This window comes from Cydia strobilella, chromosome 6 (assembly GCF_947568885.1).
Source record: "Cydia strobilella chromosome 6, ilCydStro3.1, whole genome shotgun sequence".
NCBI classification, from domain to species: Eukaryota; Metazoa; Arthropoda; class Insecta; order Lepidoptera; family Tortricidae; genus Cydia; species Cydia strobilella.
The window spans coordinates 8,970,135-9,042,223 of NC_086046.1; the positions used below are offsets into that span (position 1 = coordinate 8,970,135).

Consider the following 72,089-nt stretch of genomic DNA (forward strand, 5'->3'; position numbering starts at 1 on the left):
AGAGAAGGCGCGCGTGGTGTGCCCACGCGCCTTCTGAGGAGGCAGGGCTAGAAGTTACTCCCTAGCCCCCCCCCCCAGAGAAGGGCCCGCTGCATGTGGCGGGCGGCGCCGGCGTGGTCACGGTTGCGTACTTAAGAGAACCCGTGGCCACGCCCCATTGGCGGCGCGCAGGCATACCGTTGGTTTTTTAGTGGGTAGTGGCGCCTTTTGCCGAGTCCCACATAACCCGCTTTCTCCCCCGAGGGTGTGGGTATGCATAAAGCATTTTTCCAACGAAAAAAAAAAAAAAAAAAAGGTTAGGTTAGTTTTATTAATGGAGTTTGTCGAAGGAGTGTTCCATTTCAAATAGGTATTTGTTACAGCCTCCATCTGGTATTAGTATGTACCTACGTTGCCAATCTGAACAGTTCATGAATCCCGGGTTACTTGCCCGTAAATGAAACCTAAATGTGTGGTTACACTACTTAGGCGGGTCATGGTCTTTTTTCGTTTCATTCAAATTTTCACTATAAGTAATATACTAAAATTTACACTGATAATTAAACGTAATGTGAACCGGTAGTAAATATGATACTTGAGTGACCCGTTTTAAGGGGCTACCTGAGGTTTTCATCGATTTTTGACAAGTTTTGAATCGTATCTCCTACCTTTGCACTACATATAGAATTATAAGACAAGCGGCTATCGGTTCTTCAATCTTTTATCTCCATTTTTGTCTACCGGATTGTGAAAAAAATGAATACTTATTTATTTATGATTGTTTTAAACACTTTTTTCGTATCTCGATTGCTGTGAAAGATCTTACTTATACGAAATCTACATATTTGGATTCGTCTTAGACGTCTCTAAAAATTTGTCTAAGGTTTTAATTTTAAACTAATTAACACAAAAGTTATGGCCAGAAAACCAGTTTTTTGGCCTAAAATTGTTCAACTTTGATGCCAAATATTTCGAAAACAATGAACTTTGAAGTAAATATGGGATACTATATTGCTAAAATCCGTTGCTGTTAATATGATAAGCTACAAAAAACATTAGAAAACTAAGGGATTCAAATAGAAGGTCATTGGGGCATGAGTGTCTGGTACGCATTACAATAATACTTAGTCGTTCGTTAAGCACAGTTTTTTTTTAATATTTTTGATTACGGCGGTAACTACCCTAAACTAATTTGAGTTAATACGAGTAACTGCGAATAAATGAATAGTGACAACTTCTGCATTCGAGTCTTTGATGTCATCGTTGGATGTGATAGAACAAATTACCAACTGTAACCAAGGTGTGCCCGTGGGTTCGCCTCAACAATTAACCTTCCCATTGCACGAGCCACGCAATTATTAGGGTTCAGTATTTTTAACGCGTCATTTCATAATGTTTTAAGAGTCCCCGGCAAGCTCGACCGAATTTCATCTTCCCATACAAACGGAGTTTCGTTCTCATTTTAAAACTACGTGTTGGATTGTAATGAAACTTTGCACATACAATGACATGAGGTATATCTAGGTCTGTGATTAGTTTACATAGCTCTAGTATATAAAACAAACTAAATAGAATTAATTACAGACCAAGATATAAATACCTTATCCTATTGTAAGTACAAAGTTTCAAAGCAATCTAGCTAGTCGTTTTAAAATGAGAGCGTGACTACGCTTGTATGGAGAACCGAGCTAGCCGGGAACTCTTAAGAAAGGATTGGCCGCTGCTCAAATGGTTGGCAATTACTTCAGTTCAGGTACTTTTAATTTAAAATCACTAATTAAAAAGTGTTTTAACATTGAATCCAGCATTTAAGTAGGTTAAATTAATTACGATTCGGGAAATTTGTATTGTAACGAGTTTTGGATTGTACCAGTTAATTGGTTTTACCAACCCCTTTACGGTTTCGAAACAGAGTAATACATGGACATGGGTAATTTATTAGGAATATTACTAACACTTATTTAATATCATTAAAAAATAGAACTACAATCATTTAACTGAAATAAAACGTATTGTCTTCAAAATATTCACCTTTAGCATTGATACACAAACGTAAACGTTTAAAATTATCAACAATATGCCACAGTAAAAACGTATTCTTGGGCCACAAAATAGAATCAAAATCTCCTTTTGACCCCCGTAGGCTATGTAGCTGGTAGTCAGTAGTAATACTCGTATACTGATTGAAACTAAAACGATTTTCACTCATAATTTTAAAACTAGCACGGGACTTAACGTAACGCGCGTATCGTATCGCGTATAAACGTAAGTTTGTACGCGATTAAGTTCCGTGTTAGTTTTAAAATTATGAGTAATACTCGTACTCAAATGCCTTTCGATGCATGGACATATTGCACACCTGACTGCGATTAGATACACGATACAATATTAATCAATGCAGTTGCGAGCATCAGATCTGTTGAAGTATATCTAGATCTAGTCTAAACCTACCTAGTGTTGCGGTCATTTCGCAATTTAATCTATCATATCAGGGACCTACCTATAAGCCAAGCAATAAGAAGGTAGGTATAGAGGGAAATGCTAGGAACAGAGTGGGGTTTGAAGGTTCCATTTTTCGGTTTTTCGTCTTATATCTCGGAAACGACGGTGATTTAATTTGTTACAAGGTTTATTAAGTCAAGTTTTTCAATATCTTGTATAGTTTTTGAGATATCCGCTCTTGAAGGTTTATTTTTATCTTGGTTATCTACATCAGTAAAGCTGCTAGGCTGGATTTGGTAACGTTTGCGTATAAATCGGGGGTGCTGAATTAATTTATGCTCCTCCCCAGCGGCTTTTGATATGTTCACCTCCTAACTAGTCAAAACAAAGCTACGAAGTCAATAATTGTATTCCAAGCATTTCCCTCTATAACTATTTTTGGGCATTCATTTCCTGGCCCATGTTGTTATTTTTGACACATTGCGAATTAATGTTAGTTTCCTGATTTCTTAATATTTTTTGTCTACGTGTTTGGCCGACTACTGAGGGCCTACCGCGAATTCACCACGTTCGACGTGTTGCCTCCCTAATCACACTTACGTACGTGTTTACAAGTGCGACCGAGACCCTCTGTTCTTAAATAAAACCACCAACGGAGCGGCAACTGATGGTTACGAGCTTTCCGAGTTATCACTCGGGAGGAACTCGATTATAAAAACCTGTTGCTGGCTTATTTATGGCAGTCCATGCGGAATTGATTGAGGTTCGAAAACTTTGTTCACACAGAATAACAACCATCTAAGCACTTCTTGTTAATTGTTTAATGGTTCGTCCGAGATCTCTTGATGAACAATTAATTCCGTTGATGGAATTTCTAGTTCATTTGTATTACGCACTTAGCGGGTTTAGAGGTAGTCGGCAAAATTGTCTTTTGTTTTTTTTTTTTTTTAATCTTATTTATTTTATAAGCCATACAAATTGTCTTTTGTTCTTTAATGTTAAATTAAAATTGTCATTTTTAGGGTTTAAAGGGTAAAAACGGGACCCTATTACTAAGACTCCTCTGTCCGTCTGTCTGTCTATCTGTCACCAGGCTGTATCTCATGAATCGTGATAGCTAGACAGTTGAAATTTTCACAGATGATGTATTTCTGTTGCCGCTATAACAACAAATACTAAAAAGTACGGAAGCCTCGGTAGGCGAGTCCGTATAGTTTTGTAGGATAGTTAATTGCACAGGTCAGATTTTAAATGGTTCAACATGACTAAGTAGTTATATACAATAACTCATGCGCTGCTATTCAAAAATAGTTTAAAATATTAATTAAGAATTAAAATTCACGAAATTTTCAATATACGAAAATTTGCATTTATATTGTAATGAAATTTATGCATGAAAAAAAAAATCGAAAACGAAATAAACATTGGCCCATATGCTGTAAGTAGTAAGTAGATTACAGGTTTTTGCAGGAGATCTTAGACAGCTGGACTGTACTGGTGTAGGTACTTCGCGTATCTCAGATGAAATGAATGCGAATATAACTTAAGCACGTGACATTTTTCTAGTCACGTTGATGTTATTAGCAATAAATGAGACGGATTTAATAAAGATAAACTTCATAAAGCTGGGACGATGGATGCCTCGCTGCTTCTCGGAGATATGTAGATGTTTCCTCGCTTTATCCTTACATACTGTGCGTATGCATGTAAGTATTTGCATAAGATTCTGTTCATGTGATGCAAGCAGAACGCAATATTCGTACTATGGTACCTATATGTATTTGTTTGAAATACCAGTAATGTTAGGTATGCATATACTTCGGTGTTTTGTACATTTACGATTTAATCTTTCTAAATTTATTTACCTGCGAGGTAGGTTTTATGACCAAAAATCCAAACAAATATATACAATGAACACGTATATTTGGTACAGTTGATTTGGTGTCGTTGAAATATTAGATATGTAGGTACATCAGACGAACAATATAAATATTCGTATTATACAAAACCATATTACATACAAGTCAAGTATAAAAATTACAAATATAATTTCAACTCGTAAAGTACCTACAGCAGATATGATCATCACATTATGTTGTAATGCTTACTGTTAAATAAAAATAGTACTTCGTTTATACATAGTTAGGTACTTACTACAAAAGTATATACTCATATTACGCATAGGGTAAAATGAGTTTTTTTAACTACGTACCTATTTTAGATAAATTTGTATTTGGTATTACTTGCAAACATTGATTTTTATCTTATGTTATCAAAATTGAATTTAAGTCTTAACTACTCGTAGGTATACATCATAGTGCTGTGTACATTAACAATCATCTAAAGACGGTAAACAGTAAATGCATTAAATAACGGCATAGTTACTTTTTAAACTACATCCGTTATAAATAAGAATTTCTTTGGACCCTAGAATTAACACAATCATACTTCACATGTTACCTAAGCATATAAAAGTAAGAATTAATTTAACCCATTATCCTTTATTTAACTAACAATCCTACTGAAACATATTTTAATATTTACTAAATTATTCTAATTTAATAAAAATTTCCTAATGCAGATACTCTAATAGTTTTCGCGTCATGGCTCAAAAGACGCGAAGACTATTGTCAGATCCACTGGTCGTATTTACCTACACTATGTACAACTTTGCAAACATCTGTAGAACACTTAAACTAAATATATTCCTACAATTTTTATAAATTATCTACATATGATACTCTGTAGTCCTTACTCGAAAATCGATGTTTATTTTTAGAGAGAGTACATTTATCTGAAACAAAAGATAAGATTAATTAGTGATTAAGCAATAACATTACTCGTTCCCTCACTGTCTTCGCTGAGCCTGAAATGTAATACCTACTACTTAATATTTATAACTAGCTAAATAATAAGATATAGTGTACCACATATATATAAATAAAAATATATATACATGAATAACAATTCTGATTACTACGATAGTAGATTCTGATAAGTATTTCGTTGGCAAGGACGTTTTATTCAAGTCCCCACACACTTAATTAAGACTTCTTTAGCCAAAATATCACAAACGGAATACTAATGTTTCTTTATCTCCGTGACTGCGTATGTTATTAACTTGGCATATATATTAAGATCCCCTTATTTTAAAATATATACCTACATAATTATATCCTACATATGTATGTTAGTTGACATTTGGACATGGTGATACAAAGTATATCTGTACATGAATGATTCGTAGAATCCAATAATCAGATCCATGTGCGCTAGACGATACCGCCCACGCACCGGTAACTATAACTACACAAAAGGGTGCTACGAAATCTCAACGAGCTCTCGAGTATTAAGGGCAAAATTAGGCGTAGTGGTGGAAAATAATTGCGCATTAGCTAATGATGGGTAGAGTGACAGGTGTCATCTCTTTATAATTTAAAACCTAAAAACGTCAAAACTCGCAAAATTGTATTGAGATCTGTCAGCGTACCCATCGAGATAAATTCAATTGTACGTATATCAATGACCTACAAAGTAAGTACATATGCTAAAGATGAAAGGATTCTTTGAAGTTATAACTACGCGCATTGCTATGAAAAAAAAGGTGCATTTAAATTCTGAACGAAATATCATCCTCATTCGAGCAAACAATGCCCATTTTTCCGACTGAGTAACACATAAAAGGATGTAAACAATCGATAAACTCGATATGATATTAAAATTTGTGCTATAATCGAGTATTTCAAAGCGTATTGTACCCATATTGCCAGTAATAGAACTTTAATAATGACACGCTATTGTGCGAGGAATTTTCGCAATACGGGAATTAAACTGGAAATTGCGGCTATAGTTTTTCATTAGTATTTACCTTCTATTTGTTTGAGTTTTAATTTTGAATGTAAGTTCTAATAGGTACTTACAGTCGACTTCAAAGCTATGTTTACACTTTTGCACCTTACTCCTTTGTAAAGTAAAAATACATGAGCTCTGGCTCTGTTGGTTTCGTGAAATTTAATAAAGAGAAACTTTATGTATATAATACATAACATCTGTAATCTGACCCTATTCATGCAAAAAAAATTGTTTAAAATTTAAAAAGTCTTCTTTATAATACATTTATTATTTAATACCCACTCATTAGGTAACTCCAGGGGAAAGGAAAAGTAGGCAGTATGGAAAGCTCTTAACAGACTTAGGACGGAAGTTGGTCGGTCAAAAGATAATCTTCTGAGATGGGGAATTGGGCGACAAGGTGATACATTCTGCGAGTGTGGAGTCCCCCAAACAACAATACCTGCCATACCTTGTAAAGACCCACCATGATATAGTATTGTTTGCAGACGATACCTCACTTATTTTCAAAGTCAAACGACAGCAACAAGCTTACAGTGATGTAACCGATGCTATTTCAGAAGTAGTAAATTGGTTAAATGTTAATAACTTATTGTTAAATGAGAAAAAGACTAAATGTATTAAGTTGGTCACTAGTAGTAACGTAAGGCATGTGCAAACAAGTGTCATTGTGAAGGACGAGGAATTGGAATTGGTTGATAGTACAGTTTTTCTTGGTATAACTTTAGATTCTAAACTCCAAAGGGGACATATTGATACTCTTTCGAATAGACTGAGTTCTGCAGCTTTTGCAGTGAGCAAAATCCGTCAGTTAACTGATGTGAAAACATGTATATTTTAGTTACTTCCATAGCGTTATGTTATATGGTATTTTACTGTGGGGTGGTGCTTCAGAGATAAATACCATTTTTGTTCTGCAGAAGAGGGCTATTCGAGCAATATATAAAATGAACCATAGAGACTCACTTAGATAAATTTAAGGAAATTGACATAATGACAGTGCACTGTCAATATATTTATGAGAATATTCTGTATGTACATAAAAACATTGCCAGTTTTAAGAAAAACTGTGACATACATAACATTAATACTAGAAATAAGCTTGCAGTACCCTTCACTCGGCTCCATAAAATTAAAAAATCATTCATGGGTAACTGTGTAAGATTTTATAATAAACTTCCAAATATCATCACTGAATTATCTGTTAATAAATTTAAAAAATATGTAAAACGTAAACTTATCTCTAAAGCCTATTATAGCACACAAGACTACATGAATGATGAAACATCGTGGGATTGTGATTGAAAATAATTAATTATTTATTATTGTGTTAATAATGATGAAATTGATAATTCAATGAATACCTATATTAGGTAATCCGTATTTTTGACATTTAGATTTTTATTCTAGAAAGTTTCTAGACTAGTATTTTTTATACAATTTTGGTGTTTGACGATCTTTTTGTGAATTCTTATTATTAAGTTTGACATATCTATAATAATTCAATGTTTTTATGAATAATAATAACTGCATCAATAAATTGCTCTGATATTTAGATTAAGGTAATATTTAAAACTTGACAATTTAAAAGTGCTTGTTGCTAGGCCTACTTGAATAAAGAATATATTGACTATTGACTATACACATGAGACAGTGTTCTCTGTGCTCAACGATGTGCAATGAGGAAGATCTCCTGAGGGCCACACCCCGAGGCTAGAAGTGCCAAAGCATTGGCAGACAAAAATTTAGTTTTAAGATGTTTGATCCCTTTACACGAACAAGAAGAAGAAGAATACATAGGTACCTAACTAGCCTTTATACGTATACCTGATAATGTTTAAAGGTTTTGAAAGAGTTACATCCCAATACATGAATTAGTAACTGAAAACCCGTATTTTTCGTTTACAAACTACCCTAAACAAGCTAAAAGGAATTCTAAGCGAATGGTACCGGGGGCAAAATGACATGCCTTGAAAATCGGCTCTCATATAATTTTCCTCCACAATGAAAATGGTTATTTACATCATGGTAACTATGCCATCGTAATGTTAGCTTTTACTTATCAGACTCGTGCACCGCGTATGAGTATTAATACGTTAATTTTAGATAGTGTGAAAGCACCAAACAATGACATCAAACATTTATTCAGCAAATAGGCCACAGGGACCACTTTTACAGTATGTCAAATTTTTGGGATACCGCCGTTTAGCCAAAATATTTTTCGCCAAATTTCACTTCCCAACAAACTTATGGCATCAGTTTCATTTCCCAAATGAAATTTTAGCAAGTTTTTTACTTTGCAACCATTTCATTTCCCAACCCCATACTTGCGAAATGAAAATGACGTACTAGGTTGGGTTAGGTTAGGTTGGATTATGAAAATTTGCGAAATGAAATTTTGCCAAATGATAATTTGCGTAAAATAGTTTGGGAAGTAATACTTTGGGAAACGATATTTGGCAATAGATTAGTAAACCCAAATTTTTACAAGCAATAAAAATAACAAAAAAATACAAAATATAATAACAAATATGGAATCAATGAAATATTAGATACTTTGTTAGAGATGTATCCAGTCTCTAAATGTCGAATTACACCAAAAAAAAACTAAATTAAAAAAAATATACAAACGAGACAAACACATAAATATATAAAATTGTTTAGAGATGTAAAAGTCTCTGTCAGACAGATAAAATATATATATATATATAATAAAAAAAATATATCATCAAATTATCCTGAGATGAAAGGGTCTCCAAAACTTGAATTGTTATAATTATGTATAACTAATTAAAAGACAAGAAATTAAATCAGACAAACAGACAAGAACCGAATTAAGTGTCTTGCGTTAATGTCACTCAAAAGTAAAGTTACATAATAGGTACTTATAACTCCTTATTGGAGCTATAATTTTATTTTCATTAGTATTGTTATTATTTTCATTTTTATTTTTATTTTGACGATCATGATAGAAATTCTTATATTTTTGACATTAATGCAAACTTATTATGTAAATTGTCTTTCATGAAATAAATCATCTAATCTAATCTAATCTAACATGTAGCCCGTGTAAGCTTAAACAGACCGGTCTCCACCCGTTAACGAGTATGACGCGTATCTCAGCCATCGCCTCCCTCAATAGGTAGGTATTCGGGAAAGTGACGACGCCACCGTAAGTAAAGACTTTAAGCGACCATGCAATGCTTTGCTAAAAACATATACTTAGGTAAGTAAATGTAAACATTACAATTCGAAAACTTTTGACGCCATACATATATATAACACAATAAGCATTTCGCGCCTAATTCACACCAAATTTCATACCATTTGAAGTTGGCTCCCTTTACAATTACAATAATATTAATTTGCATGCAGCTCGTTTAAACTTAAGTTGTTTGACGTTTGATAAATCCCTAAAGTTAGCTGAAATTGGTTAAGCATTCCACCACTCTGTCCTCGGAAGGGCTGAAACTTCTAAACTCAAATAAATTTCACTTGATTAAACTTTTCTATACTTTTAGTAATAATAATAAGCCCCTTCTTTTTCTTTCTTGAATCTTAACTAAAAGCACTCTCGGTCAAATCACCTTAAATAATAACATTAGAAAACTTAACAAATGGGTAGTCATTTGGGATACATTATTCGATTCTGAAATACGTTACGTATTTGTCTACCGTTTAAGTGAGGTGATTGCCGATGGTCAGAAGTTATTATGGTCAGCTACGGATTGGTTGAACGCTTGGGTGCATGACTCTGATTTGTATTATACTTATGTTAAATAAGTATATACAGATGTATCTAATTCACTAGATCTATTCCCAAAACTCACCTGCCTACAAGGAAATCACCGAGTAACTTCTACCTATATACCAGTCGTCTAAGATAAGTTCTAGACCTTTAAAGTAAATATATATTATACAGTGAAACTTGGCTAAGTGGGACCTGGATAAGTGTTAGGAAACCTATGGAGGTTTCCTTACCTACCTACTTATCTACAACTTACCTACTTATTAAGTTATTAATTTAAATATAACGAACAATATCAATTTAACATAAACCCGGATGTGGCCTCGGGCGTGATATGGCATTGCGGGTAAATAGCTAACCCTGCGACAATATCAGCACATGTCCCAAAAGCCTCATTCTATTTTCCTTACGTTAAACCACGCTATATTCGTGGCCATTAGCGACAAAGGCCAAACCTTGAACACGTAAAATACGAGCGTGAGGACGAGGATATAAAAAATATATAATTGAACATACTCTTAAGCATATTAAAATGATAAAATAGCTCACCTTTATTCAATTTTAAATAACACTCTCCTCCACCACCCTTATGAGGGCGGGACTTTGTCGCTATAGCGGCCCGGTCACCTGTGCACGAACCACTTCATTAGTTATTATTAAAATACACAGTCAAGGTACACTCAGGATAAATGAAAGTTTTTTTAACTAGAATTTGCATAATCTGTATGTGTTTTCAGTTTACTTGACTTAGATAGATTATCATTTTAACTTCACTAGGGCCAGCCAAATACATATGTATATTATTAGTGTAATGAATCTACCTAGTTAAATCTAGTCGGTAAATACCCTTTGTTGGGCTAAATTAAAATATGTACCAACATTTGTGTATGTACATAACAAATCAAAGAATCATGAGAATGTATTTATATTATAACTGAATGATTGATTGTTTAAATAACCTATTTTCACACCTATTAAGTACGTATGATAAAAATAGGTAGTATCATCATATTATAGTAACTTTTTCTCTTTCACATCGTCGTAGGTAGGAAAGTATAGGTTAGATTAACTTGTTTGCTCCGGTAAAAAGGTTTTGTCGTGTACTTTTCCCAAAGGAGGATGAAGGTCTTCCATCAACGACACGTGAAACATGGACAGATTAGACAGCCTAACTTTGTATGTCATAAAAACGTTATAAAGCACCTAAGTTACAGATAAAGCCTGGTGGCGAGGTAAAATAACTATAAAAGGAGCAATGAATTACTCCGTGCTATAGTAGACGCACAAGCTCGTGGGTGTTAACAAACATTACACCGTTGCCTAAAAGCGTAGCCCTTGTGTGTCCCAGGGGTAATACTGTAAGATGGAAAAGTTTAGGAGCCACAGATAAAGGGATACCTGCGTGGTCGGTTCCAGTTTCGTGGCGAACTTGTTCGGTTCTTCGGGCGTAGAGAGCATGCGGCGCACGAGTCGTGCGAATGTGCAGCGGAACTGCCGGCTCATGCTGCAGTACAGCACAAAGTTTACCGACGATGTGAACAGGGCCAACACGTCCATGAGGTCGCCTGTGTAAAACAATTAACGTAATTATTTGGGTGGATAAACTTTTTGTTGTTATTCTGGCGATGGCGACAATAGTCGCACGAATAGTTTGTTGGAAGAAATGTTATAGTCGGATTAAAAGGCCGTTTAGTCACCTAGTTAGTGCATACCTACTTACTAGCTCCTATCTTATCATTTCTGATTTCCCCTTACTGGCTTATAAGCACTCCCTAATTTATATCACTATCATTGGCTTGGCCTTTTCTCGAAAAGTCTTCTAGAAATCGATTTTCGCTCATGTCGTCTCGGATATGGGTATATTTGGTAACAGTGTATTCAGTATGATGTCCTGAACACAAATATATGAGATGACAAGCGCGAAAGTGGTGGAGGTAGTTGCTGAGACGTCATAAAGTCGGCAGTACAAACCTTTTTTTAATTGCTTTTTAACATACCATGTGGGATACCAAATGATAGGGCATTGTAAGTAGATTACAAATATATAACATACTGTAACATTTTCACTACTTAGTCTAACAAATTATGGAAAAAGTTCAAAAATTTCACAATCTAGGGTTGACTTTGAACTGCTCTAAATAATTAACCAGATATATCCAAAAATAAGAAAAGTACATCAAGTTGAAAAACAGTATAATTATATGTTACATTAAACTGCAACTATTATTAAAACAAACAAAAAACCCGACTGTTTACATATATTCTTGAAATGGTTTTTTCACTAGCTTTACCCATAGTAAAGTAGTTTAGTACACATAATAATATTGCTGTCGTAAGAAAGAAAAACACCCTCTTTTTTCATTAGCGGGGGCCATTTCAAAATTTATATGTATAGCCTATGTCACAACTCACTACCACAATTCTGACAAATTCAGCCACACCTCATTATGTCAAAAACCGTCCAGCCGTTTGGGCTGTAGGGCGTGCCAAATAAATGAACATATACACGGTGTTTCATGACCCACTGAAAACCTAAAAACAGTGTGTTCAGAATCGATAGGAGAATCGATTGCGCTATATTTTAATGGGGGTAATTTTTTTTATCATTTTTATTATTTTCACATGCCAAGTCTACTAGTTTGTAATGCAACAATATCAATAACTAGCATTTGACACGTTATTTGTCAATGAGCAACACCCTTAACTGGCCATTGGTAAACCTTATCTCGTTGCAGTAAGGAATGCAAATGGTCAGTTAACAGTGTTTACGATGGTAACTAGCAATTGTTTGACATCACTCAAACGACGAAGTATCTTGTGTAGAATTACCAGTCGAATAGAATTGTTAAGAAAAGTAAATAACGAATATTTTTTTAAATATGTATCGGATTAAAGAATAAATACTCAAGATGAGTTCCAAATAAAAAAAATCTGTTGGGGTGTCTCAGGTTTTCAGTGGCTCAAGTAACACCGTGTATATATATAATACATTACCCTCTTGATGCAGTCGGGTAAAATAGTATTTTATACAATCGTGATATAATAGAGAGCTTTTCAGTCGAGTACCGTGTTTAAGCAACGAAGCTTGCTGAGTTGCTTAAGTTAAGGTACGAGATTGAAAAGCTTGATTATATTACTATTGTATACAATACTTTTTCTACGAGACAAAAAAGTAATACTTTCAACTAGTAAAATCATATAGGTAAACAAACCAAAAGTATACAGCTAAGATACGCGAGCTTGCCGCAGCCCGCGATACCTTCATACTCGTACGCGCCCCGGCCGCCGGGCCTGGCGCCCCCGGCGGGTTGGTCAACGACACCTCCTCGTAACTCATGAGGCCCTGGTACCTGCTCCGCGCTAAATTCAATTTTAAGACAGTTTTTTTCTCGATTTTGGCTACCCGTAGCCTATGGAGACTAACAAGGGTATGGATGTTGCTATATGAAGAGTGTCACATGCGCGTTTCTGACTTATGAAGCAATTGTTTCTAAGTACTACAACATAAAAACTCAACGTCGTGTCGTATCAGGCTGTCAAAGAGAAGGCAGAGGACCGCGAAACATGGAAATTGCTCCACCGACAAGAGACTTACTCTTAAGTATATGATGATGACTACAACATAAAATAAAATGTTTTTGTTGGCCAACCAATCACAAAGCAGATGCGACGCAGCAGCATGTTTAAGTAGGCTAATTTGCATTGAATCGAAGAAATATTTTATCGAAATGTATGAAGTTCTATTAAAAAAAAAAAATTATAATTGACTAAACCGTATCGATAAAAATTTTATGCTTGAGTCGGAAGTGCCATAGACTATCCAACGTTGAAAAGAGTACGGTTGTAGTGTTGCATATGAAGTTGTAATACACAGATTATACTTGACGAGTAGAAAAATACTATTTTATACAATTTTTTTACTGAAAACGTATTAAAAGTTAACATTTGACAATTTAGTTTTCATAAAGTCCGTCGGACGATATCGGCCTGTCAGTTGTTCGGAACTGTCAAATTATTGTTCTAACTGACAGGCTGATATCGTCCGGCGGTCTGATAATCAGTGGGCCCCCTTAAACATATAGCGCTATAGCGCCGTTTTGTTCAGCTATCAAACTCGAATTGACGATGTTTCTTTGACTTGACACGTTTTCATACAAATGCTACTTAATATACAGTGTGGAAAAAATTATGGGCCCTGGAGGGAAAGTGCCTTAAAACCTTAAGTTAGCTCATTGTACTTAAAGGAAACATTCTTTATTTTTAAACAGAAACAAAACTGCATTTAAAGACTTTTTTAAATTCGCTTGTCTCGCCCGGGAATCAAACCGACTACAAATTCCAAAAAAATAAACACTCGCTTAATGATAACATTTCTCTAAGAAACATTAGGTCTTACACTCGTCTTTCGTACAAAATATACATAGAACCAAATATTTAGTACTCAAGAATATTTTTAGACAAGCCAAATTGAAAAAAAAAAAAGAAATCTTTAAGCCATGTGAACTGAAAGTTTACATTTTATACCACAACCTGATTGAAAGGCATGGTACGCATTTCCTACACCAGCGTTTTCACATTGTCCGATCCGATATCGGATGTAGGATCCTACATCCGCGTAGTCAGGCTGACTCAGGCCGCGGGGGCGCGCCCGGGCGCCGTCTTTAGCGGTCACGCACATTACAACATGCATTATGCCTACACAAGTACACATACGCACACAAATATTATCGGTCCGGCAAATGACGGAGGGCTCGGACATGGCTGAATTTATCGGAAGCGCCTTTCCGATATAGAATGTCGGAAGGTGCCTATGGCAAAACAGCTGCAGGAGAGTGCCATTGGCGTTAAGTAAGCCTTTTTTGCGTTATTACTCGTTTATAAGTAATAATGATATAATCAGACAAATACATAATATCTTACATTTTACTTCCTTCCGACATCCGATATCGGATCGGACAATGTGAAGACGCTCTAAAACTTCAACCCGAAACTCAATTATAGATTCCTGAAATGTTTTCGGTAACTTCACGTCGAAAAGTATGTACCATGTTTTGTGTACCAGGTGTGCAACTTATTCCACGGAGCCAGCCAATTTGCAGACGTAATATCTCAAATAAATGGGTATGTTTTTCCATGAGAAGGCTGAAATTTGTTAATATTATATTCGAGTCTCGCTCGCTGCTAAAGAACTCCTATAGACAGAAAAAATATTGACGTGAGACGAGCAAATCAAATTATCCTTCAGCGTGGACGTACCACCTATTATTAACTTGAAGTTATAGGAAAATATTTTTGCTATGGTGGTATGAGTATTTTGATAAATTCAACACACATTCAACACGAGCCAGAAAATTAGCATACTTATTTATCTGTGTAAACAGACACATTATTCTTTTTATTTTCTTTTTTTAAGTATCTTATTTATTTCATCGTATTGTCCTGTGTATGTGTGCTTTATGGAATAAATGTTTTTCTTCTTCTTGTTCTTCTTCATTATATTTATTTATTTGTTTCTGTGCATGTATTGTAAACTGTGTGAGGTGTGCAATAAAGAGTGTTTGTATTGTATATATATAACTTAACAAGGTATAACTGTAATGAATGAAACAGCAATATTTATGAGTGATTAATAGGTCTGTAATCATTTTATAAAAACGCTCTATTGGAACTCTCGTGGGTTGTATAATTTATCTTGTCTGTAAAATCTATGTGGCATAAAATTTGTGTGTGTAACTTTGTTGAGAAAGTAAGCTTAGGTATCCAGCAAGGTACTGAACATTCGGAAAAAGCATCGATCATTTGCCAAATTGCTATAAATTATTACAAATAAATTGCGTGTGTGTTTTAAATTAACCTCAAAAACAAGCGACGCTGCAAGGGATTTGAAGCGTCATGTGTATACCAGGTACGCGGTACGCCAAACGTGAATTATTATATTATAATGGAAGGGGATATTAGAACTACACCATTGAGGATTTCACTCTACTTATTATATACTATAATGTAACCTAAATAATAGATATAACTAATAGAAAAAGGCTAAGAAACCTTTCTAGGTATCCATATACCTATTTTTTTAAATTTTACCTAAGGTTTTTAATAACAACCTATAGATAACATATAATATTAGTAATAAAAGTTTATTTGGAAACCATAAAATATTAGCTTTTAAATTTTAGGTTATTGCTTGTGTTTTCACACTGAAAACAGCTAACCTACTGCTATTTATAATTTCAAAACATACAATTGGACTGTCTGACAGCAGTTATAGTCACAAAAGTATATTCTATTTAGAAGAGGGTTTAAAATGGAAAGTAAGATAAGAATATGCCTTAAATGTATTTTTATGATTTAATTGTACTTATGTGCATAAGAGCGACGGAAAGTCGAATTTTAAGTCATAAATAAAAGTAGGTTCTAGATTTTATACAATAATGCCATTAGGCATTAAGTCCGCCATTTGTGCATTATTTTTATGTTTTGTGGAATAAAGTTTAAATAAATAAAGATAAAATGGAAAAATAGTCAAAAGTTTCGCGAGGACCGCGGTGTTGTATTGCAGGTTGTGTCGTCTTGAATATTTACTAGTTTCTGATAATAAGCTTTTACCATATCACCTCGTAAGACAACAAAACACTAACAGAAAAGACAAATCTACCATAGGGATTATAGGAAGACTATAAAATGGGATCATTAGATATAAAAAAAATTAGTTTCAAAATATTTAGTTTAATAAGCTCCTAAAATTTATGAATAAAAAAAAATTAAAAAAATAAGTTTTATAGTAAATTGCCAACGTTTTACCCATGCAGTTTGAATTACAAAACAGGAAGATATGAACATAAGGGAAATATAGCGAGAGGCTTTCGGGGAAACGGAGTTGGATCAACTTAAGCTATTTGAGATAAATGTAAGTACTTTAATCTCCGACAAACACGTGGTACAATGATGCTTGGCATCCGCATATATAATTGAACCTTAAACGATATGGAAGATTGCTTTGTAAATATTAAAGTTCAATTTCCAAGGCATAATTATAACGCCCGGGTAAAGTTAGGTAATCTTTTTCCTCTCTGAATGAGCCCTCATGGAACTTTGTTCTATGAATGGATTACGGAAACTTAATACCGGGCTTTAGGATGGGAAATGATATATTTGTAAAGACGAGCTCAATTTAGAAGTTTTGCAAATGTTAGGAATATATATCAGAGTTACCGTTTGCCTGAATAACTTCTTGACAATCTTACGAATATAAATCTCTTAATGTTATTCGTTTTGAGGTAAATTACTCAAAAGTTGATGAGAGTTAAGTGTGCAGAAATGAGAGATTTAGCCAGCGGCGTATAATTCATTAGGGAGCTTAATTTATCGACAATATTGCGGTTCTCGGTTCATTTTAGAGATGGGCCATGGGCCGAATATGGAGTTTGCCGAATACGAATATTCGGCCGAATGTTCGGTTCAGACCTTACCGAACCGAATATTCGGCCGAATTGTTCGGTTCATCTATATCATTCTAATAATCCATTTGAAAACGCTTCAATTACATTAGCACCTAAAAGATGAATCACTTTCTAGGCTCGGATACAAAATTTCAACAGTTTCAAATAATCAAAACATCCTATGAATTCAACATGTATTTTAATGACAATGGGAAAACGTAACCTGATGGAATAGAGTACCTACTTGAAATATCCTGGAGGAGCTTACATTTTACAGTGTTGCAACAAGACAAATGTAATAAAAATTATTAAATATTTTATATTAAATTTTTCCGAATATTCAGCACTTTTTAACCGAATATGCCTAATACCGAATAATTACCGAATATTCGCCCATCTCTAGTTCATTTATCTCTCTACTCGGGGACAGACAAAACAATTTGGCTTCTCTTACCTCTACTTGGATAACCTGTAATTTACTTAAACCATTTCAAAACGTAACTTTTTAAATTGGAATGAAAACGTATAGGGCGGTACTCGTAATAGGACGGAATTATAAGTGCTTAGTTGCAAACAATACGTCGTTCTTAATAATTAGGTTAATACGCGACAATACCTAAGTTTATAGTTGATCAAATCAAATTGTGAGTAAATAAGAACAAAATAACTATACTCATCCTTTTCGTTTGGGTGCTAGTCCTAGTGTAAGACAAAGATAGTATGATTCTTTCTGTCTTTTTTTATGATATAGGAGGCAAACGAGCAGACGGATCACCTGATGGTAAGCGATTACCGTCGCCCATGGACACCCGCAACACCAGAGAGGTCGTAAGTGTAAGATGGGAGTACGCTCTTTTTTGAAGGTTTGAAGGTAGTATCGGTCCGGAAATACCACAGGCGATAGTTTATTCCACAGTTTAACTGTGCGAGGCAGGAAGTTTCTGGAGAAACGCACAGTTGAGGACTGCCAACCATCTAATTGGTGAGGATGGTAATGTTGTCGCGTAGGACGATGGCGAAAAGAAGCGGCAGGTATTAATCCGAACAATTCCTCGGAGCACTCCCCGTTATACATGCGACAGAAAATGCAGAGCGAGGCCACATCTCTACGCAGCGCCAAGGAGTCTTCTTCTTCTTTGCCTGTCCCTCTTCCCAGTTTATCTGGGGTCGGGCCTCCTTGTATGTCTGCGCCAGAGTGCTCTGTTCTGGCTTGTCTGCGTACTCAGGTTCTCTTTCCGGATCTCTTTCTGCATGTCTGACCACCAGGTGTTGGGTGGTCTTCCTCTTCCTCGGGATTGGTTGGGTATATTTAGGGCCTTTTTAACAGAATGGTCATCATCACGTCTAAGGATATGGCCATACCAGCGCAATCGACTTTCCTTTACTTTCTCAACTATAGGTGCTACCTTAAACGATCCCCTGATAAATTCATTTCTGACCTAGTCCAATCGAGTCATTCCTCCCGCCCATCTGAGCATTTTCATCTCGCTTGTGTGGAGTTTCTGTTCGTGTACTTTCTTAAAGGTCCAGCACTCTGCTCCGTATGTCATGGCTGGTCGTACAACCGTTTTGTACACTTTCCCTTTTACTCTGATGGGCATTTTGTGATCGCAAAGGACACTCGATAATGATCTCCATTTAAGCCATCCGGTGTTGATACGGTGAGTCAAGCAAGTATATTATGCAATCTGTCTATGTTTGAAACGAGACGAACTATATGTGTGTCTCAATATAATTTTTAGGGTTCCGTACCTGACATTCCTAGATGACAGGAAAACCTATTAGAAATCTACAGTCAAGCGTGAGTCGGATTTAAGAACAAAAATGCGGTTATGCTGTTTTTCAGTTTAAATAATACTTAGCCGAAATAAATACTGACCGAACATTCCATAACAGTGAGTGAAGAAGTCGGGCGCGAGAGCACTGGCCAGACCCAGGAGGCCCTGAGGCACCTCTGTGGAGAGGAACAGGCCCAGCACCGCCAGCAGCATCCGCGTCGTCCGGTCCGTGCGGCTCGACCTCCGTGCGCACGGCTCTTCTGCTAGGCACTGCTTCTCAGCCTGGGGTAGCCAAAAGGTAATGTTATAGTATGAAATGATCAGAGCAATGGAATATATGAGAAGTGGTAAAAACCTAAGTCTACTTAAACGATATTGTTATTTTAAATATACGAAAATACATGCGTCGTTAACAAATTAACGATTTTCATGGTAAACTTATCGTGTAAACTATAGGTAATCACCGCATTCATATTATTGAATAAAACTAGGAGTACTTACACCCTAAAGCCACTGTTAAATGCGAACATTGACCGCATGTTTATATCTTCGTAATCCTACACGCAATTCTGATAAAAACAGATTTAATCGACTAAAAGGAACATTTACTGGGTGGCCCTAAAATACGTTGAGAAAGTTTTTTCTAATTATTTTATTAAGTACTTACGTAACTAGTACAAAATAAGTAAGAAAATGAAACTACAGTCTTTTTTATGCAACAAAAATAAATTGTCTTCAAAATAGCCTCCTTTCGCTTTGATACACAAACGCGAACGTTTGTTAAAAATACGACGTTTGTCAACGATATGCCGCAGCTCCTCCAAGGATATTTTTTCCCATTCTTTGGTAAGTGTTGCTTTTAGAGCGTTTCCACTTTTGTGTTTAGTACAGTACAGTACAGGCCCTTGTCTCTAAGATTGAGTCAACAAACTATAATCCATATAAAAGTTTTTCATCTGTAAAAAGTACATTTTCCCTCTTTTCAGTAGCGGCATGTTGCTTAATCAACCGACATCTCTCAAAGCGTACTTTTTTATCTTTATCCTCAAGGAGTTGTGCTTTACGTAGCTTGTATGCTTTCAAAAACACTGTAGTTTTAATTTTTAACTTATTTTGTACTAGTTACGTAAGTAATTAATAAAATAATTAGAAAAAACTTTGTCAACGTATTTTTGCGTCACCTGTACTTTGATTAATATTAAAGCGGTGGTAATTTGGCGTTAAGAGACATCTGCATCTTATCGCCCACGATATGTACCGTCTAATGGACGGACGTCTGCCAAAGCATCGTCGACCAGCAGCAGTGTTGGATATAATCGACTACCGCTATCGGCATTGCGCCTAAATGTCTAAAAGATTTTTTGAACCTTATCTGAAGGACAAAGGACTAAAACACCTACCTAAACACTCACAACCACACAAACAGATACCTACCTTGTACAAGTGGACACGATGTTTTAATCGATTTACACGTACTTAATTATTGTAATATATGTAGTTATATTCAGAACCCAAATCCACCAAACGAGACTAAAAGAGACCAGTCTAAAAGAATCAAGCGTCAGTAAGGCCTGGCTTGATTCCATTGAAATAACCGTCCGTCATGAAAATTTCTATTTGCGCACCATTCTTTTCACTCAATCACCGGGTGCTTGAATTAGGAAATTAACATTAACGGGGGCCAGGAACGTTTTATTATTTTTTTGCATTCCTTTTATAAGTATAGCATTTAGCTAATGACAAAAAGCGCTTTACTTGTGTCTCTAATGACGCCCAGAGGGATGGCTCGGGGACTTGCCAGATTTTAAATTCGATTAGTGTAGTTGAAGGCAGCTCCTGAATTATTAAACGGTTGAAGGCATGGCGAGGCCTATCGCCCCTTGCGCAACATGCAAATTTGACCTGGCTATGTTAGCAACCCACCGCAGATGCTTGGCAGTTTCAGTGACAATATCTGCCTTCATTTATTGAGCAACGTCATGATTGATTAATCAACAAAATTAATTAGTAAAAGTGGTCTAAGTTTTTATTATTCATAGATACTTTATTATGAAGCATTGTTACTGCTTTTACACCAATATTCTTCGATCTTCGAGGTGTAAGGGCGCCATTGTGTAATGATAAGCTATGAATGCTATGATGTTATATGTATGAGTAAACGTTGGATGGAACTCTAATCTAATCCAGTTATGGAAATTGCAAGTGCAAATCCAAATGGAATTCGTTCTAGTTGTCTGTATTCCCTGATCTGCGACATGCTATCCATTACCTGTTCTCTTAAGGCGCTTCGCGCAGTTTTTGGCCAAAAACTGTTACATTTTAGAGCTTATAACTTCTAAATGAGTCAACACAAAATTATGAAAAATATATATATGCATCTTCACTCTATGCATAACAATTGTAACATTTGACTTTTTTCCAAAAATTTGTAGTTTCACCGAAAAAAAAAAATAACACGACAGGCCGTTTTGCGGCTAACTTTGCTTACAACTACTACACAACATTTTTGTTAGTTTAAAAATAATTTTAATCGATTAAGAACTAGCAAAACGGCTTATCGTATTTTTATTTACAGAAAAACTTACTATTAAGCTCGTCACAGACGGAGCGATAATCTGTCGCGCGTGTAAAGCGCCAAGTCGAGCTAAAACAAAGAGGCACGGCCGTACCATCCTTTTCTCAAATATTCAACGTCCTGTAATTTTGTTTTGGCTAAAGCTAGAACCCTGAATTTAGTGACACATATGGCATAATATGGCTTAGATATATCCCCAAGAACATTCCATTTAAACTTGTAGTATAAGAATTATTGCACGTCAAAGTTGCTTACTTTGGTCACTGACACACACACTCACTCACCAATCATCATAATTCTAAGGTACTTCTAGCAGACCCACAAGCTGTAAATTTTAATCATAGTAAGTAGTTTTTAGCTTCTCAAGCCATAAACAATCTAAAAATATTGCAAAATCAGTCACGTTTTAAAGATTTTAGAAATGCATAAGTTACTTTGTAATCCCATATAAATATATGCTACTACAAAGTTATTTTTGCAGTTCCTACAAATAGTAGGTGAAGGTCTACGATGTACGATGTGAGTATGAAGATGTGTATAGTTATAAAATGTGTATAGTATGAGTATCGTATGGCTATGAGTATGGTAAGGATATAAATATGTTATAGGCAGTGTTGGCCGAACGCTAATGCCATTAACCATTAAAAATTAACAATTAAAAAGGTTAATGGCCATTAACCATTAGCCATTGACGGAAAATGAATTAGTAATGGCCATTAACATCAATGGCCATTAATGTTAATTTATTTCAAAAAATTAACAATTAAAACAAACTAATGGTTAATGGTTTACAAACCATTAAAAATTAAATCAATTTTTAATGAAAATTAAAAATGTGATTAAAAGTTAACAATTAACAAGAAGAAATATCATAATTTTATAAAGGCGTCCAAGGGATCAAAGGTCTGCAAGAACTTGTAAAAGTTTTGAGTATGTATTACTCATCCTCCTTATGAACCCTGGCAGTACCTAGTGGAACTTAGGTTTGGTGCAACATAGGCGCACGCTGTTTTGGTCATCCGACTCGTCTTGATGAACACTTGGGAGAGCAGTACTCATGATAGAGCTGATGCTGAACCCTGGCAGTACATAGTGGTGCTCAGGTTTGGTGCAACATAGGCGCACGCTGTTTTGGTAACCCGACTCGTCTTGATGAGCACTTGGGAGAGCAGTACTCATTAGAGCTGATGCTGTACCCTGGCAGTACATAGTGGAAGTAAGGTTTGGTGCAACATAGGCACGCGCTGTTTTAGTCATCCGACTCGTCTTGATGAGCACATAGAAGAGCAGTAACCATGATAGAGCTGATGCTGAACCCTGGCAGTACCTAGGGGATCTAGGGTTTGGTGCAACATAGGCACACGCTGTTTTAGTCATCCGACTCGTCTTGATGAGCACTTAGGAGAGCAGTACCCATGATAGAGCTGATGCTGAACCCTGGCAGTAACTAGTGGATCTAAGGTTTGGTGCAACATAGGCACACGCTGTTTTAGTCACCCGACTCGTCTTGATGAGCACTTAGGAGAGCAGTACCCATGATAGAGCTGATGCTGAACCCTGGCAGTACCTAGTGGATCTAAGGTTTGGTGCAACATAGGCACACGCTGTTTTAGTCACCCGACTCGTCTTGATGAGCACTTAGGAGAGCAGTACCCATAATGGAGCTGATGCTGAACCCTGGCAGTACCTAGCGGAACTAAGGTTTGGTGCAACATAGGCACACGCTGTTTTAGTCACCCGACTCGTCTTGATGAGCACTTAGGAGAGCAGTACCCATGATAGAGCTGATGCTGAAACCTGGCAGTACCTAGTGGATCTAAGGTTTGGTGCAACATAGGCACACGCTGTTTTAGTCACCCGACTCGTCTTGATGAGCACTTAGGAGAGCAGTACCCATGATGTAGCTGATGCTGAACCCTGGCAGTACCTAGTGGATCTAAGGTTTAGTGCAACATAGGTACACGCTGTTTAGGTCGTCCGACTCGTCTTGATGAGCACTTAGGAGAGCAGTACCCATGATAGAGCTGATGCTGAACCCTGACAGTACCTAGTGGATCTAAGGTTTGGTGTAACATAGGCACACGCTGTTTTAGTCAACCGACTCGGCTTGATGAGCACTTAGGAGAGCACCACATAGATCCACTAGGTAGTGCCAGGGTTCAGCATCAGCTCTATCATGGGTACTGCTCTCCTAAGTGCTCATCAAGACGAATCGGATGACTAAAACAGCGTGTGCCTATGATGCACCAAACCTTAGTTCCGCTAGGTACTGCCAGGGTTCAGCATCAGCTCCATTATGGGTACTGCTCTCCTAAGTGCTCATCAAGACGAGTCGGGTGACTAAAACAGCGTGTGCCTATGTTGCACCAAACCTTAGATCCACTAGGTACTGCCAGGGTTCAGCATCAGCTCTATCATGGGTACCGCTCTCCTAAGTGCTCATCAAGACGAGTCGGGTGACCAAAACAGCGTGTGCCTATGTTGCACCAAACCTTAGTTCCGCTAGGTACTGCCAGGGTTCAGCATCAGCTCCATTATGGGTACTGCTCTCCTAAGTGCTCATCAAGACGAGTCGGGTGACTAAAACAGCGTGTGCCTATGTTGCACCAAACCTTAGATCCACTAGGTACTGCCAGGGTTCAGCATCAGCTCTATCATGGGTACTGCTCTCCTAAGTGCTCATCAAGACGAGTCGGATGACTAAAACAGCGTGTGCCTACGTTGCACGAAACCTTAGATCCACTAGGTACTGCCAGGGTTCAGCATCAGCTCTATCATGGGTACTGCTCTCCTAAGTGCTCATCAAGACGAGTCGGATGACTAAAACAGCGTGTGCCTATGTTGCACCAATCCTTAGATCCATTAGGTACTGCCAGGGTTCAGCATCAGCTCTATCATGGGTACTGCTCTCCTAAGTGCTCATCAAGACGAGTCGGATGACTAAAACAGCGTGTGCCTATGTTGCACCAAACCTTAGATCCACTAGGTAGTGCCAGGGTTCAGCATCAGCTCTATCATGGGTACTGCTCTCCTAAGTGCTCATCAAGACGAGTCGGATGACCAAAACAGCGTGTGCCTATGTTGCACCAAACTTTAGTTCCGCTAGGTACTGCCAGGGTTCAGCATCAGCTCCATTATGGGTACTGCTCTCCTAAGTGCTCATCAAGACGAGTCGGGTGACTAAAACAGCGTGTGCCTATGTTGCACCAAACCTTAGATCCACTAGGTACTGCCAGGGTTCAGCATCAGCTCTATCATGGGTACTGCTCTCCTAAGTGCTCATCAAGACGAGTCGGGTGACTAAAACAGCGTGTGCCTATGTTGCACCAAACCTTAGATCCACTAGGTACTGCCAGGGTTCAGCATCAGCTCTATCATGGGTACCGCTCTCCTAAGTGCTCATCAAGACGAGTCGGGTGACTAAGACAGCGTGTGCCTATGTTGCACCAAACCTTAGATCCACTAGGTACTGCCAGGGTTCAGCATCAGCTCTATCATGGGTACTGCTCTCCTAAGTGCTCATCAAGACGAGTCGGATGACTAAAACAGCGTGTGCCTACGTTGCACTAAACCCTAGATCCACTAGGTACTGCCAGGGTTCAGCATCAGCTCTATCATGGGTACTGCTCTCCTAAGTGCTCATCAAGACGAGTCGGATGACTAAAACAGCGTGTGCCTATGTTGCACCAAACCTTAGATCCATTAGGTACTGCAAGGGTTCAGCATCAGCTCTATCATGGGTACTGCTCTCCTAAGTGCTCATCAAGACGAGTCGGATGACTAAAACAGCGTGTGCCTATGTTGCACCAAACCTTAGATCCATTAGGTACTGCCAGGGTTCAGCATCAGCTCTATCATGGGTATGGCTCTCCGAAGTGCTCATCAAGACGAGTCGGATGACTAAAACAGCGTGTGCCTATGTTGCACCAAACCTTAGATCCATTAGCTGCTGCCAGGGTTCAGCATCAGCTCTATCATGGGTACGGCTCTCCGAAGTGCTCATCAAGACGAGTCGGATGACTAAAACAGCGTGTGCCTATGTTGCACCAAACCTTAGATCCATTAGCTGCTGCCAGGGTTCAGCATCAGCTCTATCATGGGTACGGCTCTCCGAAGTGCTCATCAAGACGATTTAAATGACCAAAACCGCGTATGTCTGTGTTGCACCAAACCAGAATTCTACTAGGTAGTAGGTAGGTACTGCTACTACTGCCAGAGTTCAGTCAGGGTCATTTTGCTGTCTCATTTTAAAATATCACGAATGTAATTTTATTAGACGTTAATGCAATTGAGAGTAATTCTAATTAATTTTTTGAAACTTTAATGGCCATTGAAGTTAATCCGAATTAAAGTTAATCCGAATTAATTTCAATGGCCATTAACGTCTCAAAAATTTAATCCGAATTAACTTTAATGCAATTGGTTAATGGCGGAACTAATGGTTAATAAAATTGATCAATGGTTAATTAAAATTAACAATTACGGCCAACACTGGGTATAGGTATGTGTGCGGGTATGGTGTGGGATGGGTAAGGGTATGAGTATTGTACGAGTTATAGTTTGGTATGGCCATGAGTATTGTATGAGTACGAGTACCTACAGTGTGGGATGGGTATGAGCTTTGAGAAAAGTGGTAGCTGGCGTACAAGAAGTAGTACCCGAAAACAAGGACTGCCTAGAAAAAGAGATGAGATCCTATCAAAACATTACATGTAAAAGATGCAAGTCTCGCAACGCAATTCTTCAACTACAAAAAAGTTTTGAGATTTAATGTGAAACCAAGTCGGTATTTTAGTCAATGCCAGGGGGTGTTAAAACAATGTTTTTACAGAACTGTTAAAACATTTTTTAGTTTAAAAATAATTTTAATCGAATTGCCGTTTAGTAGAAATAGGCAAAAATATCTAGTAGTAAAACGGCATGTAGTAGTGTTTTTTACGAAAAAACTATAAGTCACAGGAAAAAAAATAGTTCCGACTATAACTAATAGTTTGAAATTGATTACCTATTTTATTTATCAACCAACTACTCGAAAAATACAATAGTTTAATAGTAAGGTAACGATTCTAAAAATGTAGTACTTAGTTTACAAGTTAACTATTAATGGCATTATTTATATTTATTAATTTATTAAAGAGATAAAAAAACTATTAACGCACTATTAATTAATATATTTTTCTTATAATTATCGACCTCCACTAACTGCATAATCTACTCATACTCAAAGGACAAAATAGCTGCAAAGCAGTCTTTGCAGTCAAAAGACAAACAAATACGAGTATAGCGCCATCGGCGCGCCTCTGGCCTGTCTTATTATATTCTTTGAACCTCGTTGCCGTGCCGCGAGTCAAAATTCACGTACGATCGCAGTGAGCGGAGTGCGGGGTGAAGCGGGTACATTTGCCCAGACGCTCAAGGCCAAATCAGCGAGAATCGTCTTAATGTACATCCCACGATTTTAACAGATTCACATACTACATTAAAACAAGTGCAAAATTACTTGGTAAGCACTCAAAGTATTATTTATATCTTTGACTCGTTTTCTCTGGAGTAGATATTGCTGCCTATTTATTAAAAAAACGTCCGAGCAAGGTGGCAAAGCAAAATAGGCTTTGTAATGTTTGTAATTTTTCTAAATAAAATACTTAGTGTAAGGTTATTGGTTTTATTCTCATCGATAAATATGATATTATCCGAGAGGTTCCAGGGATAATTGGGGCATTTTCTATGAAAAGGGACCTTATTGTCGATGACGCTTACGCCGCACAGCGTCGCGCGGCATTGTATTTATATCGGAGCATCATACAATGAGGTCCCTTTTTATAGAAAATACCACAATTTATCGATAAATGTTGGGAATGCGTGCGTACAGCACTATTCGTTTCGCTATGTTGTCACTCACGTTAATTGCTTGACTCAATTTTGACGTTTGTCGCGTGTCCTATTGTGCGTGTGTGTCACTACTGTCACTAGACGTATGCATAATTGATTCCATTGGCTAGTAAGAAGGTCCCGTCTCTTAAAACGTAGTGGTTATATTCTCTTAGAATGTAATCTTCATATTCTGACAGTTCATACAGATTTCAGATTCTTCAAACTGGAAGGGTACGATGACAGAGGTGTGAATTTTGCGACATTTGGTATTTAGGTCATAATTGTATGGAGATGAATAGATTTCAGTTTCAGTTCAGTTCAACGTACCTCTCTCACATTGTCATCTTTTTGTAATTTGGATAGTAAATCTAGCATAATGTGGAATTTCAATTTTTCTAAAATCCACCAATTTCAATCCAACTATAAAGACATTTGTATGTAAGTAAATAGTGTATTTAAGTCTGTTAATTGGGTTAAGTTCTTGGTCTGAGTCGAATAACAAATGAGGATAGAAGTACCTCGTATCTTAGACTATCAGACAATTGAATCAAGTTTGTGTGAGACAGTGGCGTGTCTACTCTAATGGTGAAAAATAAGTGCTTTACTAATATGGTACATAAAAAAGGTATGTAGAGTTTTAGAGGTATGGCAGTGTGTCCGGCCAAATTGGAATATAATGATTAATTTATGTTTTTTTTGTATAGTTTAAAATAATGTCTACATTTTTTTAAATTACCTGCTACCTTTTTATGTACTATGTATCAACCCTTGTGACAGAACTTCATTTATGAACCTACTAACAACGAGTAGGTATATACCTAATCAATAATATAATGATATGGCGACCAAGGTCAGTATTACGGAAACCTTGGATGATACCAGCGATCTGTTTTCGTTACTATATTGAAATAAAGGCCGTATTTTTTTTAAAGTGGTCATTTTCTAAAATAGTAAGTATCGCTACTATATTCTATTATGTTGTCCCAGAAACTGTGATGAGAGAGACGGTTTAGCGCTACAAATTGCTTTTATGTCTATTTTTGACAACATTGAAGATAGAACAATGTGATCATGAAACTGTCTCAAAACGGATAAATGATATGTCTAAAGGGAGATGACAAATAGGTGCCTAGTTAGTTAGTTAGTTAGTTTTGCTGAGCATTTTCCGCAACTCGACATCCAATGTGCCTATTTTGCGTGAAACGAGATAGCGCTACTCTAACCACCCCAGCTCCTCCACGAAGCCTAGCAAGGTCTTCAGGTTGCTAGTTGCTTCCTTTAGTGTGCATGGATTCCCTAGGTATTTGCTCCTATATACTTCTACCTGTTTACAGTCTAGGAGAATATGTTTTGTTGTTTCTTCTTCTGCCATGCACGCTCTGCACATGGGGCTGTCCGTTTTACCCATAATATGTAGGTGTTTGTTTAGTGTGTTATGTCCTGTTGTTAATCCTACTATTTTACGTAGTTGGCTTCTTGGTGCGGTTGGTTGGTGGTCAAATAGGTGCCTAGCACAGTATGTTCGTAATAATATATGTATAATGGAATTTATCAGTTTTTAAATAACGGCGGATTATGGACGGTAAATATCTATCAATTGATTAGGCCAAATCTGTCGGCGGGAAATTTTGTACATAAGCGTGTTCTTGACCGACCGAGCGCGAAGCGCGAGCAATGTGTCTACGTTTTGAGGTTGCTCCGAAAATTGTTAGCTGCTCCGGCTCTACTGATGCGATTGCAATGTTATTTATGTACCCTTGTAAGGGATCTTTCAGTATTAAGTATTGAAGTGCTATAATAATTATAATTTTTAGAAAATACTTCGACGTGTCGAAGCCTAACCAACGGCCATGATGATCAGTACCAATTGAGACTCCATGTGTGCTATTATTTTATAATCAGTTTTTGTTTAAAAATAGATTAGATTTTTAGGTGCTTTTTAGGGGATTTTTTATTGCAAACCTCGGCAGTTTTTTTACGCATAAATCGTTTTGATTGAGTAGGTCGTAAAAGATACCTAAATCAACAATTACTACAATTTTAAAAATACAATTTCATCCCTTGTACCTATGCGTATGAAACCGGATAGGTACCAAAATTTCTATGAGGTAAACACTCAACTTTTCATTATGAATAAGAGGCAAGCAAAATAGGTACCCACTCGTGTTTTTACAAACCATGATTATAGTTAAGCTAGTAGTCTTGAGGTAACTCTCACGAACTTTCCATGCTGAAACCTGTAACTCCTTAACACGTTTAAGTATACCTAAATACCTATATCTACACTCTGTATCGCCTCGCTACTGAACTCTTACTCCAGCTAATAAAATTTTGAGCTAAATTCACTTGCATAGTAAGGTCGTAATTCAGTTGAGTACAGCGGCTTAAGACAAATTGTATTGAGATTTATTTACAATTATAATTAACTTGAAACGGGATTTTTTGCAAATAGGGTTCTTAAATGTAAATACTCGTAATTTCATAAAATGTAACATGTATTCTTGATAAGATAAATAACAATATGACTTGATCATCTTCTCAATCAAACCTAGGTTTATGATCATTATGCAAATCCAAAGCGCCTAATATGTTTCAGTTTTACTGTAATAGTTTTATAAACAATTATGTATACACGATATGTATACAATAACCTAACTCAACAATAACCTAATTCGATCTACAGTCCGAGTGCGCTGAAATTTAATTAGGTAAATAAAGTTGTTTAAGTACGAGTAGGAATGTGCTCCTGCTGAGCTTCAAAACGGCCGTGAGTCATAGTCAAACACAAGCTCATGGCAATAAGCTTTTCTGTATGAAATCATTTGATATAAACCAAGTTCTTAGGTAAAAAGAAAACACCGTGAAGAAACTTGGTCCCAAAAACACCATTCAGGTTGGATTTGAAAGTTGGAAGTAAGGTGCTTTCGAAAAATATAGAATAGAATGAGATTTTATTCGTAAGCACAAACAAACAAGACATTACATAATACAAAAGAAAACATAAAATAAGATTAAAGTGCCACGAAATGGCCTCATCTCAGCATGTTGCTGGTGACTTCCAGCGCTGATCTTCCGATGAGACCATCAGGTGAGAAGAATCACGAATCATATAGTGACTGCGACATATTTTTGATACGGATACAGAGCGAATTCCGAGGTATTTTAAGATTAACAAACTATTCCGAATCCTACTTTTAAAGCCAGGCTTTAAAATATTTCACTTTACCCGTTCTTTGGCAGAAGCTGCATGTAATAAAAAAAGACGGAACTCACTTTTCGTGGAATTTAATTAATGCTCCTGGTTTATTTAGTTATGAGATGGTTAGCGGTTGGTTTATAAAGCATGTCAGATGAGTTAATAATAAATAAAGCTGTCTACACCACATATATTTATTTATGTAGCTGTCAATTTTGACAGATAGTTTACTTAAAGGGGCCCACTGACTATCAGTCTGCCAGACGATATCGGCCTGTCAGTTGTTCATAACTTTTTTGTTCTAACTGACAGGCCGATATCGTCCGGCGGACTGATAGTCAGTGGGCCCCTTAAAACAAAGTTTGGTTTGAGATGTTTACAAGAAATAATTAGGTACGTACCTCATTTGGTCCCACGGTTGAACGTTTCAAAAGTATCTGCCTTCTTCTTTCCGTGATAGTCAATTTTGAAATTAGACACAAACTTAGAATTGATAACGCTATACTAGGTACGAGTTTTAATATTACACTGTATATCCACATAACAGCTGTAACGAATTGTACGTTCTTAGACATTTCTAACACGTAAACGGTCCGATTTTCTGGCAGAGCCAAGTCCTCTGCGAACTCGGTATTGTTGTGTTGCGTCACTTCACTTGGCACTATATTCATTGCGAAATAAATAGGAAGACAAAGAAACGGGCAAATCACATACGCGCTCACTATAGCTGTAGTAGTGTTTTTCTTGCTACACCAAGTCCGGTTCTTTTGAGGGTAAGCGATAGCGACATACCTCCACACTGCAAGCGTCACTGTTAACCAGATCGATATTGTGTGGAAAGTCTGACTGAAGATGGAATGGAAGTAGACAAAAACGGCCCACGTGTAAGTATTCTGATTGATTTGGGGGCCAATTTTGATATTCATGTGTATCACGTAGGGTATGTATTCGAGCATAACCAAGAGATCTGCGACAGCGAGGCCGGTGAGGATGGAGTTAGTGGTACTGGTCATCTCACGGCGGCTGAGTACTGCAATGTTGATAGAGTTCGTGGCTGATCCGACAACGCAGATGACTAAAGCAATGTAGCCGTGTAACCGGCTATAAGCCTTGTTGAAGTTTGTGGCGCCTGGCACACAGAATGCGTCTGTGACGTTCGCCATGTTGGATGTCCGGTTGCCAGCCGTCACGCCTTGTCATCGAGGGTGCGACGATGAAAGCATTTCGGTCCATGCGATACCTTCTTTCGCTAGACGTGTCATCACATCTGAAACCAAAAATTACACTGTTAATTGATAAATGAAACAAAAACTATGAACCAGTAATATATATCACAATAAAACTTGGTAGGTAATTATGTGAATTATTAAAGATACGATTTTAAAATTATATTTGTCGGCTTAGTGCCGTTGTCAGGGTCTTTGGGTTGCTCAAGATCCGACATGTGGACGTGTAAGACGACTATTTTAGCAGCAGTAAGTAAAACAATGGAACACTTTTAATATGCGGTATATTGATCAAAACAAATTACACATTAATCACTTTCGATAATTAACAACAACAATAATTTACTAGGAATATTCTAAGTCAATCACTAGAGGCACAACGATCCGTCGGAGGTCCGCAACAGAATGCCGGCGCGGGCGCAGTGGACCGGTTTTTATGCCTTCCCACTGCTTGTTGCCCCACCGCTCCGAAGTTCCGTTAGGTGGCGCCATCTGGTCTGAAGCGCACCTTGGCCTCAATTTAGTCAATAGAACGTCTTATTTCATTTTGCCGACACGGCCTTCCTGACTTTCGCACGTCCTCGGGCGCCTAATCTGTAAACATTTACCATAAATTTCACTTAAATCTTAATCATAATAAAATTCATCATCACTTTGACTACAAATCAATTCATCAGACTTATGTCACTCCAACGGATTTCGTCCTGCACTTGTTACAGCTCTGCGCCTCTATCTGGGGGCCGACACTCATATAGAGTGAGGCAAGCCAGAAGATTGCAGCCAGTCAACAAATATGCAGCTCACTCTCACACAAAATACTGCAGTCTCACATTCGGCTAGTCCCAGGGACTACCGGAATGTCTTCCATCTCATTATGCACCTCAACATCTACTACCATCGGACTATTCTCATTAGTTTCGCTTTCACTTGCCGACACGGTCTCATCCTCCGCAAAAATATCATCACACATAACCTCTGCCACTTCAGTCAGCCCTGCTCGCCCTTTAGGTACCTCTCGCAAGCTTTCATGGGGGTATTTATAGGTCCTACTTGAGCCATCAATGTTTTGCAGTTCATAGCGGTCATTTTCCAAAACTCTAGTAATTTTAAAAGGCCCTTTAAACTTTCGATCTAGCTTAGTCTGGTTACGTTCGCAACACTTCAAGAACACAAAATCACCTTCACTAAATGGTTTTACCTGAGCTTTGCCCCTGTCAAATCTTTCTTTATCGGAATTAGCTAAAGAAAGAATATTATCAGCCGCGAGTTGCCTGTCTTCCTCCAAAGTATTCCTATTATTATCGTTAGCGTCTACATCGTGTATTATCTTTGCAATACCTAATGGTTGGCTCTTAATACCGAGCATGAGCTCGATGGGCGTAAAACCCGTTACGCGGCATCTTGATGTATTTAAAACTAACTGAATTTCTTCAAGTTCATCCCTCCAGACACTATCATCATTATTTTCCACTATTGTTAAAAGATTTTTAAGAGTCTGCATAACTCTTTCTACCTGTCCATTTGCTCGACTAGCTCCGGTCGCAATGATGTGTAAATCTATGTGATTTTCGATGCAAAAGGCCCTAAACTCATTACTGACAAAGCAGCGCCCTTGATCTACAATGACTCGTTTTGGGGGTCCAAATAAACTTACGGCATATTCTAAAGTGTGAACTGCATTGGTGGAATCTAAATGTAGTGTGTGACGCAACAAAACGTATTTGGTAAATGCATCAATAGTCACGAAAACGTACTCTTTTCTTTGACTTTTACCGCTAAGTTTACCACTAATATCGATATGCACGGTATGCCAAGGAATAGACACTTTAGGGATTGGATGTAATTGAATTTGTTGCGCTCCAGAAGTTCCTTTACATGTTTTACATATTAGACAAGAGTCAACAAATCTTTTTACCGCCTTAGCCATTCCCTGAAACCAGTAACAGTCATACAGCTTATCCAATGTCTTTTCGTAACCAAGATGTTTGAGTTCTACGTGAATATGACTAATGAGTGACCAAACCAAGGAACGGGGTACCACGGGCAACCACGAACTACGTTTATTGCGCTGGATTTTCCTATACAATACTCCTTTCCTAACATCATAAGACTGTGCTACGTGTTGGGGAAGGTCACCGTTACTCCATTTCGAAACTATGTCAGAAATTTCGCTGTCACGTTGCTGCTCTACAGCTAGCCATCCATATTGCAACTCAACATTTTGGACAATTTTGTGTTTTAAGTCAGTATCGCAAGAGGAGGAGGTAGGGAGAGGATTTCTTGACAAGAAATCAGCATGTGACATGTGTCGACCTTCTCTATACTCTATGTCAAAATCATAACATTGTAAGATTGCCCACCACCTGTGGACACGTGGCGTCAGGTCTCGTTTTGAACTAGAGCTTTTCAGTGCATTACAGTCTGTACGTACTGTAAATCGACGCCCATACAAATAATGTCTGAAATTCTCTATAGCCCGAACTACAGCAAGGGTCTCGAGCTCATACGAATGGTAACGCGATTCGGCTTCAGTGGTACGGCGGCTAAAATAGGCCACCACGTGAGGGACTTTATTATGCCGCTGTATCAGGACTGCACCATAGCCAAGAGAGCTAGCATCCGTATGAAGCTCTATATCCTTATTGGGGTCGAAAATGGCCAATACAGGCTCCGAAGTCAAAATCTCTATAACTTTTTTGAAAACATCAGTATGCTGGTCTGTCCAATTGATTGTTCCCTTTTGTTGGACTAGCGGATATAAAGGTGCCATTAGTTGCGAAAATTTCGGTATGAATTGCCTAAAATAGGAAGCCAAACCGATAAATTGTCGAACTTGAGTAGCTGTACGAGGATGAGGGCTGTCTACTAAGGCCTGCACTTTATTCGGGTTAGGTCTGATTTCTCCCGATTGGATGACATAACCGAGGTAAGTAATTCGTGTCTTTAAAAAGCTACATTTTTTCATATTCAAAGAGAAACCAGCCTCAGTAAGAGCATTGAGAACACGATTTAATCTTTCCATCCCTTCAGCAATAGTTTGAGATGGTATTAAGACATCATCCATATAAATTTGTGCAAAATCGCAACCTTTGAGGGCTTTTTGAATACATCTTTGAAAAACGGAAGGCGCATTTCTGAGACCGAATGGCATGGCAACATATTCAAATTGTCCATCAGGGGTAACGAATGATGTTCGTTCTATGGATTCTTGTTCAATAGGGATACAGTGAAAACCAGAGGTCATGTCAAGTGAGGTGAAATAATTTGCACCATGTAACCGATCGATTTGGTCAGCTATTCTAGGAAGTGGGTAATTATCAGCACGAGTATTGGAATTTAATTCCCTATAATCGACTACCATACGATCACTACCATCTTTTTTCTTTACTAAAAGAATGGGGCTAGCAAAAGGCGAATTGCTTTCACGTATTATGCCTGCTTCCATTAGTTCAGATATTTTACTCCTAACAACCTGTCTTTCAGCAGCCGAAAGTCTGTATGGCCGTCTTTGTACGGTTTTGTTTTCATCTATCAATTCAATTTTCATAAAGCCAGTGTTCACTCTATTAGTGGGCACACCGTCGACAAAACTATCAGAAAATTTTGTTATCAATTCTAAAAGAGCAATTTGATCTGACCCAGTAACGTCAGTATCAATCTTCGACAAATCAACTTTTGGAAGTACATTACAGACTTGAGCAAATTTTGATTTAAATATTGTGAGCCCTGACTCGTCATCTATTTCAACACGTACCCCCATTTTAAGAATATCACGACCTATTAATACAGGTTCTACTAGGCTACTATCACTAACGACGTACAGCAATATCTCTAATGTCAACTGTTGCACGTTAACAACACAACGCAATTGCTCGTTACATATAACACCCTCACCTACGCCCTTCAAAAGAACTGTTTCGTGAAATGGTGTTCCTTTGATTTGTTGCGCAACGCTTCGTTTAACCATTGAAATTTCAGAACCGGAATCAAAAATAAAATGACAGTTAGTACCTGCTATATTCAGCTCACCAGTTACCGCTTCCTTGGAACATAGGTTAACTTCCTTGATCGTCACATTATCTTTCTTTCCTTTGATGGCTTGGCAGGTGGATGACAGGTGTCCAGGCTTGCCGCAGGTAAAACAGGTAACAGGGCGTTTTTCTTCCGGTCGAGAGGAGGGCTGCTTTGGAATCTGCGAACTGGTAGGTCGATTCAGATGACAGTTCACTATTTTGTGGCCAACTTCACCACATCGGTGACACGTGCCGCTAAAAGTGCGAGAATCAAAATACCGTGTTCGTTTATTATCGGTGCGTTGTTCGAAATCATCATGTTTCCTTTTTAGAAGAGATACACCTCGCAACACTCGGCACAAATGAGATTTTGCAGTGATAACGTGGGCATTTAGTTCGCGTCGAATATTCGGGTCAGTATTTGATAGAACCGATATGGCAAAGCCAGTAATCACATTCTCAGGTAAATCAAGATTAGGAATCTTTTCAATTAATTGCCATAGTCGTACAGCAGCATCAGCAGCAGTTTCTTTGTTATTTATTTGGAATTTAATAATACTATCAAAGTAGTCCTGCATAAGCATTGGCTTAGCAAATTTGGATAATAACAATTCCTTTATACTGTTCCACGTGATACAATCAGTTTTAAGTTTTGTTAAGCAAGAAGCTGCACGACCACGCAATGCATGTGTTAAAGCCAATAATAAATCGGTACCTTCAAGCTTCCTTTGTTTTATTATCACCTCATTTATGTTGCACCATCCTTCAATATCAGCGTCAGCATCCTCCGGGTCAAAACGAATGAGCTTCAGTGGCGGCCCAGGCGCCGAATTAGGTGTCACTTGAGATTGTAAACCACTTGCCATATTACGCAATACTCGCATAAAAATGTCAGCGTCATTATTGTTTGCACTCGCGGATGGTTTGTCTTGCATACTGCCACATTTGCTTTTGTCGTCACTGGGTTCTTTTGTCACTTCTGATGTCGGCTTAGTGCCGTTGTCAGGGTCTTTGGGTTGCTCAAGATCCGACATGTGGACGTGTAAGACGACTATTTTAGCAGCAGTAAGTAAAACAATGGAACACTTTTAATATGCGGTATATTGATCAAAACAAATTACACATTAATCACTTTCGATAATTAACAACAACAATAATTTACTAGGAATATTCTAAGTCAATCACTAGAGGCACAACGATCCGTCGGAGGTCCGCAACAGAATGCCGGCGCGGGCGCAGTGGACCGGTTTTTATGCCTTCCCACTGCTTGTTGCCCCACCGCTCCGAAGTTCCGTTAGGTGGCGCCATCTGGTCTGAAGCGCACCTTGGCCTCAATTTAGTCAATAGAACGTCTTATTTCATTTTGCCGACATATTCGTAAGTAAATGGTAGTTACCTACGCGTATAATTAGAAGTCGAGTACCATTAGCCTTTATAAAAATTAATTCATATCGCTAAACTGGATCAAACTCAAACAAATTAATCAAACGGGTTCTCATTTGCTGCGTGGGCTACGTTTTACGAAATGGCAAATATTTTGGTGAGTTGATAAGTCTCGGAATAACGCCAAGGTTGCATGCTGTCATATAGGTCACACCGGTCACACGTGTGCAAATATATCGTAATTTTTTTCTATTAATATGGTAAACAATACGCATGCGACCTGTTACTGAAACTTTTCTATACGATGATCATCAGAGGATGAAAACAAAAAGACTTGTTGTTAATTTTTGACCGTCTAGGTACTTAGTTTCTTTACTTGCTTGAGGCTCTGGTGATAGTGCTGCACACGACAAGCCATGACTGTAGAACCTATTTTAGAAATTATTTACTCAAGTTCCTGTAATATAAATACTTACACTGCTGTAATATTGCACACTACTATGTGTATGTGTAGGTAGGGTATATTTAGGACTGTCATAAACTTTCGGACTCGTTATAAACTTTCGGAAGGGCCTCTCTAACGTTGTTCAAACTCTTGCTGCAAACGATTGTTGCCGTTTCAAAAACAAGAGAGTTGACTAAAAAGTAACTTGATGGGTTTTCGGCGCTCCCGTCTGAGTCTGACTGTGCCTTTTAGTTGAAAAGTTACCGAGTACTTAATACCCACGAATAACTTTTTAAGTCTCGTACTCGTATGTTAGTGTAAGGGCATCACAGACAAATTAAAAAACTGTCAGTGTCTAATGTGAGCAACATCGTATCTACGTGTGGGTGCCTACATTTAGATCAATTTATTATCATTACGTTTTGCTAATGTATTTTACCTATAGATTGAGGCTGAGACCACATGGTGAGCTTCGCCTTTGAGCAATTAGGGACATATTGCGATCAATTTTAATAAATGTGCCAATTAAACACATGTAAATGGATTCGCGGGAATTCGGTGGATGCGAGCGGCACAGGATCGGTCGGAGCGGCGAGCCTTGGGGGAGGCCTATGTCCAACAGTGGACGTCTATCGGCTGACATGATGATGATGATGATGAAATGGATTTGTGTTAACCTTTTTTGATTTCTTCTAAATTTTGGAATATTTATAAATTCAAATTCAAATTTAAATCACTAAGGTCATTTTTGCAAAATGAAGTCGAGCGGACCAGCTACAATATGGCATTAAAGTCTCATTATTTAAGTTTTTGTGGGTTGACACATTATTATCAGCATCCATTTACACTTACATCAAAGCGATTTCAGGTGCTCAAATATCAGTTGCCCGAAGGGAGGTTCTTTGTCCCATTGCAAAGAAAAGTTTTCTGCAATATTCGAAGCAGACACTTGTCGCAGTTGTCGCTAACAATAGGGTATTCTGTATTTTTTAGGGTTCCATACCCAAAGGGTAAAAACGGGACCCTATTACTAAGACTCCGCTGTCCGTCTATCCGTCTGTCCGTCTGTCTGTCACCAGGCACATCTCATGAACCGTGATAGCTAGACGGTTGAGATTTTCACACATGATTCACACATTTTCAAATTTCAAGAGCGATTACGACACTGCAAAATGTGCCGCACGCGCCGCTGCACCGCCCGCGCACCCCCCGCGCGAGCGACCGCCTCCTGTCTCCTCCAAGTCACGTCAGCGTGCTTATGCTGACGTCGCCGGTCAGTCTGTCGCAGCTAACCGGGTCAACGCGCCTTCTAAGGCGTGTAAATCACGGGCTCCCCTTTTAGAGAAGTCCTCCCGCACCAATGTGGATAAGGAGGGATTCACACTAGTGGAAAGGAAGAGAAAGGCACGCAGGTCGCCCCGTAAGACTCTGTGTGGCACTGCGGAGCCGGTTAATTCCGGTCTACGAATTGCAACACCGAGTAAGGCGCTCTACGTGTCTCGACTGCATTACTCCGCCGGAGCCGACGAGGTGGTGGAGTACATCCGCAAGAAGACTGGCTATACGCTGAGGGTGCACCAGCTACAGTCGCGTCACTATGTGCACTTCAGTTCATTTGTGGTGCGCGTGCCGCGGCCGCTGCAGGACACCATCGCTAGCGCGGACTTCTGGCCGAAGGGTGTGGTGTTTCGGCGGTTCCGGGGCAACTTGCCGAATTCTACACCAAGCCAGACGACGCAACGGAGCCACGCTGTTATGTCGTCGCCCAAATCTTAAATACTTAAATTTTTGTGTTTTCTCGTAGGGCATTGTATCTTTGTATTTTTATGTGTTTTGTAGTTCGCAGTGCCTTGGTAGTAATACTGTAATGCTGTGTAACTAATTTGAATAATAATAAAAAAAAAAAAATGATGTATTGCTGTTGCCGCTATAACAACAAATACTAAAAAGTACGGAACCCTCGGTGCGCGAGTCTGACTCGCACTTGGCCGGTTTTTTTTAATGAATGGTACCGTTTGTTTTGAGGATCAAATGTTTGTATGGGACCCATTGTCTTAAAGAAATACAAAAGTCACAAATGATAAACCCAAACCCGCACTTTACTGACGAAACGCTTCATACAAAATGTCATTACATCGTGACGTCAGCATATAACGTCGCTATCGCTTAGAAGAGTTAGAAGCCGTGGAAAACAAGGAAATTGCGATTTTGTCGGTGAAATATTGCGTTTATGTATATTGTTGCCATAATTATTTACAACGACGGGACTTAATCGCGTAAAATAAGTTTTAAATTTACCTCCGACGTTTCGAGGACGGCGTTGTCCCCGTGGTCTCGGAGAAGACTCCAAAAAAGTACGGTGACCCTCGGTGCGCGAGTCCGACTCGCACTTGGCCGGTTTTTTTAAAAACTGAAAGAGCTCAAGGAGCGTCCCAGTGCTAGGCGAAGTCTCCCCTCTTTAACGTTTTTAATGATATAGCTTTCAACACTTCTAACATTGGTAATTTATTTCTAACAGAGAAATTCAATCAGTACGGTTTTCAGTACCTATCTGTTAAGGCTACGTTTCTAATATACAAATTGATTTGGTAACAATCAATTCCATATGCAAATTGCCTAATAGTCCCGTGCGTAATAGCTGTCGTTTCGCCTCCATTTCATTGCATTGAATTGGATTGTTTTTTTTTTGTTTTTTTTCATGTTTATTTTGGAAAATAAGGTTAATTAAAGCTTGACCAGGAATATATGATCAAGCGCCATGTTGCGGAATTTCACTGGAACTAATTTTTTCATACTATACTGAACTGTCACCCTATACATGCACAACAACAGCGCCCTATTGACAATGATCATATATTACTGGTCAGGCAATACCTAATTACGTTCAGAGTACATTTATTGATTATCAGAAATTTGTTTTGTTCCTTGCAACTTGAAAGTGTTAAGTATGCTGTGTGTGCTGTTTAAATTAATGTAATTTAGAGCTAAATATTCCCATGCTGAGCGCTCTCATGGTGCCAAACACATATATAGGTACATACAGACTTGCCGGTCAATTCGAACAACGTGATAATTACTAGATACGAGAACAACACGAGATCTAATAGATACGTTATAGTTTAGTTCTTAACTAGTTATCTTTTGCAGTTCGATTCGAGAAACCTATTGTCATTTCACGCTACAATTATTGTGACGTTTTGGGATATCCATTACATATCCATAATCTTAAAGAGATCATTCAAGAGGACATTCGGAATCGCGGAAATGTCAAATTTGACATGACTTTCTTAAATATCTCGTTATCGTTTCTGTTTCATATCTAGGTGATATCTAGTAATTGGCCCGTTGTTCGTCGATTGCCTCTGACTTCAGAACTGAAAATACTAAGATATTTCTAATTTTAATGATAACTCCTGCCCAGCGGCAGGAAGTTGCTAGGGATTGAGACAGGTGGTACGCTATCGTTTCGGAGGCTAAGATTCTCGTTGGATGACAGCCAAAATAGTTAGCTAGTTTGTTAGTAATATGAAATGTTATTACTAAAATCATTCTTATCAAACTATAATCATCTTATCAATATATATAAATCCGTTCAACAAAATCGTCTGACTGTTAGGTACCTATTTCCTTAACTCATGTCATAAAGACCATGTGTATTCTCTTAAGGTCGGAAAGGTACAGGTAAGACAGGCTCTCAAGACTCCATTAAATAATCCTTACTTTGGATTTACAGCCGGCTGTTAACGTGGGAAGAGTAAATTTAAAACAGCACCGCATAGTGACTATTAAAATCAAACGCATTTTATAGAGTTCCTAGGAGTTCATGTAATACGAAAACATATTAAATATGTACAAAGTTTTAAAAGGAATCCAATAAACGCAATGAACTGAAAGAACACTGTTTCATATAAGAAATTAGCAGCCTGATTCTGATTTTTATTTCTTGTTTGGAACTGTTATGGACATGATCTTTTAGATGTCAAAATTGTAATTTAACTTTTTAAAGCTGACAGATCAAATCCATAACAGTTTTAGAACACAGAATTTAAAATCAGAATCGGTTGCTAGGACAATTATTTGGAATATGTGTACTCGTAAATGACAACTTGTTATTAATTAATGATAATAAAATAAAATTCATATATTTAGGGTTCCGCTATGTTTTTATAAAATAAAAAAAGGACCTGGCGCAAAAGTCATTTAGTGTTAATTGGTATTAACATGTAGGAGCAAAATTCATTAAAACCATTATCATTTTCGTTATCGTTTTCAACCCAATATCGCGATAATGAGTTCGTTTAGTTTTACACAATAAATGTGTCCCGACTTTCATTGTATCCTATGGACCACTAGGAATAAAATAATTGGTTTGATTAGATAAGTGATTTATGGCATTAATGTTAATCCTTATCAATGATATAAGTTAGGCTAATCTTTTTTATTGAACGGTTAAAATAGAAAACTAATTTTGGTCAAAAACGTTCCGGAAAACGGGCATCTTTCCTGTGGACAATATAAAAGTTAACAACACTGCTTTTTAACCAGTCGTTTATTTTTACAGTAGTTAATTTGATTACAGGTGTATGTCAGTCGCTTTTTCCCCCAAGTTTCACGATAGTCACACTAATTCGATAGGTCACGTTCATTAGGTAGCTTCAGATGCCCGAAGGGCAAACCGCTCAGAAATAGGCGGTCGGAGGCCGTCCAGGCGTCGACTCAGGGTAAGAAGGAAATGTTCATTCAAACATTTTGTCCAAAAATTATGAAAAATCATTGTTGTTATGTAAGAATGATAAGTATAATTTTTGAATTTTTTAAACACACGCCTTTGCGTCCTATTACGCCCCTTAATTATTAAAAGACTTTGCAGAATGATACCTAAATTACTTACCTAATGCTCTTTAACACTGAAATTAGGAGGAAAAACTGTATTTGACGGCTTTATGCCTGGTGATGACAAGAACCCATTTTGTTTACCCACTGCAAGGTATTTAGAAAAAATATAATGCAAAGCTTTTAGAGATCACACGATCTGAAATGTTTATAGTGGCGGTCTTCTTCTAGCTTTTCAAAGTTGTTGATGAAGGCGACGGGTCAATATTTATTGAAAGTTTCCAAGCAAATTTCATCAACATTTTCAGATGGAACTCATCAAGCCTCGAAATCAATTTAGAGTGGAATGAAAGAGTTGATTATATTGTATTTTGGAGGGCGTTCAGGTTTCAGTTTAGACAATTTTTTTAAAATAGGTACAACGCGTTAAAAATATTTGTATTAGTATCCGCGGTAATATAGTGCGGATTAAATAAAACTAAATCAGACTAATAAAAAAGAGATATGTTATAATCTTTTGTTTTATTATCAAACGTTAATGTAGGACAGGAATTCGTATGATTTTACAATAGGGAGAAAACAATAATTGTTCTCTCACAATTATTGTGCGTTACCTATACTTCAATAGGTCCCTATTATTGCAATACAAAGACCTGGAATTTATAAATACCTCGCACCCAACATTATAGGCGAGACAAAAGCTCACCGTCTCCGCTGGTTCGGCCACGTTTTGAGAATGGAGGAGAATCGCGGCGTTAAAAGGGCGTACCTGGGACGCCAGGTGGGGCGGAGGCCGGTCGGACGTCCCAGGTATCGCTGGGGCGATGCTGTTGGAGTAGATTTGAGCGCTCTCCATGCCGATAACTGGCGGGAGATGGCACAGGATCGAGACGACTGGCGTATACTCGTGTCGGAGGCCAAGACTCATTTTGGGTCGCTGCGCCATTAAGTAAGTAAGTAAGTAAGTATCACGACCTGCCTCTTGGTCTCAACTTACATATACGCAAATGGGGTGTGGGACAAACAAAGCTAATGCTTGAACTTTACAATAGGTACACCTCAGATCGCATATGTAATTAGAGCAAACGTGTACGTGGGCGAGGCAGTCAACATGTTCGCACTCCACTCCACGGATTATATTCAGAAAGTAACTCGGCAAAATAGAATTAAGAAAGCTGCTTGTCTCTTCTTTCAACATATAAATTCGTATGAAAGTTGGAAATGCGTTATGTATCTGTTAATAAGAATTGATGAAGTTATATATAATTTTACCTACTGTACGTTTTTTTTTAATTCCGTTAATTTTGGGGTAAGTACATTTAAGGAAATTAATAGAATAGTTAATTTTCAAAAAATTGTTTCTTTTTTCTAAAAAGTAATTAAATGCTGCATATAACGTGGTTGTAACACGGGAATTATATTTAATTCGATCAAACAGTTAAAAACTATGACATATCAATATAATTTCAAACATCGATCGTCCGAGTTACTTAGTTCTTGCGTTTAGTAACAAATGTATAAAACTCATACTAAACACTTATCTATATGTAAACAGGCCTTAAGGCAAGTTGTACTCTTAAGGCTATTATAATAAAGGGCTATTTATTCTTTCAACGAATTTCATATTTTCGACACAGGCTTAGTACTTATAATCTAATACTTGTTACATGCCCGTAGGGCCTTATCAGATAAAAGTAAATTATCGATTAACTCCAAAATGGAGTTTACTAGAATACCATAAAGAAATAATAATAATAATAGAAGAACAGTCTTTGAGAAAGTTACTTATTTTAAGCTCAGGAACACACCCTTGAAATTAACCGAGTAAAAAAAAACGATGTATAAATAAAAAAGCGAACATTCATTATTTGATAACATTTACACATACAATTCAATGACAATTACCTATAATATATCTATAATATTTATATTTCACTTTAAAGATTATTTATTTGGTATCTGTTTCTTGACCTAACTATTAGGTCTGCTACGAGTAGGTATTTTTTGGTAATAGGTAAGTAAGTAGGTACTATCCGTTTAGGGAACGGATTGCGATTTGAAAAAAAAAGGGACTTTAATACCTACCTAAAATCTAAGTAGGTAAATCTAAGTAAAACATTTCTGTAAGTTATCTACGTATTTATCTGTAGGTATCAAGTATATTTTTCTTCTGATTGATGACTTGTTCAAACTTTCGAAGCCTTGTGAGAATTTTGAAACATTTCCTTTTCTTTTATTCAAAGCTGTAAAAGTAAGTTACTAACAAGTTTCCTCCTATATACATAAGGTTTTGGCAAAGATAAAGATAAATGCTGAAATAATAAAATACAGCGGAGTGAAATTGTTATGTCTAATTTGAAATCGTCCTATTAGGATCGGTGTTCAGATTTTACAATTTGAATCTTGTTATAATACAACCATGACACGACTTTCAGCAGTGCGTCTCACGCGCACCAATAAGTACGAGCGAGAAGCCTAATGACACGGCTTGCAGTGGATTTAGCGCACCAATCAGCGTCATATCAATATCAAAACCCTAACACCCAGGTAGCAAAATGACGTAAAATGACGTCAGCGACGTCATAATGACGTCATTATTACGTCATTATGACGTCGCTGACGTCATTTGACGTCATTTTGCTACCTGGGCAGATTCTAAAATCAAAATAGCGCTCCAGGACAATTAACAAACATATATCTTTAAGCGCGCGATTGTTTTATGCGGTAAACGGAATGTAGGAAAAATGACAATGTGCTTACCGCTGCGTTAACCGCTTAAAACAATGTATGATTTTTTTTAGGTAGGTACATAGATATATTTTATTTATTTATCACAAACTAAACTTAAAAGCTAAATCTAAAAATAATAATACTAATCTTAAAATAAAATACTAAAAAATGGTCGTTAGATTATCTGATTTAAAATCGCTGCGTTTATCTTATAAAACTAGGTACCTACCGCGCGCTTTATAGTACCAATGTTTACAAAGTTTACAAATATACTCAATACTAAACACGTAAGCTATTCGTAAATTAGTAGGACAAAAATTTAAATTAGGATATTAAGGGCCAGTTGCATTAGCGGACTGATCAACGTCACTCAGCTGTGAGCTATGAAACTTCCCATACAATAAAATTTTGCGAATGCTTTAACGGTGACATACGGTTTGGTGCAATAGACCCTGTGTCGGTTGCACCAAACCGTCACCGTTCCATATTTCATTGCTGATTAACGTTGATCAGTCTGCTAATTGTGCTTTGTGCAACTGGTTCTATGTCTATTAAACGTGAACTACTGTTACAGTTTTGATACAGATATTTGAGAAATGTCACAGAGTATAACTTTCGGTTCAATTACCAAACTTATGTGCACTATTAATTTCAATGCGAAAGATGTACGCATTGAAATTAATAGTGCACAATTTATTAGGTTCAAAGGAGTAACGTGCTAAACTCTAAACATAATCTTTGACGTCGACTTATATACGTATCTACTTGTATACCACACGGGAGTTCCTATGGACTTTATGGCACAGTGCAAAATTTTGCAGAACATACAGACGGTTACGAGGGTTGCCAAGTCATATTTACTAATAAACTTATGTTGGTTTGATATGTATGTACATAATATAAATAATTTTAATACAAAGTACTTATTTGAAACGACTATTTCTGACCATAACTATACCTAATAGTCTTCTTTAATGCCAGCGCGAGCCGATTGTAGCGAAAAGCGTATAGCGGGTTGCTGGGAATAAATGTGTTAAAGTAAGTTTCAACGTGACAATAATCAAGAAGGCGCAGATATTAGGCAGGAGGGCTATGATGCTTTGTCACCATTTCATTTATAATTGTATAAGTGAAAAGACGGCATATCTGATAAGTGATATAATTGGATATAAAGTCGCGAGGATAACGTATAAGTGACAAATGATAGCGATGAGGTTTTGAAAAATCAATTTTAAAGTCGATAACTTAAGGTGTATTTTAAAGAATAGATTGTTAAATCACATTCTACCACTTATCTATGTACAAATGACATAGACAGTTATAAATTATCCATGGTTTGAGCTTTTGAAAAATCAATTCTAAACAAGTTTAATTAAAGTGTATTTTAATGAATATTTGGCTAAATGACGTCCTATCACTTATCCATGTACATGTGATATTGATAGTTAAAAATTATCCATGGTGTAAGCTTTTGAAAAATAAACTCTAATTGAGTTTATTTAAGGCGTTTATTAAAGTAAAACTTTTATACCGTCGCCTCAAATTTAACCGTCTTTAGCATGTCGCATTACAGCAGTAGTAAAATTCTATTTTAATCATATATATGTAAAAATGTTCTTTTAAAATGGAAATATGCAATGTAAGAATTTTGTGGTACGGTTTGAAATTGTGTTACGATTACGACCCTATCGAATTCATTGTTTACCGATGTCCCCGAAGGCGCCTGTAAAAACTAGGCCTACCCATTGGAGTGCCGGCTTTCGCCTGCCCTTTAGCCCCTTTCGTTTCGACGCCCTGTCTGAGGCCTAGCGCTCCGGCTCCGACCAAGTCCCCGCTGCCGCCGCTAGATGCGACGGTGCACCGTGCACACATCGAGAGTGTATCGACTCTGCAGTATCGTGCCAGACGTTAATTGTGAATTGTTTAGTTATACATAATTATATACTGTGGTTTGTGTTTGTTATTTGATATAAGTTTCTCATTTACTATGTTACTATTTCATGGTGTTAGATGCAATGAGTTCTCTGTCTGAGTCGTCGTGCCCCTTACTGTCTTGACTCGTCGCGAGTGTTCACGTCCCGAGGTCTTAAGTCGCATATTACTCGTTAACACAAAGATGTTCCCCGCCTCATGCCTCCGCAACTCGCCGGCGAGGCCTCTGTTCGCTTTAATATCACACCACCATCACCAGCTCCAGCTTCACAAACATATAGCTGTAGCCTGGACCAACTTGTTTCATTAAGGGTCAGTGCGAGATTTTCGCCACATTCCAAAAGGGGCGAGGAGTATCGCCGCTAGTAACTGATGTAGTATCATTGATAATTGCATTACAATTAATGGATTGAACGAATGGTTCGCCCTCCTATCTTTTTCCTACAGAGCCCTACGAACGCCTGTATCAGAAGAAGCAGAATTTCTTACCGCCATGCCATTTTAAATGCGTCTATCTTTCTCAAACATGCATGAATTAGGTATTTTATTTAGTAACTAGCTTTTCCATGTGACTCTGATCCTATTAGCAGATGCTTTTAGGGGTAAACGCTATCCTATATGTTAATCTTATGAATGATACTTTTTGTTCCGCCATGTAAACAGTAATCTTCATGTAAGAGTCCCGGGCAAGCTCGGCCGAATTTCACCTTCCCATACAAACGGAGTTTCGTTCTCATTTTAAAACTACGTGTTGGATTTTAATGAAACCTTGCATATACGATAACATGAGGTATATCTAGGTCTGTAATTAGTTTATATAGCTCTCGTAAACGTAAACGAAATAGAGCAAAAACAAGTTTTCTATAAAAACTTATATTCGCTGTATTTTTTTTACTATGGTATCTGAAGCTACATAAACTAATTATAGCCGGGCTAGCACATGTTTGGCGCGAGAGTATTTCGTCACGACATAGACTACCCGACCCCCTTTAATTCATACAGAAGGACGGGTAGTCTATCTCGCGGCGAGATACTGTCGCGTCAATCATTAGGTAAGGGAAATTAGCTAAAATTACGGCATAATTAATGGAAGACTTTTTTAAATTGGGATATGTACGTTATGGACCGAGGTTATTTTTCATCAACCCTCCCCATCCCTCCCCCCTCTGCGTCACCCCCCCCCCCCCCCCACCCCCCCGCAATGGGCCTGAAACCCGGGTTTTCTCAATTTTTAAGGAAACCGTTCAAGATACAGAAAAAGTGTGTAGGAACGAAGTGATCCTTAATAAATTTTCTATTAATCTCTTATACACACTACAGTGCTATCACTTATAGTTTTTGTGCAATCTGTCACCAAAGATGCAAATTTTTTAGCATTTAACGTTTTTTTCTTTTTTAAGATAACTTTTCTCAAAAAATTCTCACGATATCGCCCAATTTTGGTTTTATTTAAGTAAATAGTTAATATGTTCTTTAAAACTAAGTATTACTTATTATTAAACTCCTTCATTTGACGATTTTATGCCATTTTGAAAATACATCCTCGTCAAACATATTCAAAGTCAGCGAATATCCTTATTAACCACTTGTCTGTATGAAACGGACCCTAACCGAAATTCATAGCTAAAGCACAACCCGAGGGTGAACCCACGATTTTCGACCACCACATTTACATATGAAAAGTAATGAGCGAAAGAGATATAGATAGTTGGATTTTGCTGTTAGGACACTTTACGAATGGGAAACGTAAACATTTCAAAAGCTCCCTACGTGTGTCCAATGTATATGGTTCCTTGGTTACTTTTTAGGTTTCCGTACCCAAAGTGTAAAAACGGGACTCTATTGCTAAGACTCTACTGTCCGTCTGTCTGTCACCAGGCTGTATGTCATAAACCGTGATGACAACACGTGCGCTTGTTTTTTAAGAAATTCAGCACCTGAATAGATATTCAGGTCAATTTGGTATAAATTCAGATATTCTTTGTCAAATAAACTGGTCGGAATGTTTATCCTACCTATTCATAAACTTTGTCTTAAACTGAAACTGAAAAGTCCAGACTCAAGGTTTGTCAGAGAGCAATGGAACGCAGCATGCTGGATGTTCGTAGAACCGACCAACCGAGCATATTACATATAAACACCGCACTGCGATCCAAAACCGGTATTGTGGATGTGGGCATGAAGGTCGCAAAGCTATAAGTGGGCTAAATGGGGCTGGGCAGGGCACGTTGGCCGAATTAACGAACTAGCCACATACTGGATCCCACAGGATGGACCTCGGAGCAGAGAAAGACCAAAATAGAGATGGCAGGACACTTATTTAGAAAAGAAGTGGGAGTGTACATTGGACAATTTGGATAGGACTAAATAGCGGTGAGAGGGAAGGCCTTTGCCGAGCAGTGGAACACTCTTATATGTATATGTCATCATCATAACTCTTAAGAGCCTGATGGCTCTTGTCGGTGGAGTAACCGCCACGCCACTCCGTTCTTCTTTCTGCCACTGTTTTGAGCTCCTGATACGTCACTACGTTGATTTTCTCTTTGGCTTGGTCCAAAAACGCACGTCTCGATCTTCCTCTGCCTCTCCTTTTTTCTATTCTTCCTTCTATTATATATGTATAGGCTAGTAAAAAAACACACAAAATAGGTGACATAGACAATATCTAAATTAATTCCGTGACCATAAGAGGTTCAAGTGCTGAATATCTAAAAAAAAGGCATAGAGCATGTCGGGCCATGCTCATTGTAGGGCTCCGTAGTTACCCGTCCGTCACAATAGGCTGCCTTGAATGGAACCTATTAGTAAGTAACAACATAACATAACAGGCAAAAGGGAGTAGGTGCATACCTTCGCAACGCTTTGTACATAGGTACGTCTTTTTACTAAGAAGGGAAGTTTTAGCGATAAGTCAAAAACGACTTTTCATTGAATGTCTTTCTACAGCTCTACATTCACGTTTTTTTTTTTTGTTTTGAACCCATGGTTCAAATGATAGACTTTGTACGACATATAATTTGATGTTTACCAGTCGCTTTTCGGTGAAGGAAAACATCGTGAGGAAACCGGACTGATCCTAACAATGCCTAGTTCCCCCTCTGGGTTGGAAGGTCATCAAATGAAAGAGCTCATTGTGAGAATCTCAAATATATATTTTTTATAATTTTAGGATAAACAATTTAGAAGTTATTCAAGAAAATAGACAAAAAATTACCATTCCCCCCCTTTATCTCCGATACTACTGGGTCTTAAATTTAAAAAAAAAACACAAAACAGATCTTTACATATAGATTACAGAAAAACCTACTAAAAATGTGCAGTCAAGCGTGAATTGGGCTTAATTACTTAGTTTTTGATCCTACCCCTAAGGGTTTTTTAAAGACATTTCACTCACGTTTCACATAAAAAATACATTGCTTAAATTGTTAAATTGTGTAATGTACGGAACCCTAGGAACGCGAGTCCGACTCGCACTTGGCCGGTTTTTTTTATTCCCCATCGTAAATTTGAATGGTTTATGGTGGGCTACTCGACCAATCATATTGTCGCATTGCGTATGTTCTATCCCTCACGGGCGCACGCGGTAGGCCACTTCTATTATAGTTCGATAACTTTTATTATTCGATGACAATACAGCCCATGAGAAAAATCTAAGATCATCAGTATTTTTGTTAAAATGTTTTCAATCCTCGATTTATCGCAGGAAATGTCAGAAACTGTTTAAAAACCTCATATCATTTTTTTCGATTGATTTATATTTTATATATCCATGCCAAATTTCAGCTTTCTAGCACTAACGATCACGGAGCAAAGCCTCGGACAGACAGACAGACGAATGGACATGGCGAAACTATAAGGGTTCCTAGTTGACTACGGAACCCTAGAAAAGAAAAATCCTAATTCCCAACGATAGGCTAGCAAGCATGTAGACATCTCGGAAACCCCAGTATTTATAACGTGACCGTGAGATTCGTAACAACCTATGCGTAATCGGAGAGCTTACTTATACCGATTTCTTTAGCCATTGACTCGCGTATACACAATACTTGGTTGTATGAAGTAACATTGAGAAGGTTGCATATACCTACCTAATTTTTCAAGCCCATTATTTATTCATAATTTATTATTGATATAAAGTACATATTAATTACTTTCATCAGCTTTATGCATACTTATCTTATGAACTTCATTTTTAAGTTCCACATTTATTTATATTAATACAAAAAAATATCAAAAAATTTATTAGCTATATGTGTATTTATTTATATAACAAATATTAAAAAGTATACAGAAATTTACAAACTTAAAACCTACATCTAAAAATTATGGATACTATATACTAGGGTCGACTCGACAGGTACCCGGGTAAACCTCTGGCGATGGATTGCCGGGACCGCTCGTCTCCTGGGAAGAGATATCCATTTGTCCTTAAGTCTGTAAACAACCCACCACTTTTATGATTTGGTACCTTAGCTACACGTAGCTAATATTGAATAATACTTCCATAAATATGGAAGTACAAGCTTCGAAGAGTCCTAAAGAAGTTGCATTTAATAACAAAAGTTAGGTACATATGAATATGAATATGCATTGAAATATTTAGAAACACTTCAAATTACTTTTAATTTTCAAAAATACACATTCAAGCCTTATTTCTATTTCATAGTCCTCAAAATTCTACGTAAGTATGTATTAGGAAAAATGTATAAATATAATGTTACTGACTATGTATGTGATTACGCCGTATAAAAGGAACATCATTATAGTTCTCATCACCTGCGTCAGTGGTGTTCAGTACCAAAATGGACATACCTTCTATTCACCGCAGTCACTAATTGATCTAGGGACTTGCTGACGGTAGATTGAGCAATGGACAAGCCATGGTCTTGTCCAGTTCCCCTTTGGTAACTACCGTCAGTTAATAGGTGCAGTGATGTTAGAACCTAAAATAAAGAGTTGTAAGTTGGTATGTCATTATTAAACAAGTATTAAGATCAAGGTGGTGGTAAAGGTGACAAGAAAGATTTGAGGAATAGTGCAACATTATATCTTTACTTTAAGATGTGCCGGCAATCCATCGCCATGTTGAGGTTTGAGGTCGGCGTCGAGTTCGCCACACAAATAGAGTGCCAATTTTTTGCGCACTCTATAGGTATATATGTGACGAAACTCCTTGTTAGGCATATCGGTTGCATGCATCCCTTATGGCCCGTCGTTGCAGTTTTCTTTCCTCTTTTTTTAATAGCAGCAGCTGCCAAGAAGAAATGGTGTCTTGCCATCCCTACAAAGAATAAATGGAATCCAAATTGTATATATTATAGTGAAAAAAAAAACAGATACTTACTGATATTTAACTCCAAAAACTGGTATATTTCACAATTTATATTCCACAAGTCTTTTTCGCTAATCTTAGCAGAACAAACGAAAGATGAACTATCCTCACAAAAAGACCTTAAACCAAACTTCACGGTAGAATATGATGGAACTTGCATTAATTCTAACTTAAGATCACATCAATGTACCATATTCTGACAAATAAATACTTTTAATTACATTTCATTTCATTTCAAATCCCCTTCTAGTATTCAAGTCTATGTGTTTCCACTTATCGTGCCCAGTGAGCACTACGATAAATTAATCAAAGGCTAGCCGTCAAAAATCGACTATATATCTATTTATCCAACAATCGTAGCCATTTACCGGCTATTGCTGTCAAAGTGGACAAAAGTGTATAAAAATGTATAAATCTGGACAAGTGTCATATATATCATTTAACTTATCCACTTATCATCAAATTTTAAGGTGGAAATGTGGACAAATGACATATTATCCAACGACCATGTTATGCAGTATATCATTTAACGGCTATCGTTGTCAAAAGTGGATAAGACGTCAAAACTGGATAAAATGTCAGTTTTATCATCATTTATACAGCTATATCATTTATACAGTCGAGCATCATAGCCCGGCAGGTTTAAGTTCACGTTAAGAAAATAAGTACAATTTAATTCAATTCCAAATGTACTCGCAAAAATGAATGACCTACATACAAATTTTCAACCTCTTTTTAACCCTTTCAGGGGATGAATTTTTAAAAAGTTGGAATTCCTCTTTTATTCGAATAATATGCCTTTATACAAATATTCCAGTCCCGCACTCACAAAAATTTTGATCTCCATACAAATTTAAAAGTGCTTGGTGCTAGGCCTATTTGAATAAAGAATATTTTGACTTTGACGACTTTGAACTTTAAACCCCTCTAACTCCACCTTAGGGTATGAATTTTCAAAAACGCTGAAATCAGTTTTCTTGTTTTTAGGGTTCCGTACCCAAAAGGGAAAAAAACGGGACCCTATTACTAAGACTCCTCTGTCCGTCTGTCTGTCCGTCTGTATGTCTATCACCAGGCTGTATCTCATGAACCGTGATAGCTAGACAGTTGAAATTTTCACAGATTATGTTTTCTGTTGCTGCTATAACAACAAATACTAAAAAGAACGGAACCCTCGGTGAGCGAGTCCGACTCGCACTTGTCCGGTTTTTAATAAAATAACTTTTTTACAAAGTTTCAAATTCCTAGCTTAGAATAAAACTTGAACCTCGTACAAACTTTCATCCCCTTTTAAACCCCACTTGAATTTCTCAAAATCGCTTCTTATCTCTTGTACACTTTATAAATTCAACACTGGTGAGCAAATTTTAACTTTCTACTTTTTGTAGTTTCGGCTCTGCGTTGATGAATCAGTCAATCAGTCAGGACACGCGCATTTATATAATAATTATATAAACTAGCTGTTGCCCACGACTTCGTCAGCGTGGATTTATTTCTCGAAACTCATTTTCAACCCCCTTTTAACCCTATTAGGGCTGAACTGAAGGGCACTATTTATTAATGTAGTTACTGTAAATATAGATACCGAGTAAATAAATAAATGTATTATATTAACAATAAAAATTGTTAACATAATATTGACTAGCTCATTTTGCTAAATCACTCCCTGTTTGTCATTCTTCAAGCGCTTGATTGGCAGCGTGGTGTGTTAGATATAATTGAATAAAGAAGAGATTTAAAATTTAGCATAAGTGTAAACTGAGCAAGCCTAGGTACTTTAAAATTAATCGTGTGTGATATATTATCAAATATATATATATATATATATATTCACTGATAATATATGATGTTAGTAGCAACTAAGTTTTAAATAAGTAAGTATACAGTTTATCAATATTCAAAACAGCTAAATTTGTACGATTATTTTTCTGCCATTTCTAATTCAATTGTCGCGACCTTTTCACTTTGTGTTTTTAAATGCGAGCTCCAAACCAGTCGGGTAATTTGAATACTTGATAAAAATGTTTATATCGCCCACGTCTAAAAACTTGTAAGAAAAGCTCCTGGCAGCTTTTCGGCGATTGTAAAGTAACGAGTATTAAGAGCATCTAAATAAAACTTTAATTCTTTTAATTTAAAAATAAACACGCGTGTGGTGTTTGTAGTGCTGACAAACATGTTTTATACGATAATAATTATTAAACGCGGTGTAAGTTAAGTTTTACCTAAACCGCTAAGATAATGGAATAACAATGGATGGAACTGGAAAATATATTTCTGACAACAACAGAAATTATATTTAAATATTAAATTGTTAATAACTTTCATTATAAACACGTTTTTAGGGTTCCGTACCCAAAGGGTAAAAACGGGACCCTATTGCTAAGACTCCGCTGTCCGTCTGTCTGTCTGTCACCAGGCTGTATCTCATGAACCGTGATAGCTAGACAGTTGAAATTTTCACAGATGATATATTTATGTTGCCGCTGTAACAACAAATACAAAAAAGTACGGAACCATCGGTGCGCGAGTCCGACTCGCACTTGGCCGGTTTTTTCTTGATGACATTGTTTTTTTATATTTGAAAAGTGCATTTATAAGAATAAACTAAACTTAATTTAAATGTATAACAATAACTACATACGAAAGTAAAGTAGTTATTAAACCATTTCGACTCTATACATAATTATTTTACTCACGGTATGTAAATACTTTAGTATAAATTAAATTTGTGTAAGGCAGTTTAATACGAATATGATAATCACCAGTAACAAAATATTTTAAAAGGAAATAAGTACTTACCGAACTATTGGCCAGGGTAAACACTTGTTATCATCAATGGAATATATTAGGTACGCGGAGGCGCGGCGCGGCGTCGGCGTCGGGCGAGCGGCGGCGCCGCTGTCTGTGCGCGCACTGCCGCGCCGCGCCGCGTGCCGTGCCGTGCCGTCGGCACCGCTGTTTTTGAAGCATACTGAAAACACCGGCTGCCCAAGAAAATTCTCTACTGATTTTTGCCCAGAACAAAAGCGGGAAAAAAGTCCACTTTAAAAAAAATACAAGGGTTAAAAATGATGGTATCAATATATATATTTTTAACAGCATCAATTATTTTACATAATGTAGGTGTTAACCTATGATTATCTCCTCAAAGTATAATTTTTCAATTAGACCTATCGAATGAAACCATAAAATAGTAACGCCCGTTTCTATGACAAAATTTCACACTTACACATTGTAAAAAACAAACAACTACTAAAATAGACGACTAATGAAAGTAGGTTTCACTGCATTAAAATTGTAATAAATTTCAGCTCACAGCAATACGAATGCTAGGTACAGGACATGCCAAAAAGTAAAATACAAAGTATAAAATGACCTTAGATATTTTGTCTACCCCCGTCATCCCTGTACACGCATTTAGGCAAAACAATGAAACAAATGAAAATTGGTAACGTAATGGAAATAAAAATCCTTTGACAGCCAGTGACTATTACAATTGTGATAAACTTTCATTTATCCGAATAGATGCTCTGCATAACTAACAGGTCTCGTGCTGTGCGTCCCCAAGAGGAATACAAATTTAGTTGCAATCTGATGTTTTGTAGGGTTCCGTACCCAAAGGGTAAAAACGGGACCCTACTACTAAGACTCAGCTGTCCGTCCGTCTGTCTGTCTGTCTGTCTGTCGGTCTGTCACCAGGTCTGTCATGAACCGTGATAGCTAGACAGTAAAAATTTTCACAGATGTATTTCTGTTGCCGCTACAACAACAAATACTAAAAACAAAATAAAATAAATATTTAAGTGGGGCTCCCATACAACAAACGTATTTTTTTGCCGTTTTTGCGTAATGGTACGGAACCCTTCGTGCGCGAGTTCGACTCGCACTTGGCCGGTTTTTTTAAATCGGCTTTGCTGTAAAGTGAGCATCAAAAGTAGCGGATCAAACTAAGGAGAGGTTCAGTAAAAAAACAAAGACCGGCCAAGTGCGAGTCGGACTCGCGCACCGTGGGTTCCGTACTTTTAGTATTTGTTGTTATAGCGGCAACAGAAATACATCATCTGTGAAACTTTCAACCGTCTAGCTATCACGGTTTATGAGATACCGCCCGGTCAGACAGCGGAGTCTTAGTAATAGGGTCCCGTTTTTACCCTTTGGGTACGGAACCCTAAAAAGTAGCAGTGAATTATATGGTATATGTTTTTATCTTTTGCTAATTATGAAGCAGTTTATTTTTTTAATTATTCGGTTTATATATACTATAGAATAAAGATAAAATCATATTGAAAAATATGAGATTGTTTGATTTTTCTCATTTTTATTGCAATGAACTTAGAAAACGTTTAAACGACGCAATTTGTCAATTTTCACTAACCGTTTTCCACAATGCCACAATTGCATTTCCATTTTCACAACTTGTTTTATGCCTTTAGGAATATCATGTTACGAATAAGTTATACCAATTAAATGGATTTTTAATTGGGTAGTCAGGAAGTATCTACAATCTCTGACAGAGGTTTTAATATGGGAGACAAATTTCTGTAAAAATGCCAAATACACAAAAGTAGAAATTCCATGTAACTACCTCAAAGTGAAGTCAAATCAAAAAAGTTAAATATTGAACAAAAGACAATTTATAAGCTGTTTGATGAGCTAATTAAAGAAAAACTATGTTTATCAGAAACACCTCATACATTTTCTCAGAAGACGCTGTTCAAAACGTGTTAGGAGAGATTTAAGTATAAAGGACGAAAACTTGAATTCGCCCTTTTATTTTAAATACGATTGTATTTGATTTTATACAATACTATCTACAGATTACTTTTAAAAAATGCACTGTTTAAAATTTATCACAAAATATAATGAAAAATCCACATAAAGTGGTGCCACTTTTTTCCCGAACCACTCCTTAGGCGGGATTCCACCAGTGTGCGGCACTGTGCGGCACAAGCATTTTTGTACTGAATATGCCTGTGCCGCACAGTGCCGCACTCTGGTGGAATTTCAGTTAAAACTTCATAAATATACAGATGAAGTCAAAATAACACTCTTTAAAGCTCACTGTACATCACTGAACACGTCAAGTCTGTGGGTTAGATATACTCAGCGAGTTTACAATGCCTTGCGCATTCAATACAATAATGCTTTTAGAATGCTGTTGAAACTGCCGCGTTTCTGCAGCGCATCGTCATTGTTCGCCAAGGCGCGCACAGACGATTTCGATGCCGTTTGGCGAAAGAAAACGGCCTCACTGCTTGATAGAGTGCGCTGGAGTAGCAACAGCATTCTAAATATGATAGCTAATAAGCTAGATTGTCCTTTGTAACGGGCAATGGGTCAGCGGACTAAGTCGTTTTTGTTTATAATTTATTAAATATATTATTAGGTTACTGTTGTTGTTGTTACTAACATAAGGTATAAGATATAACTAACAAATTTATGGACCATATTATGTTGTCTCTCAAATAAAGATATTTAATTTAATCGCGCACGAAGGGTTCCGTACCATTAGGCAAAAAACGGCAAAAAATCACGTTTGTTGTATGGGAGCCCCCCTTATATATTTATTTTATTCTGTTTTTAGTATTTGTTGTTATAGCGGCAACAGAAATACATCATCTGTGAAAATTTCAACTGTCTAGTAGCCGATCACGGTTCATGAGATACAGCCTGGTGACAGACGGATAGACAGACAGACAGACGGTTTTTTTTTTGGTTTTTTTTAAATGGGCAAGCTGATGCATTCAAATATGTCTATTGACGGATTCTCGGTAACGGTTTCGTTGTATAAGCGACACATTCTTGTTACTGGATTGTAATATGAGGTATTGTTTTTATAAATCTGTAGTTGAAATATACATTATTTTTTGTAGATTTTATTCAAATAAAACTTCAAAATATATCAAGTATCGTTTATTGTTTTTTAGGGTTCCGTTGTCAACTAGAAACCCTTATAGTTTAGCCATGTCCGTCTGTCCGAGGCTTTGCTCCGTGATCGTTAGTGCTATTAGAAAGCATGCAATTTGGCATGGATATATAAATCAATAAATCCAATCCAATCCAATCGTACAGTAAAATCTAAAAAAAAAATTTGAGTTTTGAATGATTCACGGTTAGTTTCACTAGACTTATATTGACCGGGATATAGACCGTGATTACCTTTTGTATTATTTGAGAGCTCCCGATAAGCCAAGCGCCTCACTCATCGCGTTAAGAGACAGCCAGCGTTTATGCCGTACGTCAAGGGTGTGACAGACAAGATATCAAAAATACTAAATAACTACTCTGTAAAAACTATCTTCACCCCGCACAGGAAAATTGCACAATTTCTGCGGTCGCCTAAAGACAATTTTCCCCTGGAAAAACCTGGTGTATACAAAGTTGAGTGCAGCTGTGGTAGTTCGTACATTGGGCAGACCAAACGCACTATTGCCTGCAGAATTAAAGAACACATTGCTGCGGTCAAGAACAATGACGTTCGCAAGTCAGCTATTGCTCAGCATCTCCTTGAGTCGGGTACAAATCACTGGATCGAGTTGCATAGTCCCAAGGTCATTTCGACAGAACGCCACTATATACCAAGATTGGTAAGAGAAGCCGTTGAAATTCACAAATACAAAAATTTTAATCGTGAAGATGGGTTTAAACTGTCAAATGTGTGGAATCCTGTGATTTGTTTGTGTAAAAAACCAGTGATATCCGAATCAAACACGCGTAGTGACACCGTGAGTGTAGTGTGTTTGGACAGACCAACGAGTGTGAACGCGATCGGACCAACACGTGTGAATGCGACCGTTGGTAACGTTGAAAGTGAACGCAGCCGACGCGCAAGAATGAGGGTAGACAGAGTGCTGTCTACACAACTTTGACACCCACCCACTATCTTCAGTCACCCGTGAACATGATGCATGTAACTGCGTCGAAATATCGGGAGCTCACAAATAATACAAAAGGTAATCACGGTCTATATCCCGGTCAATATAAGTCTAGAAAAAAATAATTCTTAGGGTACCCCCTACACGTAGTGGGGGTGGATTTTTTTATTAGCTCCAACCCTACAGTGTGGGGTATAGTTAGATAGGTCTTTCAAAACGAGAACGGATCTTCAACAATAATTTTTTGATAAAGTAAATATTTTCGGAAATAATCGCTCCGAAAGAAAAAAAATATGTGTCCCCCCCCCTCTAACTTTTTAACCATGGGTCCAAAATAGGGCTTAAAAAAGACATTAAACGAAAACTATAGCGAACATCATCAGTTTTTTTTTAATGATGAATAGGCAGGCGTTTGACCACGATCCCACCTGATGGTAAGTGATGATGCGGTCTACGGTGGAGCATGCTTACCTATGAGATACCTATTAACTATTGCCTTGTCAGTTTAGCCGTTTTTTAGTTATCGCAAAAAGTCTTCCCTTCATAGTAAAAAGACGTATAGCCACAGTTAAACGTTATTACGTTATTAAACGTCATTAAACCTTGGGTATTTTAAAGTTATTTGGCATCATTAATGTAAATAAAGTAAAATGTAAGATAAAAATTGCTTATTTTACCCATTCAATTGTTATTTATATTTAATTTCTCTAAAACAGTTTCATTGGCTGAATGAGTTAATGCCGTTGACTACGAGTATTACCAGTTTAAGAACGAAAAGTCAATAATTTTTAAGAAAAAAAAACGACTTCTATATCCCCAATAGAAGATGAAAGACAGTGAAAGCCGGTGAAATATTATTGTTGATTGTGCACTCTTAGATTCCAGACATGTAGAAAAGGAAGTAAAACCACCCACTTTTCTAATAGCACTTCGTTCCTGTGAGGATCCCAGTTCTAACTTAACCCATTTTTCTAGTAGCATTTCGTTTCTGTAAGGGCCGCAGTTCTAACCTACTTTTCTGATAGCAGTTCGGTTCTTTGATGATCGCAGTTCAAACCTAACCTAACCCACCGGGTCCGGGTCCTGGGCCGGGTCCGGATCTTAGTCCGGGTCTAGGTTCAGGTCCAGGACCATGTCCAAATCCGATTACGGGTCCGTGTCTGGGTCCAAGTTTGGGTCCGAGTCAGGGTCCAGGTCCGGGACTGGTTCTCAGTGCCGGATTAGCCACGAAGCAAGAGTAGCAAATGCTACGGGCCCCGCGCATTTAGGGGCCCCGCGCACTAACGTTTTCTGACCATAAAAAAGTATTATTTATATATTAGATTTAGTCACAAATCTCACAATTAGGTACTAAGAAAAAAATATTTGCATCAAAATGATCAACTATAATTTTATTTTTCTATCTGCTGGTCGTACCAAAAATAATGTTTCGCACCGCACTACACGCAAGTTGGCAATACTGCATGATAAACAAAACGGGGAATTCCCTAATAACCCTAATATTAAAATGTGTTAAAATTAATTGAGGAACATGATGAGCCAACAACGTCTTGATCACCTCACTTTAATGAATATTGAACATGATTTACTTCGAGAAATCGATAAAGACCGTATCGTTAATTATGGGTACAACTTAGCCGCTTTTTTTGGTACCATATTTTTATTGAAATATTACACATGTGTTTGATTAGTGCTAAAGCACCTTAAAATAAGGTACACATTTCGTCCTGGGAGCTGAGAGGAGGGGAGTAACAATAACGATATAGGACAAATACTAACAAAAAAAAATACGGTTTACGAACAAGACGATATTAGACAAAAAAAAGTCGTACTATGTAAACAGCAATTACACATGATTCGTAAAGCGAAACATCGGAGCAAAGTATAACAAATTTCTTTTAGTTAAAAAAACAAAAAAATGGATCTGTGCGTGGTGGTGGCCTTTCATAGAATATGGCATGTTTGTTACGACAACTCCGACTTTGATATCCAATATAACTATCATGGAGTGTTTCTATCGACCTGCTCTCGTCGTGGTTCAATGCCATGAATGTGCGTTAGGCTTTGGTTTTTGGTAGATTATTTTAGCTGTCTCCCTCGTTTCGCTTGGGTCAGAAATTGACGGGAATCCAAAATGTTGCGTAAAATGTCGTTTTTATGTATAAATAAAAATTCACCACATTTATTCTGTGGATGCTCAATTGAGCAATCATGAAGAGGACACTTAGATAACATGTTTTGGCAGCATGTTAACCTTTTGTTTCTATAAATCGTACCAAGGAGTCGGTGAAATAGTCTCAAATTCAGCTGGATAGGCTTGGCCAAATTATATTTGCTAGACAATATTGAAAGCATCATAAAGTCCCTAAAATAAAGAAAAGTAAAATCTTCTTATATCAGATATGGCGTAAAAATACCCTCAGATCATACCCTAAGAACATAGTAATACAAAATAATACACATGTATACAGTTAGACCAGGTTTTATCGGTACCTATAATTAACGATACGGTCTTTATCAACAGCATTATTTATAAATTTGCCCAAATTAAATCAAGAAAAGTTTGTTTGTAACAGTTTTGTTGTATTTAATACCATAAAGTCGATAAGTACCTAACCTAAATAAAACAGTCTAAGGGCCCCTTGATAAAATTTGCTACAGGCCCCGCGCTGGCTTAATCCGGCACTGCTGGTTCTAGGTCCGGGTCCGTAACGAAGGGGACATTTTAAATATCCAAATTTTTTAATTTCCGAATAACGATATTTCGAATATATTGTTAAAGTTCGTGTTCTTGAGGGTCGCAGTCTAACCTAACCTAATTCACTTTTCTGGCAACAGTTCGTCTTCTTGGGGGTCGCAGTTCTAACACTTCTAACCTAACCTAACCTAACCCACTTCTGGCAACAGTTCGGATTATATAAATATAAATAAATAAATAAATTATTTATGCCGAGTTTTTATGCCAAAAATATTTTATGCCGAATTTAACATGATGCGGCACGACAGGCTCCCGTAATAATTACTAATACTTGAGTCTTCATTTGAATATCACGGATTTCATTTTTCCGACCTTAAAAAAACCGAATTTCTGAATACCGAATTAAGTAAAACGTGAGTCTTTATTTGAATATCACGAATTTCATTTTTCCGATCTTACAAAAGACCGAATTTCTGAATACCGAATTATTTTAATTCCGATCGGACAATGATTTTCGGAAAAGTGTAACATAGGAACTTTAAGCTTTCGGTCAAGTGACAATCTGATTTTTAGTTTTCGGAAACACCACATTCGTGATTTTATTCCATCGTGTTTCTAAAAATCGTAATTTTGATATTTCGGACTTATAAAAAATCGGGATTATGAAAATCGTTGTTATAAAAATCGGAAAAACGTATTTCGGAATATTTTGGGTGTTCCCAGATAGGGCAACAGATATAATTATTAATTATAAAAAAAATGTGTGTACATTAAAATGTATACTATAGGTACCTACTCTACCTATTGTAAAGAAGAAAATATTTTGGCAAATGCTGACAAGTGTAGCGCAATCCTTTCAGAACGCGGGGATGAACACTATCTGGGTGACAATATCAGAACGGAAACACAACGAGCATTGTCTGGAGAAGATCGCTCTTTAGCGACAAGACTGTCTGTTGTTTTACCTACGTTAAATTTTTACTTCTTTTTGTTTTGCACCTTTCTGTTATGTTTTGCATGAGACAGAAAAAAGGTATAAGGTAAAGGCGTGGGCCTAATTGCAAATTGTACTGCCTCGGGGCATTAAATATCTTTAAAAGTGAAACGAAGGCAAATTAAATAGATATTTGCAATAATCATTTTCCGCATCAATCCGTCTACTTTGTCCAAGGACTGAGTTTGCTAAATGTTAGGAAGCAATACAATTTTGGAACATTGTTTCTTCTGTTCCCAAGTTAATCCTATTGCGGGGCTTAGCTTTAAAAGTTCTGTTAAATCAGTCAATTTCTCGGCAATCAGTTACTTAAAAAAACGGGAACGGATTTTGGATTTCTAATTTGTAGCTTTAGCTTAGTTTAGTTCATTAGGTATATATTACATAAATAATTAATTAGGTACAGTACAGTTAATCTATATGAATTTATATTATGATCGTCAATAATTCATAAATAATTTGGCATGTAATTTTACAATTATGCAATGTCAAATTTATCATTACTAACAACTGATAAGTTAAAAGGGTATTTCTAAATTACCGTCAAATTAAAAACTAGAAAATAGGTAATGGAATACCTACATGTCAAATTAAAAATCTGAAATATAGTGAAATATCGTAGGACAGCCGCGGGCTGGAGTGAATTAGACTCGAGTAATAATATTCTTCAACCCGGAGTTACACACAATGTGTTTCATCACACTTGCAAAGAAAAAACTAAATTTTAAGCGAAATAATTCTTAAATACGGTGACATCAGACATTCGTCCGCCATATTGCCATATTTTGACTAGTTATTACTGTTACTAGTTAGGTGTTAGGTATCGAAGGCACGGACACGGACCCGTCCGCATTCAGCCACGATTGAAAATTGTGTAAAAATATTTTAAACGGCTATTAAATAAATCAAATTAAATATTTTTAAACATAAACAAAACAATTAAATTCGTACATTGTGTACAACATATGTAACATGCATATTATGACTGTTTGTGTTCTAAATAAATAAATAAATAAAAAATTAAATTATAAACGTTAGCATTTTGAAAGTAAAACTGGTTTTATAGGTACCTTGACTTTTAACAAGTATTTTATTTAGAACCTACTTGGTTCGTATGAGTTGATGACATAATAATAATAAAACCGGCCAAGTGCGAGTCGGACTCGCGCACGAAGGGTTCCGTACCATTACGGAAAAAAACAGCAAAAAAATCACGTTTGTTGTATGGGAGCCTCATTTAAATATATATATTATTCTGTTTTTAGTATTTGTTGTTATAGCGGCAACAGAAATACATCATCTGTGAAAATTTCAACTGTCTAGTTCTGTGGGCTACTGTTCATGAGATACAGCCTGGTGATAGACAGACAGACAGACAGACAGACGGACGGACAGACGGACAGACGGACAGACGGACAGCGGAGTCTTAGTAATATGGTCCCGTTTTTACCCTTTGGGTACGGAACCCTAAAAAGCTATAACTCCCGCTGCAAATGCGTGACATAGCTCGCTTACATACTAAGCAAGCGTGATGGAAAATTTAATTAAGTACCTATAAGCTAGCTATTTACGGGTAAATAAAGGGGTTCAAATGCTTTCATTAATATGGTTACAGCAGTAAGTTATACACGGTATTCGAATAATAAATTGAATCGTAGTAAAGCTGAGTAAAGACGCGTTTAAACAGTTTAAATGTCAACAAATGTTTCTTGCCGGGGTAGAGGCATTGCGGGAATTTGGTTATCGAAGCAGACTGTTATGAGAGGCAACAGAGCGTGGGAGCCGGAGCATGTGACGAGTGATCGTTTCCAGCTCTTATAATCACTTTGTATTTGTGCTAATTCGCTTTGACGTTGCTAGCTTTTGAATTTTTGTTAAGTTAAGAATGTTGTTAAAATACAGGTTTTTGAATTTCGGAAAATTTGACAAAGTGCATGTAGCTACTTAGACGTGAGTAAATACATGGTTTTAAGTTTTAACTTATGTTTTTGATTATTATTTGCTTTAAATAAACAATTCATATATGAAGACAGGTATCCCAAATGAAATGGGATGTGGCTAGGCAAAGAGAGAGAAATATATGAAAAGACAGGTCAATCGAGGACACCGAAGAGTAAAACTTAAATCAACATTATAATCTCTGTAGAGTAAATATTTAGATAGTTACATATAAAATAAATGTATAAAGACCAAATCAATACTATTTTTATATCAGACGTCATCGTCACTCGTATTTTATTAGCGAAATTAATTCAATTTTACTTCAGTAATCTTTACTTTGAAGTTATCGGCATCCAACAAAAACACACTGGATACGAAAAAAAATTAGGCTCATGTGCAGTGGATGATATTTTTATGGTGATATAAGGCCCTGGCCCGGCCATAGGTTCAGGGGGTATTTGACTTTGGTACGGTCATATAGAGGGTGGTCTGATGACCTCCAGAAAAATCTGACTTTTGATCTACCCCTTACGGTCAGAAAAATGTTGGACGGCCCGGCTCAACGGTGGTAGATAGAGGGGGACCCGACCAAATGTCATAGAGGGACCCTGGCAGTTTTTGTTTTCACTATTTTTTTTTTCAAAATGGCGGATTCAAGATGGCGGCTTATTTTCAAGTTTGTCCTAGCGCGCTGAAATTTTGGTCACGGAATCATGCGGCGAGCCTGGGGGCCCAACATTAGTATGTCAATTTTTTTTTTAAATCCAAAATGGCGGCGGACACGGGCAAAGTCAATAGATAGAGTGATTCAAGAGAAAGGTTTATATGTAATATTTGTAAAGGTTTTGTGTAAATTAGCTGAACTACCGTGCGAAGCCGAGGCGGGTCGCTAGTGTATGATATTATTGTGTGCATGACTTCAAAATATAGAGTAAATATAGTCTCTCACTTGTAATGTACCTAGCGTAAGTTCGTTGCTCTTAGTACCTACTTATGAATAAATCAGAATATTAGATATTCATAAATTGAGGTAGTCAAACTAACTCCAAGACGTGCAAATCCTAAAAATATTCTGGCAGCTGAACAGCATCTTCATTTTTCAATGTAAATAATTTATATACTTCAATATAATTTGTGTTGTCAATACTAACATAGTGATAAGTACTATTGTAACTAACCAATCATTTATGGATCATTGATGTCCGAAATAAAGTCTTAATAATAATAATTATAATATTTATAATAATCAGTAAGTAGGTTCATTTTTCCACTATGCACTAGTGAAAGAAATTTCACATAAGACAGCATATAGATAGACAGCAATCAAGTTGTCAGTTGCCCCATTGCAAGAATAATTTTAGAAAATTGAGTTGCGCAATGTTTTAAGTACCGAAGTAAGGCCGTGGGCTTACCTTAACTTCACTAAAATCCATCTGTCATGTCGTGTCGTAACAACTAAAGTTTAGATAAACAAGTCGATTATCGAACTTAAATTCCGCCGCTAATGGCACTAAATAACTTATCAATCGTACGCAACCGCTACCGATTATCCGCACATGATAGAAAAGGCATCGTCATTCGATATTTAAAAATGTGATTTGATTATATTTTATATTTAAATAAGTATATAAAATGCATATCGCTCATTGTTATTTTTTTCTCAAATTGTCCATTAGGGATGTCACACGTACGATATGCCGGACACAGAAAGTGAGACACGAATTGATCGTAGAACCAACTGCCACTCCACTGGAGCAGAAAGGGTCTTGAGTAGCTGCCACGCGTCTACCGAGAAAGTAAGAGTACCTACTTGAGGGAATCTATTGTCTAGTGGACGTCATTCGATTATTTCAAGCTACAGTCGTCCACAGGTACAATACGCCCTGATTGTCCCTTGAATTCATTTATTTTATACGGCCCACGCTATATTTATTTTATACGGCCCACGCTATATTTATTTTATACGGTCCACGCTATATTTATTTTATACGGCCCACGCTATATTTATTTTATACGGCCCACGCTATATTTATTTTATACGGCCCACGCTATATTTATTTTATACGGTCCACGCTATCTTTATTTTATACGGCCCATGCTATCTTTTCAATTAACTGTTCCTAAACAATGGGTGTGCACGGTAAACGTTATGGGTGCCGAACACCAGTCAAATTACCTAAATTAATGACTCAAGGGCGATGGGTTAATTTAAACATAATTTCGCGTGGGCGATGGTTCCGCATATGCTCATGGAATTAATACTAATTGAACACAAATGCTTTTTCTAATGAATTGAAACACCCATCAATAACACGGTATAATAAACCTTTATAATATACGTATTACTTATAATGTTTTTATTCGAACCTCAATACGATAATTACGATAAACACAATGTCAATGTCAAACTTTGTAAACTATAATTCCATATCTTTTCATTTGTCTCGAACTTTTTGTTACATGTTTTCCATGATTATAGGTTTAACCATTTAGGAAATCGGATGTACTTACAGTATATATATTTAATAATTTTTAAGAAAAAAAACCGACTTCAATGGGGGATGCCGCTGAAAGTTTACTTTTTGTTGATGATGCACTCTTAGATTCCAGACAATGAAATTAGACAGCATCTTTTGCCTAATTATGTAGAAAAGAAGTTAAAACCACCCACTGTTCTAGTAGCATTACGTTTCTGTAAGGGTCGCAGCTCTAACCTAACCTAACCCACTTTTCTGATAGCATTTCGTTTCTGTAAGGGTCACAGTTCTAACCTAACCTACTTTTCTGATAGCAGTTCTGTTCTGTGAGAATCGCAGTTAAAACCCACCCACCCACCTAACGCACTTTTCTAGTAGCATTTCCGGGTCCGGGTCTGGGTCCGGATCCGAGTCCGGGTCCGTGTCCGGCTGTCCGGAACCAAGTTTGGGTCAGAGTTCGGTCTGGGTCCGGGTTCAAGTCCGGGTCCAAGTTTAGGTCTGGGTCCATAACGAAGAGAACAAATCACCAAACGTGAACTATGTGTCATTGAATAGTTCCATTCTGATCATCATCAGCAGTTCCACTTCACCGAATGTCACTTTTTTTAAATGGAAATACTTGATTTGTTGATAAAAATACAAAAATTACTATATGTATGCCTTTCATAAGTTCCCTCGATTCCTTATGGATCCCATCATCAGAACTCGAGCTTGACAAAAATGTTTTTTGAAAACCTAACTTGCTTAACAAACATAACGAAGAAGACAAATCGCCAAGCGTGAACTATGCGTCATTGAAGAGTTCCGTTCTGATCATCATCAGCAGTTCCAGTTCATCAAATGTCACTTTTTTAAATGTAAATGTTTGATTTGTTGATGAAAATACTAAAATCACTTTATGTATGCCTTCAACATTTGAGGAGTTCCCTCGACTCCTCATAGATCCCATCATCAGAACTGCGTTTTGACAAAAACGGGACCAATCTGTATGTATATACTTACAATGAAAAAAAGAATTTTCAAAATCGGTCCTGAAATGACGGAGTTATGGAGTAACAAACATTTAAAAAAACATACAACCGAATTGAGAACCTCCTCCTTTTGAAATCTTGAAGTCGGTTAAAAAATAAAAAAGCCCTTTATTCATTTAAAAAACGGTTACATATAAATTTGAAAATAAAACTAAAACTTAAAACTAATGTTTTAATTTATCAATCCCTAATAGTGGGTAAAGGCCTCCTCCAGCCTCCAGTGCTGACATTTGTCACTGTCCTGTGCTATTGTCATCCAGTCTATGCCGGCTGTTCATTTATAACTAGCTCTTGAATATATAAAATACAAACGAAATAGAGTAAACCCAAATGTGGTATAAAAAACATAAATTCGCCGTATTTTTTTATTTAACTATGGTATCTGAAGCTACAAAAACTAATTACCTACAGGCATAGATATACCTCATCCTATTGTAAGTACAAAGTTTCAGAGCAATCTAGCTACTCGTTTTAAAATGAGAGCGTAACTACGTTTGTATGTAGAACCGAGCTTGCCGGGGACTCTTAACCCTTTGAACGCTTTACGTCATAAACAAAAACGTCACTGACACGTAAACCTTACTTGAAAGTGTGTAGGTTAGTTTGACGGCGTCCGCCATAACACCTATATGTGTCCATAGCGCGGTGGGCCCGACTATAGTGACTACACTTTTAGGTACTGTTCGATCAAAACTATCATGAATGACTAAACAAGTAAAGTTGTGTACTAGGACCTAGTATATAACCTAGATCTCACCGTTGTTACTACTTGTTTGCCATTAAGCGGGTGTACACTGTGTGATGTATAAAATATTCATCCAATTTATAACGTAAATGTAACAAGTCATCAACAGGTACCTACCTATATTAAGTTTGAACACGTGCAAAGAATTTCATAGTTAAAAGTTAATATAACCCTAAATGGGAACTCAGTCACGTTCTTCTATACTAATCAAAAGGAAATTAACACTTTGTTAATGAAATCGCCATATAATATGATCTCAAAGCGATGAAAATACTACAGTATGTGGCGTGAGCGGCAGTAATTTATTTCATAAAAGGCGTCTCCAGTCACGCTATGTAATTGCTCTTGATGTTATAAGATCTTCATTATGAGGTAAGGGGACGGCCGCTTCTCCATACAAAAGTAGTCCCCATTTTCCTCTCTGGATGTTTACATTATGGAAAATATTTTTACATAATTTGATTTATATTAACCATAGTTGTGCCCCTACGTTTGACTTATTTGGATTTTTTGATTATTGTAAAAATTAGGAGCGAAAAATTGAATTCATACAAATTTAAAAAATGCTTCTATCTTTTATAATATGTAATTAAAAATTCGAAACATATCATACGTAGGGGCATAGCTATGGTTGATATACAACAAATCGTCTCAAAATATTTTTAATTATGGTAATATCTAGAGAGGAAAATGAGGACTACCTTTGTATGAAAAGGCGATTTTTAGCGGGTCCTCCACTTTCGTCTTAATAATTACATTTCGGTTTGTTTACAAGTCAATGCTTATTTGAAGGGGTATTAGACTGTTATTTGACTTATTTGACAAACTGAGACATCACAAGTTTAGTGTAATATGAGCAGGAGGCTGTGATTGCCGCTCTGGGTTGTAGGTCATTAGTCCTACAAGCCCCCATCCCCATTGCAGACCAGCGGGGAAATTCTGCAGACATTATGGGGATCTTTGGGCCAGGTACGATATCAATTACATATTAATAACAAGCGTGTTATTTACATTTTTTTTATTTTACTTATTTTAGTAGTAGTTTATCATTATTATTTTTACTGTTTTCCTTTTACTTTTTATTGTATGACATTCACTTTATCAGTATATTATTATAAATAAGTAATTTTCTTTGGAATGTGATTCAAGTTCTGTGTTTAAAATTACTAATAGAATATTAAATTTAAGTTGGAAACACAGTCGTTATAATACTCGTTATGTCACAAGTTATCAAACTGTTGCAACTGAATATTTCTAATTCAAGTAATCGAATGATGCTTCTGATTTCCATTCTACTCGAAATTCTCCAATATTGCCATTTCCGTCATCTTGTTAAATAAGATAACCGATTCCTCGACGGCTATGCCAAATAACTTGAGATCTATAAAAATACACCTAGTGAGACTGCGAAGAGGGCAACGAAAATAAAATTTCCTGTTACTCTGTATCTGGAAACAAAAAATAATCAACAAGGGCCCGTAATTAATGTTCAGGAAAGATATTTTATTAAAAGGGGTACGCAAACGCATATGAGAATATTTTTAGGGTTCCGTTACTTAGACTTCGCTGTCCGTCTGTCCGTCTGTCTGTCCGTCTGTCCGTCTGTCACCAGGCTGTATCTCATGAACCGGTGGTAGCTAGACAGTTGAAATTTTCACAGATGATGTATTTCTGTTGCCGCTATAACAACATAACATAACAACAAATACTAAAAAGTACGGAACCCTCGGTGCGAGAGTCCGACTCGCACTTGGCCGGTTTTTATATGAAGCGTGAACCTATTTTCATACCCGTGCTTTTAATTTGAACAAAATTTAAATTTGTTACATGATACATGATAGACAAAAATTGCAATTTAAACTAAGTAAAACAAGATAAGTATGTATGGCAGAAATTAGGTACTACGAGTAAATATAATGTTTAATTGGTTATTTACTTCACACTTTGTCTTGTTTGTTAATGTCCTCTAGTCTAACTTGCCAACTACTACGCCTAATATAATATTGGCACAGGCAAGGGCTGCATCCGCTCAGTGTATATACTCTTACATTTCACACACATTTTCATTAAAGTGTCAAAAGGGACTCTACGTGTTGGCTTCTGCTCCGCGCACGCTTCCCAAGTGTCCAGAACACCATTGGTCCGTGATTGTAAAGACAACTTGTTATGTACTTATACATAGATATCGTCACTACACTACTTTAAAAAAATCTCGTATCTCGTACTGCTAGTTACTCAGTTAATACGCAGTAACTCTGTATGCATCCCATACATAGTTACCACATTTTTCTTTTGATTGACAGAATTGAGTAATCACGATCCTATATAGTAACATTTGCTACAATAACAACCATTTTAGGTTAAATAGCATTTTCTCCACCACCACCACCATCACTTAATGGCACAGCGACCCAAAATGAGTCTTGGCCTCCGACACGAGTAAACGCCAGTTGTCTCGATCCTGCGCAATCTCCCGCCAGTAATCGGCTTGAAGATCGCGCAAGTCCGCTTCAACCTCATCGCCCCAGCGATACCTAGGACGCTA

The 72,089-nt window shown here is 37.1% G+C and overlaps 1 protein-coding gene across 1 annotated transcript; it reads right to left on the bottom strand.

Moving 5' to 3' along the window:
- Nucleotides 1–4,571: 4,571 nt before the first annotated feature.
- LOC134742400 (G-protein coupled receptor dmsr-1-like) lies at nucleotides 4,572–55,679 on the bottom strand. Its single transcript, XM_063675535.1, has 6 exons — nucleotides 55,583–55,679; nucleotides 31,288–32,153; nucleotides 19,343–19,523; nucleotides 11,420–11,586; nucleotides 10,571–10,648; nucleotides 4,572–5,215 (listed from the first exon to the last, which is right to left on the bottom strand). The coding sequence occupies exons 2-5, from the start codon at nucleotides 32,047–32,049 to the stop codon at nucleotides 10,631–10,633; spliced, it is 1,128 nt and encodes a 375-aa protein (XP_063531605.1). The 5' UTR covers nucleotides 32,050–32,153; nucleotides 55,583–55,679; the 3' UTR covers nucleotides 4,572–5,215; nucleotides 10,571–10,630.
- Nucleotides 55,680–72,089: the final 16,410 nt, after the last annotated feature.

What these genes read in the sequence shown, in the direction of transcription:
- LOC134742400 (XM_063675535.1), bottom strand. Translation starts at nt 32,049, where the DNA reads ATGGCGAACGTCACAGACGCATTCTGTGTGCCAGGCGCCACAAACTTC. An exon ending in CAACCGTGGGACCAAATGAG is followed by an intron (nt 19,524 to 31,287) that starts GTACGTACCTAA and finishes TGGCTACCCCAG; the next exon opens with GCTGAGAAGCAGTGCCTAGC. An exon ending in TCACTGTTATGGAATGTTCG is followed by an intron (nt 11,587 to 19,342) that starts GTCAGTATTTAT and finishes TGTTTTACACAG; the next exon opens with GCGACCTCATGGACGTGTTG.